The sequence below is a fragment of the Hyla sarda genome, chromosome 3, assembly GCF_029499605.1.
Source record: "Hyla sarda isolate aHylSar1 chromosome 3, aHylSar1.hap1, whole genome shotgun sequence".
NCBI lineage: Eukaryota > Metazoa > Chordata > Amphibia > Anura > Hylidae > Hyla > Hyla sarda.
The window spans coordinates 108,690,316-108,762,404 of NC_079191.1; positions in this window are offsets into that span (position 1 = coordinate 108,690,316).

Here is a 72,089-nt window from a genome sequence, read left to right on the forward strand (position 1 = left end):
GGTTGATAAATGCCCCTCTATATGTCAAGCAGAAGATTTGCTCAGAGAGGTTTTACAGCATAGTAGTCTTTTGTACTGGCTTGAAAAAGATTGAGGTACTTTAAGGGTGTGTTCACGAGGGCAAAAAACATGTGTTTTTTTTTTTTTGTTTGTTTTTTCAACCATGTCACTATTCCAGTTCAAAAACTACTTAAAGCATAGCTATGATTTCAAAACCTTTTTACATGTCACAGAGATTGGTCAGGGTCTGAATGTTCTGACTTTAGAATAAACCAGGGGAAGCGCTTAGCTGAGCACTTCCCTTTCCAGCTCACTCCACTTCCCAATTCACTATAGGAGACAGGTTCCATAAACATTCCTTTATCAAAAAGAAGTAAAGGATAACTGGAATATCTAGAAATGTTTATGTCAGATTGACTTGTAGACTGGTTAGGTTTGCAAAGCAAGACCCCAATGCCAAGGATCTGCATGGCACTGGACTGTTTGCCATATCTGTTTATGGAAAAGCTGAGTGACACATCCACAATTACAGCTCCTCCATGTGTTTGCACCTAATAGTTTCATTTGTCCAAACAGTAAGACAGCCTACTTACACAGTAATATGTGAGATGCTGTGTAACATGACACTATTACCATTCTGTTTACTGGGAAAGACTGATGATAAAGCCTGCAGTAACTGTAATGACAGGCATGCTTGTTCTTATCCAGTGTTTCCACAAACACATGACTATATTGACTGAAGTAGTTGAATTACATTTTTAACAACCTGACAAGTGATTCAGCCTATGTTCACATCTGCACAGATTCCATCAGCAGGCAGGACAAATAGCGTGAAAAATATTTGTTTGGAAACAAATTATTTTCTAACAAAATAAAATCACAAACAAGTCCAAAAAGTTAAACAAAAAAGCTATTGGTTTTCACAGAACACTAGACCAACAATCATAGAGCTGAACACAGGGGGCATTATCCTAGTAAAGAAAACTTTTGTCATTGGGGAAGAACCTTTGCTGTGAAGTAACAATGCTTAGATAAGATGTGTCAAAGTAACATCCAAATGAATGCCAGGACCCAAAGCCTCCCAGCAGATCATTGCCCAGGGAAACACACTGTTTCCTCATGCTTGCCCTCACTCTATAGCCCATCCTGGAGCCATCTCTTTCTTAGACAACACATATGCAACCAGTCATGAAATATGAAAATGAAATTGTGATTCAAAACACCAGGCTACCTCCTTCATTACTACATGATCCAGTTCTCATGCCACATTACCATTGAAAGTGTTTTTGGCAGCAATTGACAAGGTGATTCAGCTCCATACACAGCAAGTTGTAATGCACTGTGTAATGAACTTTCTATACTTTGCCATAGTGGTTCTTCTGTTGGATGGAACTAGCCAAACAAGCCTTCTCTCTTCACAAGCATCAATATGCCTTAGCAGTGGCGTAGCTATATAGGTCACAACAGTCGCCATGGCGACTGGGCCCCTGTGGCCATTGCCATATTTACATGAAGGCCGGCCATCGCCATCATTACTAAAGAGTTAGTGCTGCTGCTGGATGAGAATATAAGGGGGACCAGATAAGGGCAAGGCAAGGACAGCACATAATGCCTTGACTGTCCAACCCTGCCTTGTTACCTGGACCGGACTGGCAAACCCAGGATGTTAAAAAAAAAAAAACTCCCTGGCAGTTCTGCTCTCCGCGAGACCCCCTTCTCTGGTGGTGCTGAAGGGGGCACTCATTCAGTCCATCCTCCACTTTAAGAGCAGCAGACGTCAGAAGCAGGCACCTGATGTCACGGTCCCTGCTGAGGGGGGCTGGAAAAGAAGAAGAGGATGACAGAGGGGTGAGGGTTGGCAGAGGAGTATTTAGGATCACTGGGGGGCAGGGAAGTTTTGCGAATTACAGGGGGGGCAGGAAAGTGTGGAGGAGAAAGCAACAAAGTAGTCTTGGGGAGACTTGGGAACTTGGGGGGGGGCAAAGAGGTCTAGAGAAGAAGGAACGAGGGTCTGGGAGACTTAGGGGTCTGAAAAAGAAAGGGTCTGGAGGAGGACTAAGGGGTCTGGGGGGGAATAAGTGCCTGTCCATACTGCGGACATTCTGCCAGAAGAATTCAGCTGCGGAAATCCACTAGCAGTAGAGTCCTATTGTTTTCAATGGGATTCTGCTGCTCTGTGCATACTGTGGAATCACTGCAGCGGGCATTCAGTGGCACCTGCTGCAAGTGGACATTCTGCTGACTAAATGTTTGCAGTGTGGACGAGCCCTTAAGGGTCTAAAGGAGGGACTTAGAGGGTCATTTTCAGGGTCATGATGTCTGGTGAGGTATATTTAGGGGGCACATTGTGTGGCAGAGTTATATTTAGGGGGTGCAGTGTGTGGCAGGGTTATAATGATTATTGTTGTCATACAGAGGATGTGGATTTACTGACAAAGTGAGGACCCAATAATTTCCAGACATCAGACTCGGCAGAGGAAGATGTAGTTGGAAGAAGACCTGGCTTCTGGGACTGATGAAGAAGAAAAGAAAAGACAACATAGAAGACATCTCTTGTGAGTCAAATCACTGTTTAGTCTGTCATTGCTGGGGTTATTGGTGAAACTGTACCCCAATCTGTGGATCTCCAGCTGTTACAAAACGATAATTCCCATAATGTCTGAAGCTCTCCAGGCATGATGGGAGTTGTAGCTTTGCAAATGCTAGAGAGCCACTTGAACCAAGGTGATTTTCAGACTATGCAGCCCATTTTATTTTGGTTGGGGTCCGACTGCTGGGATCCCCACCTAAAAGACATGGACTGCATGCCCGCCACAGCCGGTATGGCTGCTTTATCCCTTAAGGACACGGCATGCTGTAAATATACGGCACTGCAGCATGTAACTTTGCGCACAGCGCCGTACATTTAAGGCTCGGCTATGAAGTGAGCGCAGGAGCTTTAGGGTTAGTTGGGGGACCTAGGGCAACTTTTTGCATCAGGGCCATGTGGTTTCTAGCTAAACCCCTGTGCCTTAGGTACCCCTCAACAATTCTAATTCAATGGATTTCTTTTGGAACGTACTAACCACTGCATATATGACCTGTCAAGGGGTGGCACACATTAGGCAGCAAATGAGCAGTCAGTTAAAAGGTTGATGTGTTGAAAACCGAAAAATGGGCAAGTATGAAAATCTTAGTTACTTTGACACGTGCCAAATTGTGATGGCTAGATGACTGGGTCTGGTAAAATGATCCATGTATTATGCACTACTTGTAGTCCTCTGTTATTTATTAAAATAATTGCTGGTGAGGTCCAATGCACCAGCAGTTATTTGAATAACAGACATTAATCAAATCTTCGTTAAAAAAAAAAAAATGACAGACTTCAACATTTCAGCCTCCATGACTTTTCAAAGTATCTCCAAAGTGGCCGGTCCTGGTTGTTCCTGGTATGCAAGAGTGAGTACCAAAAGTGGGGGAACTAAGGACAACTGTTGACAAGGTCATGGACGCCCAAGGCTCATTGGTACACATGGACAGAGAAGGCTAGGCTGTAATAAACAAATGAGCTACTGTAATACTAACTTTTGAAAAAGATAATGAGAATGTATCCTACCTACATAAATAGCAGATAGCTAACAATGCTTACTCTAATGTAGTAATGATCTACTAAAACAACTAAATCATTCTTAAATAGTGGTTCAATTATCCCTACTTCCTTTACCAAATGCATTCCTTCACACCTTACTGTATTGAATTCCCAATTGTCATGAGGATGTCTATTTACAACTCTATGTCATTGCATGTCTTGCGCATATCTTCTATGGAACTATATTATACTACATAGCTTAAACTTGTCTGGGAAGACAAGAAAACTAAACTGCAGGTACATCACTTTTTGTACATTCAGAACAGAAATCATTGACCACTTCTTAAAAATCAGATGATTCTTTAAGCACTTCAAAGGTTATTTTTATGTACCAAGAGGTTTTTTTTTTGTTGTTTTTTTTTTACTAAGAGAAGGATTTTGTGTTAATTTACTGACTTTGCGTTTGTATATGGTGTTCAAATTTTAAGTTTGTTTGAATGGAATTGAAAAATAAATAAAATAAAAAACTTTCTAAAGTTAAAGACATGACTTTATGACAAAATTTCAAATACTTCAAAACTTTAAAACTTCTTGATATTTAATGTTATATTATACGGTTAAAAAAGAAATCAGATATTTTTAGTATATTTCATCCTTTATAAATTCATATTAGTTATACCATATAATCTTAACTTCTTAAATTTATTTCTTATGCAGTGTCTTAACAGTCCAGAAATCTTTCTCACAATAGATGATAACTTTCCAGGTCTAAAACTTTCTCTATTGGAAATTGTTGGAAATCTATAAGACGTCCATGTTTTTTAAGCACACATTCCCCATATTTGTGTTCAAGCAGACATCATGTCACAAAAGTGCAAAATCAGCATTAACTATAATCTGTTCATTCTTGGTGTGAGGCTCTGTCAGCTAAATGTTTTTGATCCCTCCTAGAGAATGAACCAGACTAACAATTATGCTAACTAAGAAAGAGCCAAAGGCCCAAACTCAATGGAAAACACAATGACGAGGAGAGAGGAAAAAAGGTTTTTAGTATGGTTAAGCAATACTTCATGTTAAACCTCTCAATGAGAAGCGTATTTGAATAAGTAGTCTGTGGAGGAAGTGGAACACAAAAGACTCCTTATTTAAAGAACAAGCAGACAGAAGGAGGCAGGCCAACACTATCCCTGCATGTGAATTACATTTCTTGTGACATACTGTAAATAGCCATAGTTGTCTTACTACAATTATCCAACTCCAGGGGTCTTGTCAGACTCATGTTAGATCAAGGTGTACAAAATACACTAAAGTTTAGGAACTAAAGTTGTCTGTTTAAATTTTTTTTTTTTTTAAAGTTAATGTAAAATTAAAGTTTCAAGACCTTAAAAGATACAAAACTTAAAAAATAACATACACACAGGCATATTTACCAAACCTCTCTCTGTCCAAAGTTGTACAAATTTTAAGAATGAAAGAGCAAGGTCATAGGGGCATTTTAAATATGATTTTAAATATTCTAATATAAATTAAAAAGTAAAAATGTAAAGACAAACACTTCACAATTTATTCTCAACATTGTTGAACAATAGCTCAAGGCAAGTATAAAGCAAATATGATTTGTTGCATTATGCAATCCATCAATTGATAGAAAATTATTACATCCATAGTCATGACCCGACACCTACTAGATAAAAGGTAAAATAAAGGTAAAATTAATGTGTTTATGGAAGTTAGATTTTATCAATGATTACATACAAAATATTTTTAATATTTTACAATCGGTATTGAGTGAAATTAGCATGAAATATCTAAAATACAATAGCTTACATTACATGGAATTGCCCCCTACAAACCACAACAAATAAAATAAACTTTTCCTTAATATAATCACCTTAGCTTGACATGTTTCATGGAAGTGTTTGCCTTAATTAATGATATAACTAATCTTGTTAATCAAATAAACAGGTTCTATTAATAGAACAATCCTTCAGCAAACAAAAACCAAAAAAAAATACCTGACTAAAAATGATTAATTGGCCAAAAACATAATCCTTGCTTAGGGCTGGGTAACATTTGTTAGCACTGAATAAAAGTCTTCAATTTACAATTTGACAAATCGTCTGATGAAACACTTACGGCAATCAGGTGAAGTAGGCCATTAATGCTCCTAAAAAGATGTGTGGAACTGCCTCATCCTGAGACAATTAAGATTTTGAAGTAAATGTGTTAACATCTTGGAGGATTTTACCATAATGAAATAGGTGATTGTTCTCCTGACTTATAACCTTACAGTTAACCCTATGAATTACTAGACCTTCCAAAACATATCCTCCATAGACAGGAAATTCACAGATTGCTATTGTCTGACTTATTAGCCTACGTTTAACATTTTATATGGATTTCAATAGCAATTTAACAAAAAAGATGCACATAAGGTACCATCAGCTTATTTAACTTCATGTTAATATATGATAAGAAATGTAAGAAATAATATCTTGAACTGCAATTTTTCATTGGTGGAAAACTTAAATTTCAATACAAATTCCCAAAATAAGAACTCGTATAGACAAATAGTCAATGCAAAACAGGGGAGAGTAACCTAAAGGTTTCAAATATTATACCTTTTACTGTTTATATAGTGGGAAGGATAGTCTTGTCTTCCCATAACAAGTTACAATCAACCTTATAAGAGGACCAACAAGAAACATTTCAGAGTCAAAGAACTAAGGTTAGGTTCACACAGTGTTTTCTCATCTTGCATATGTAAGAATGCATCCACCAAATTGTGGACAAATTGCACTCGCATTTTCAACATTAATGTGCTCTAGGAAAGTCTAAAGAAAAGTTGTTGTCCATACACACAATATGAACAAATAAACAGACATTTTTTTTATAGCAACTTAAATAAGTGACATGCCATGTATGCCAATTTGTACGCAATTTAGCAAAATCTTTTTATAACTAATATACAGCTGAAAAAACACTGAGTGAACCTAGCCTAAGAATATAACATTTTTTATAGTTAACATTAGTTATCAATTCCAAAAGGTAATTCCCACTGTACTCTGTTACTACTATGTCAATTCTACATTTTATTACCTAAATGCACTTTCGATATTTGCCCTCTTTGGCACCCATAATGTTTAATTCACCTAATGAGTCTTGTTGCACTAAATTAATTATATTTTTCAAATAAATAAACATTTATGTGGCCTATTATTCAATAGATAGATAGATTATAGATCAATAGATAGATAATAGATCAGTAGATAAAAGGTACAGAAAGATGTATAGATAAGAAATAGTTTGATTAATATTACAGCGATAGGAGACAAAAGATAGATGGAATGATAGATAGATCGATAGATAGATAGATGATAGACGATAGATAGAAGATAAATAGAATAATAGATTAATAGATAGATCATGTATCAACAGATAAACTGTAGATAGATAGATGAATTTGTCCCATAAAATGACATACCAGGTGAGTGATATTTGTTTAAGTTTTATTAACTATAAACCAGCAGATCACTGACATTATATATTTTCTATAAGATTTTGTCTTCTTTGTGTAATTATAAAGTGTATTGCACATTTTCCCTACATAAACTTCAATTTCTCATATCTATACGCCATATATTTGGATCATGAATCATGAAGTGTACTAGTTAAATTACACAAAGGGATTATGGGAGGTTTTTATGATTGTTCTGCAACAAGATTTTCATCACACAGTTTCCGAGTCTTATGCTCACTTAGTTGCTTTATATTTCATGTGTCCATTTAGCCAAGGCCTCCGCTGCCAGGTTCAATTTGAGGCTCCTGCATGAGCTTGTTGCTTGTAGATTGTCTAGATCAAAAAGAGGAAATATCAGTGGTGCATTTTCCCCCACTGTGTTCTCTACAATTGATATAGTTAGGTCTCAACTGAGCTCAGCCCCTTCTCAATCAACCATAGGAAAAAAAAGATTAATAAGTCTGACAGAAGATTGGCAAGGATTTAGTCTAACTGTTGTGCCTTTCAATTGGGCCCTTTGCCCATCATTTTGGTCTAAATAAAGCCACAATTTAAAGATGTTCCATGGAGTTTAGGCCATAATATTAGAAATCTAAGACTGCCTGGGAGGTTGTGAAAGTCACATATCATCAAAATAAAACAATTTCTTTTGTATTTCCATAGATAAACCTTCCAGTGATATATACTGTTTGATAAATTCCTCGTGGAAACACTGGTTCAATTTTGGAGTAACAATCAGCACACTAATGAAGCCATTTCTCATAATGAACTGCGAGCAACCCAAGAAGCTAAAGCCCAGAGATAAAAAAAAATAAAACATTTTTTTGCTAAGGTAAGCACAGTCGATAGTGATCATAAACTCCAGTCTTTCAATTTGCCGAGCAATGTCATATTTGATCAAAATAATTATCCGCCGTCCTTAATCCCACGGCACAAAAGTATTTGCAAACTTCAACAGAAATCTTTCCTCCCCAGAATGACGTTGGAGTGCCCTAGAGCCGCTGAAAAGTAAAAGTAATTATCCACCCATTGATTAAGGAATAAACATTTAGTTCAAGTATTTGGAATTTTAAAAAGTTACCTAAAATTACATTCAATCAATCCTGCATAATATTATGTTTGCATGGATTGCAAAATTATACTTTGCTGAGATAGATACTCTGGCATTAAGATTAAAAATGCTGTCAAGAATAATAAAGATCCTTCTACACACAGCTAATGTACTACATAGATAGATGTCTGGATGAAGGGTTTTATCTTTTCGTTTCTGCATCGTTTTTTCCTCCTCCCCTTCTAAATATCATAACGCTTTCAATTTTGCACCTACAGACCCATATAAAGGCACCTTTTTTTCGTCACCAATCATATTTTGTAATTACATCACTTATTTTATAGCATAATCTTTGGCGAAACAAAAAAAAAGTTATTTGTGTGGTGATATTTAATAAAAATGCCATTTTGTAATTTTTGGGGGCTTACGTTTCTGCGCAGTGCACTTTTTAGTAAAAATGACACCTTACCTTCATTCAGTAGATCAATACGATTACAAAGGTACCCAATTTATGTAGGTTTTATTTTATTTTACTACTTTAAAAAATATATAAGTACCTGCACCAACATTAGTATGTTTAAAATTTTAATTTTTTTATTTTTCCGGATATGGGGCTATATGAGGGATCTATTTTTGCGCTGTGATCTGTAATTTTTATCGGTAACATTTTTGTTTTGATGAAACTTTTTGATAATTTTTATAAATTGTTTATGGTATGTGAAGTAACCAAAAATGCAAAATTTCAGACTTTGGTGTTTTTTTTACGTGTACGCCATCGACTGCGCGGTTAAACTAACCTTATATTTTGATAGTTTGGACATTTACGCACATGGCGATACCACATATGTTTTTTAAGAAAAATGGGAAAAGTGGGGTGATTCAAACTTTCATAACGGGAGGTGCTTATTCACATTTATTAACTTTTTGTTTACACTTTTTACAGGTTTTTTTTGTCCCCCATAGGAAGCTATTGCATGTAACCTTTTGATTGCATACACTGTTATACGCTATAGCATAGCATTGATCATTGTTATCAGTGCTCTGCTGCTCCAGCCTGCCATGGCTGGCTGGAAGCTTCAGAGCACTGATCGGACGGTAAGGAGGCAGGCAAGGGCCCTCCCACCAGCCTCTCAGCTGATCGGGACATTGTGGTTTTACCACAATGGTTCCGATCAGCTCTGCTTTGTTCACAGCGTCTAAAGAGTGATAGCAGTCGGGACCCACTGGGTTTGAAGCGTGCTTAGCTCGTTAGCACGCTTCAAACACTAGTAATAGGACAAGGGCGTACAGGTACACCCTATGCCATTAAGTACAAGGACGTAAGGGCATACCCATTCGTTCTGCACATTGTCTGATTTTTAAAGGGGTACTCCAGTGGGCAAGAGTTTTCTGGTTCATATACATACCTTTTCTGTTGATTTTCTTTCTTCAGTCTGCTGTCTTTTGTGCTGTTTTTTCTTTTTCTGTGCCTTTTTCTTCTCCTGTCTTGGTTTGGTGTGTTACGTGTATTTCCATTTTGCAAGTGGTCACTAAACTACAGTTACCAGCATGCCTCTTTGCATGTTTTTCCTGTTGGAGGCATGGCCACTTTGTATTTATTTTCCACCCCTTTTTTTGGGGGGGAGGGCCAACACATTCTGCCTACCTTTGTTTTTCTTCCGCCCTTTCCCCACCCAGCTGATTACGCGGTTCGGCCTCCTATGCATGTGTGTGCTGCTAAGATTCCTCTTACTCAGTGTTAGTAAGGTATGGCAGGTTTGACCAATCAGCTGTGTCTGTGTCACGTGACCTTCCCGCTGTCCAGTCTATGTTTGTTTACTGCTGTAGCATGGACCTATCCGGATTGTCCATGCCATGACAAAGACACATTGGCACAGACCCTGACCAATGAAGACGCATTCCTCCAAAGTGACATCGGCACGCAGAAAGCAGCCTATATGGAACAGCACCGACAGCATCAGAGAAACAAAACATCCAAAGAACGCATGCACCGGGGAAACAGAACAATGGGTGCAACCAGCGAAAAAGAGGCAAGGAAACGATGACACGACAAACCAATCCAGATATTTCCCAAATTGACAGCAATAAATATTCATTTGATGGGAGGGGAAAGGGCTGACCACGGTGGCCACCCCCAAACAAACAAACAAGCTAGCACAGCAAATGTTTTGTCCACAGCATTTAATAGACATGACGCCGAGTGTGGATGACTGTAACAGCCAGCCTGAAAAAATACTGAACTTCCGCAACAGCAAACAGGTCAGTAAAAACAACATAAACTGGGGAAAGATCTAACACATGTAAATTACAAAAAGGCTCAACAAGCAACAAACTCAATAAATAGCCATAGACATTGTTTACTGGAATACCTCTTTAAAGAATTTATTTTCAAATTACGTTGGAAAATAAGTATTTGGTCACCTACAGACAAGCAAGATTTCTGGCTTTCACAGACCTGTAACTTCTTCTTTAAGAGTCTCCTCTGTCCTTCACTCGTTACCTGTATTAATGGCACCTGTTTGAAATTGTTATCAGTATAAAAGACACCTGTCCACAACCTCAAACAGTCACACTCCAAACTCCACTATTGCCAAGACCAAAGAGCTATTCCCATTCCCCGTATTACCCTGGTTGCCCGTCTTTGAACCCTCTCCAGTTCCACTTTATCTTTCTTGTACACTGGTGCACAGTACTGTACACAGTATTCTATGTGTGTGTTACGCCGAGCGCTCCGGGTCCCCGCTCCTCCCCGGAGCGCTCACGGCGTCTCTCTTCCTGCAGCGCCCCGGTCAGTCCCGCTGACCGGGAGCGCTGCACTGTCATGGCCGTCGGGGATGCGATTCGCACAGCGGGACGCGCCCGCTTGCGAATCGCGTCCCAAGTCACTTACCTGTCCCGGTCCCCGGCTGTCATGCTCTGGCGCGCGCGGCTCCGCTCTCTAGGGCGCGCGCGCGCCAGCTCTCTAGATTTAAAGGGCCAGTGCACCAATGATGGTGCCTGGCCCAATCTTCCCAATTAGCTTAATTAGTTTCCACCTGTGCACTCCCTACTTATACCTCACTTCCCCTGCACTCCCTTGCCGGATCTTGTTGCCCTTGTGCCTAGTGAAAGCGTTCCCTTGTTTGTTCCTAGCCCGTGTTCCAGACCTCCTGCCGTTGCCCCTGACTACGATCCTTGCTGCCTGCCCTGACCTTCTGCTACGTCCGACCTTGCTCTTGCCTTATCCCTTGTACCATGCCTATCTCAGCAGTCAGAGAGGTTGAGCCGTTGCCGGTGGATACGACCTGGTTGCTACCGCCGCTGCAAGACCATCCCGCTTTGCGGCGGGCGCTGGTGAAAACCAGTAGCTACTTAGAACCGGTCCACCGACACGGTCCTCGCCAAACCCTCTCTGACACAGAGGATCCACCTCCAGCCTGCCGATCCGTGACAGTAGATCCGGCCATGGATTCCGCTGAGGTGCCGCTGTCAAGTCTTGCCGACATTTCCACGGTGATCGCCCAGCAAGCCCTAAAGATCACCCAACGAAATCACCAGCTGGCATACTTGACCACCGTGACACAGCAACTTCAGTCACAGATACAGCAGCTTCAGTCACAATTTCAGTCACAGCTACAGCTGCAACAACCATCTCCTCCGCCGGCTCCTACAACTCCTCCGCAGCAACCGGCCGCTCCTAACCTCTGCTTGTCCCTGCCGGACAAATTTGATGGGGACTCTAGACTCTGCCGTGGTCTCCTGCCTGGGAAGGCCCTGCCATGTGCCACACCGCCCGGAGCACCTCTCTTACAGTATCCTTTGCAATCCACCCATGTGCCTCCCGCCGAGGAGGCTATGCAACTGGATCGGTCCCGCCTGACCCCTGAAGAGAGGACTCGCCGCAGGAAGAAAGAAGATTTACTTCTACACTGCACTGTGCGTTACCGCACAGAACCCCTGCTCTTCAGCATGGAACTTTTTGTTTGGCCCAAATGCTCCTCTGAAGTCCTCCTCGGTCTGCCATGGCTCCAACCCCCATCTTCTGCCCTTGTCTGGACCACCGGGGAGATCGGGAGCTGGGGTGCTTCTTGCCACAGGAAGTGCCTCACGTCTGCTCCCAGTCCCGTCAGTCAAGCCTCTGTGTCTCCCCCTTTACCTGGCCTCCCCAAGGCCTGTCTGGACTATGCTGTGCCTCCTCCTCACGGCTCCCGTCCTGTTGACACTCTGCCCCGTGCCGGGCTTGACCCTCATCCCTCCCTCCCCACCCCCACGCCTTCTTGTGTGCCCGCTGTTGATGTGGTTTCCCGGGGCTTCGCCACCATCTGGAAAAAGACCCTGAAATTCCTCATGCTGGCCTCATCCCGGGTGAAGAAGCTTGCCGGAAAAAAGAGAAGAGCTCCTCCTGTTTTCGTGTGGCTCTCCGCCAAGTATTTCGGCTTCCGTGTCCCCAGTTTGTATCTCGGACCACGTTATCTTGGACCCTTTGTAGTCGAGTGCTCAGAGGAGAGATCTTGGGAACCTGAGGACGACATCCTGGACAATAGTCTTGTCCTCAGGTTCTCAGGCTCCAAGAAGAGGGGGAGACCCAAGGGGGGGGGGGTACTGTTACGCCGAGCGCTCCGGGTCCCCGCTCCTCCCCGGAGCGCTCACGGCGTCTCTCTTCCTGCAGCGCCCCGGTCAGTCCCGCTGACCGGGAGCGCTGCACTGTCATGGCCGTCGGGGATGCGATTCGCACAGCAGGACGCGCCCGCTTGCGAATCGCGTCCCAAGTCACTTACCTGTCCCGGTCCCCGGCTGTCATGCTCTGGCGCGCGCGGCTCCGCTCTCTAGGGCGCGCGCGCGCCAGCTCTCTAGATTTAAAGGGCCAGTGCACCAATGATGGTGCCTGGCCCAATCTTCCCAATTAGCTTAATTAGTTTCCACCTGTGCACTCCCTACTTATACCTCACTTCCCCTGCACTCCCTTGCCGGATCTTGTTGCCCTTGTGCCTAGTGAAAGCGTTCCCTTGTTTGTTCCTAGCCCGTGTTCCAGACCTCCTGCCGTTGCCCCTGACTACGATCCTTGCTGCCTGCCCTGACCTTCTGCTACGTCCGACCTTGCTCTTGCCTTATCCCTTGTACCATGCCTATCTCAGCAGTCAGAGAGGTTGAGCCGTTGCCGGTGGATACGACCTGGTTGCTACCGCCGCTGCAAGACCATCCCGCTTTGCGCCGGGCGCTGGTGAAAACCAGTAGCTACTTAGAACCGGTCCACCGACACGGTCCTCGCCAAACCCTCTCTGACACAGAGGATCCACCTCCAGCCTGCCGATCCGTGACAGTGTGGTCTGACTAGGGATTTGTACAACGGCAGAATTATTTCCTTGTCGTGGGCATCTATGCCCCTATTGATGCCTCCCATGATTTTATTTGCCTTGGCAGCAGCTGCCCGACACTGGTTACTACAGCTAAGTTTACTATTAACTAAGACCCCTAAATCCTTTTCCATGTCAGTCGTCCCAAGTGTGCTCCCATTTAATATATAACCCCGTCCCTGATTTTTCCTCCCCATGTGCATTACCTTACATTTATCATTGTTAAACCTCATCTGCCACTTCTCCGCTCAAACATCCAACCTATCCAGATCCATTTGTAACAGTGCACTGTCCTCTATAGTGTGTACCACTTTATAGAGTTTAGTATCATCTGCAAAGATTGCTACTTTACTATTCAACACCTCTTTAAGGTCATTAATGAATATATCGAATAGAACTGGACCCAAGACAGACCCCTGTGGTACCCCACTAGTAACAGTCACCCAATCAGAATAAGTACCGTTAATAACCACCTTCTGTTTCCTATCACTGAGCCAGTTACTTACTCACTTGCACACATTCTCCCTTAGCCCGAGCATTCTCATTTTATGCACCAATCTTTTATGTGGCACCGTATCAAATGCTTTGGAAAAATCCAGATATACGACATCCAGCCCCTGGTCCAGTCTGGAGCTCACCTCCTCATAAAAGCTGATCAGGTTAGTTTGACAGGATCGATCCCTCATAAAGCCATGCTGATATGGTGTCATACATTTATTTTTATCAATATACTCCAAAATAGCATCTCTTAGAAAACCCTCAAACAAGTTACAGGGTAGCTCCCACCATCCTATTTATTTATTTTTTGCTTGCCCGTTCCCCCCCTCCCCCCCCCCCCCCCCGGTATGGCACTAGCCTGTTCCTTCCCCCCCTCCCCCACCCCGCATACCCCGTTCCATCATTACACTTGCAGTTACTGCAGAGTCCAGCAGCGGGCGTGCAGGGACAGCGGCGGCAACGAGGCGGCGGCAGCGATGTGCGGGAGGAGTGGCCTCCAGCCAGTGGCCGGGGAGCCAATGCACTCGCTCCCGCCTGTCTGATTGACAGTCAGGGAGCGAGTGCAGCCTAACTGAAAAAGGACTGATTGCCACTCCAAAATCAGTCCTTTTTCAGTAGCCGGATTTTAAATGTAAATTAAGCCTTTTTAATGAAAAAAAAATAATAAAAGTATATTAGAGATATGTTGTAGTACATAAGTACTACAACATATCAAAAAATAAAGTTGGTGACAGTGCGCATTTAAATATTGGCACCACATTTGTCATGCGCCAGTCCTGGGGAACAGTCCCTGTTACTATAGAGTCCCTGAATATTAAAAATAGAGGTCTGTCTATTGCAAAACTTAATTTCTTTAGAACTCGGAGGTGAATGCCATCTGGACCTGGTGATTTGTCTATTTTGATTTTTTGTAGACGGCACTGTACTTCTTCCTGGGTTAGACAGGTGACCTGTACTGGGGAGTTAATCTTATCTCGTATTTCACCTGGCATTTCATTTTCCTTGGTGAATACAGGGGAGAAGAATTTGTTTAGTATACAGTATTTGCTTTTTCCTGATACCCATCTATAATTTCTTCCTCATCATTTTTTAAAGTGCCCACACTTTCATGTTTTACCTTTTTGTTATTTATAGAGTTAAAGAACATTTTGGGGTTAGTTTTACTCTCTTTGGCAATGAGTCTTTCAGTCTCTATTTTTGCGGCTTTTATCTGTATTTTACATATTTAAACTTTTTCTCTATAGCTTTTTAATGCTTCTTCACTGCCATCCTGTTTAGTAGTTTAAATGCTATTTTTATGTCATTTATTGCCCCCTTAACATTTTTATTCATCCATATTGGTTTTCTTTTATTTCTGACCCTTTTATTCCCATAGGGTATATACATCTTACAGTGAGAATTTAAGATATTCCTAAAAGATCTTGCAAAACTACAACTCCCAGCATGCCCAAACAGCAGTTTGCTGTCTGGACATGCTGGGATTTGCAGTTTTGCAACATTTGGAGGGCTACAGTTTAGAGACCACTGCACAGTGATCTCCAAACTATGGCCCTCCAGATGTTGCAAAACTACAAATCCTAGCATGTCCAGACAGCAAACTGCTGTGTGGGCATGTTGGGAGTTGTAGTTTTGCAAGATCTAGAGGGCCACAGTTTAGAGATTACTGTGCAGTGGTCTCTAAACTGTAGATCTCCAGCTGCTGCAAATCTACAAATCTCAGCATGCCCAAACAGCTGTCTGGGCATTCTGGGAGTTGTAGTTTTGCAACATCTGGAGGGCTACGGTTTAGAGACCACTGTAAAGTGGTCTCAAACTGTAGCCCTCCAGATGTTGCTATGCAACACACCGGCTTCCGTAGGACACAGGGAGCCAGCCGCACGACATCGCCCCCGCCGAACTCCGACACCGATCGTCGCCTGCAGCCTCCGCCAATGGGTAAGTGGACTTCGGCGCCGGTCTCCTGTCGGTTTCCCCATTCTGCCCCGCCTATTGTGTGGGAAACCAAAAGTTAACCCTCCCACCCCTGATCTGCTATTGGTCGTCGCATCTATACGACCAATAGCAGGGATAGGAGGGGTGGCACCTCACTCCTATCCCTTCAGGGGGATCGTGAGTGTCTTGGACAACTGCGATCCCCCTTATATTCAGAGTCACCAGGTCACCATAGACCCGTATGACCCGGAATCAGCGCAAATCGCCACTGTGAATTCACCGGCGATTTGCGCCGATCTCCAACATGAATAAGACCCCCCTGGGCATTTGCGCGGGGTGCCTGCTGATCAATATCAGCAGTCACCCCAGTCCGGTCCCCGACCGGCATGCGGCGGGAACCGAAATTCCCACGGGCGCACAGGTATGTCCTGGGTCCTTAAGTACTAGGGTGTCAGGACGTACCCGTATGCCCTGGGTATTGAACAAGTTAAAAAGTAGAGATATTCAGTTTAAAACAGTGAAACTTTAAGGGGAATTCCGGACATAGAAATCTTATCCTCTATCCCAGCAGTGGGTCCCCCTCGATCTCCGTGGAGCACCCACATTCTATGCCGGGCTGCTGCTCAAGTCTCAGAAACCTCTGTGTTTCCGGGACTCGAGATGTGACATCACGCCTTGTCCCCTCCATGTCTATGGGAGAGGGCCTGACAGGAGCTGGAACTAAACAGTACCAATGGGAAAAAATACAGGCACACGCCTATTATATGTAAGGGAGGGAGAAGAGTTACATACACCTGCCCACACTTTAGCTTGGGGCCAAGATGTGGATGGAGGATATATGTGGGTTACAGCTGTCTGTGAAATAGTTTTTATGTCACATTTAGGCATCCAGTCAAGCATCATCAGGGCTTTAGTCTTATTTCCTTCTTTCATTATCCTTTTGGCTTAAGCTATATGGGCACTATCTAGTAGTGACATTATGGTATGAGAGTTGTCTGTGATCAATCATGCTTTCTAAGAACCTGATTATATTCTATGGCAAACTCACAATGGGGCTTGAATTTGACCAGTGTGCTTCTTTCTTCAATCATGTGAACACCATCTTGGGTCTGACACAAAAAATATAAGTAAGTTAAAAAAAAGTTGATTGATCACTGGCCATTTTGAGAATGTAAGTTCTCCGCTAAACAGCTCTTATGTAATATACATATCACTACTTACCACAAGAGCCACTATAAACAGAACATTCAAATCCTGCACTTTTTCTTTCCGTTCGAATATGTATTTTTGTTTACAGATTAATCTCTAAGAATATAATCCGCAATATAATACACTTTTGAAATTTCTAGAGTTGGCTGATTCCACTTGTAAAAAAATTTGTGCTTACCAGTATTGGAAAACAAGAGCTAGCCTTGTTTGCTGGTGGTTACAACTGCCCCAGATTGAAATATTCATTGTAAAAGTCAAGTTGAATATCTGGATCAGAACCAACTATAATACAGCATGTGACAGATCATAAAGATATGAAGGGGAATCTACCAAGATCAGCGTTTTACACGCTAGTAATAAGTAAACCCACGCTATTGTACTCTTACAATGCATTTTTCAAGAGGCAAACGCACCTTTAAAAATACAGGTGCATCTGAGGTTGCCGCTTGCTAAGAGCTGGTGTAGATTTTCCCTACAACTTCAACTCCTGCGCAGCAAGAAACCTTTGGCCACTCTGTGCCAGGCAAAGAGATTAATAAATTCCCCCACAGAGTTATTTCTACTTCACAAAGTTGAAGTCAAGTGTTAAAGGGGTACTCTGCCAGTAAACATCTATCTAGTAGTGACATTGTGATATGAAAGTTGTCTGTAATCAATCATGCTTTCTAAGAACCTGATTATATTCTATGGCAAGAACCTGATTATATTCTAGGGAACCCCAGTCATCCATTGCACGGAGTTTACTCTCCTCCATGCTAAATGACTGGCGACTACATTCATGTCTATGGGGGAGGCGTGACAGCTAATTACTAGCCGTAACACCCTCTCGCATAGAAATGAATGGAGGGAGCGTGACGTCACAAACATGGAAGCTCCAAGCTTCCGTGTTCTGAACGCCGCTGCCGACCCAGAGAACGCGGGGGTCCCCAGCCTCGGGACCCTCGTGATCAGGCATCTTATACCATATCCTTTGGATAGGGGAGAAGATGTTTTCCGGCAGAATACCTTATTAAAGCTCATCTAGAGTTATTCAAATATCCTAGCTACAAATGTGTCCTTAAAGGGGTTCTCTGGTGGAAAACAATTATTTTTTATTTTTTTATTTTTTTTTTCACATTAACTGGTGCCAGAAAGTTAAACAGATTTGTAACTTACTTCTATAAAAAAAAAATCTTAATACTTCTAATACTTATCAGCTGTTGTATTCTACAGAGGAAGTTGTATAGTTCTTTTCTGTCTGACCACAGTGCTCTCTGCTGCCACATCTGTCCATGTTAGAAACTGTCTGGAGCAGGAGAGGTTTGCTATGGAGATTTACTTCTTCTTTGGACAGTTCCTGACATGGACAGAGGTGTCAGCAGAGAGCACTGTAGTCAGACAGAAAAGAACAACTCAATTTCCTATGTAGTATACAGCAGCTGACAAGTACTGTAAGGATTAAGATTTTTTAATAGAAGTCATTTACAAATCTCTTTAACTTTCAGGAGCCAGTTTTCCACCGGAGTACCCCTTTAACTTACCTCTAAGCTCAATATGCTCTGAGAAGTATGGTTTGAGGTTACCAGATTTTCACAACAACTTGAGTTTGCGAAATTCTGTCACAAACATTGACACACACTGAAACATTGACAGTTGAGGACAGGAGAGATAGTTGTCAGGCAAATTATCTTACCAAGTTCTATTAGTTTACAAAGTATTACGAGCATAAGAGTACGAAAGACTAGATAATAACATTGTAGAAAACCTATAGGTTAACCTCAGATATGGACTGAAAACACAAATGTTTCAAATAAATCAGGTATATCTAGCAAAGTTGCACTATCGTTATAAACACCGCACCCATAACTACAAAATGTTGACTATGTCTACTTTTGACTATGTCAATTTTTTATAGTTCTCCTTGCTTCTGTCCATTAATACCACCTAGTTTCTTATTTACAACTTGAAAAGAGGATTTATACAAGCTACAGTTGCTTTAGGGTACAGTTTTCAATCATGGTCTTTCTTTGGCCATTATGACCATAGTTAACAAACAATGCTAAAAAGTGGGGGCCTCATGTATGATTCAGAGCATAAATGTATGCTTCGGCTGCTTAGAATTTAACCCACCAGGGCGTATGTCATGCTGATGTTTGCCATTAACTCTGTAGATCAGCATTGATCTTTGCACCTAAAACCGCTGCAGGGCTGTAAATGCCACTCATCAGGCCACCAACAGCATGATTGCGGGGGTCTGATGAGTGAAGATGGCGGCCAGGGGTCTCTTACCCTCCTCCATGCTATTTTCCGGGGATTCTCTTGTATAGTCTGCCATCAGGAAGACTGTACAAGTAGATCACAAATATTACTGATCAGTGCTATGCCATTGCAATCGAAAGACTTTTGTTGTGCACTATTGGGATTTTTGGTCACATCACATCCTAGTTATAAAAGGTGATCAAAAAGTCATATTTATGCATAAGTGCTACAGATACAAACTACAGATCATGGCGCAAAAAATTATCCCTTGAAGTTTTACTTTTTATAAAAGCAGTACAATAATAGAAAAGTATGTAACCATAGGTATCAATTTTACCATAAAGTGCACTACATAAAAATGATACTCCTCAAAAGCTGCAAAAGGGTGTTTTTTTTTTTCTTTCTATATCCCTCCACAAATGACATTTTTTCATAGCACCATAGATTTTATGGTACAATAAAAGATGTCATTATAAAGTACAATTGGTCACGCCAAAAAACAAGCCTAAAATGGAAACTTGAAATATGTATCTAAAGGCCAAAATGAGCTGTGATCTTAAGTGGTAAAGGGTATTTCCAATTTGTCGCCATAAATATCAGTGTGTATATACACCAGCCAAGAGGTGTGCCAACCAGTAAGTTGTGCCAAATATGTCATACCACATGCACTCTTTTTTTTATAAATGTGGTACTATTTGCACCATTTTTACTGTCTTCAAAATTCCAGCATCACAGCCTACTAATGTATCATCAAACGGCTGAAAAAAAACACTAACTGTGAACCTCGTTCTCATGTTGTCAATGTTTAGATTGTATTAGCTTTACCACCCATACTGGGTTTACTGTTACTTTGCTGAGTCAACAAATGGTAAACTTGCCTGTAGCTGTCAAATTTTAGAAATATTTTCTCTGTATTTTATATCATGTTAACATATTGTACTAAACAGCACAGTACTAAATCTTCTAAACTCATACACTAGCTAGTTAGCTAGTCACAGATGTACAATGAAGATGATATGATCTTGACCAGACTTTCTGGGAGATTATATGTGTACCAAAATTGTTACCAAAATGATCTATTCTAAGTGATTGAAGTTTAATACATCAGTCTGAAACTTTGGCAGACACTCTGCAGGTGGCCTTTATTATATTTATTGCCTTGGTAACCTATTGTGTAGCCCATTCGGTTCAGTTGTCATTGATGGCCTTTATCTTGACCATTTAAGTCTTTCTATTATAGAATTTAGTGTGGGCAAATTTTTTTGCTAGGCTATATTCCACACCAGCTGCTTATATTAAAGTAGAAACAAGAATTATTTTTCCTAAATAAAATACTTTGCTTGGGTTTAGCAAAAATCTGACATGCATGGCTTATACAGATCATTTCCCATTTATTTTCTTATATAGGATTAATATAGTCTATCATAGTATATTTAGTACAATGTTATCAACCTGAATTTCTCTTTCTTTTTGATATAAAGAATTTACTACGGAGAGAAATGTACTCAAACCTGATCCAACCAAAATATCTCAGATTGGCAATGTGTTCTTACTACTAACCAGTTTCACTTCAAAATGCCTTAAGAAGCTAAAATTCATCCTTAATGCCTTAAGCGCTGCAGGAGATCGCTGGCGGGACCTGGCTGTCAATCACAGCCGGGGTACCTCCGCAGCTGCTGAGACCAGGATCGCATTGGTCCTGGCAGCATTAACCCCCATAAATGCCGCAACCAGTCCTGATCACGGAATCTATGGGGTTGACAAGGGGAGGGGGCCATGGCAGTAGGAGGCCAGCTGATGGCCTCCTGTGGCCTAGTATGGCAGCCTGTGAGGTCTAGCCATAGGCTGGATCGCGCAGGGTGCATATCAGTGTAGTACTGGCAGTTATACTGTGCTGCGGTACAGATGTACTGCAGCATAGTATAACCTGTAAAAAGTTAAAAACATAAAAGGTTTTTAAATAAATTAATAAAGTGCGAAAAAAATAAATGCCCCTTTCCCAATAAAACCCTATATTATCACCCCCCCCCCCCCCCCTCCAAATAAATTCACAAACCTATACATAATAGGTATTGCCACATCCGTAATGACTTGTACAATAATAGGGTAATGGTATATATCCCACATGGTGAACTACAAAAACGCAAATACACAAATTTTGGTCCAAAACGTGGGATAAAAAAGATCAAAAGGTAGCATGAATCGCAAAAATGATACTGAAAAAAAGTACAGCTTGACCTGCAAAAAATAAACCCTCACACAATGCAGTTGGAGAAAAAATTTACAAAAAGTAATGGCTGCCAGAACATGACAACACAAAAAAGGGGGGAAAAGGATTTTGTTGAGAAAAGGAAAAAGAACATAAAAAATCTATATAAATTGGTTATCGCCATAATTGTACCAACTCACAGAATAGAAATAACATCATTTTTACCATACAGTGAATGCCATAAAAAAAATTATTAAAAATACGCCAGATGTTTTCCAATATTTCACAATATTTTGGAATTTTCCCCAAAAAATGCTGCATGAATCAACAAAGATTTACCACTAATATAAAGTACAATATAGCATGAAAAAACAATCTAGAACACATGCCAGATTTGAAAAATTGGGCTTGGAGGTAAAAAAAAAAAGGCAGCATCCTTAACCCCTTAAGGACGCAGGACGTAAATGTACGTCCTGTGCGGTGGTACTTAACGCACCAGGACGTACATTTACGTCCTGTGCATAACCGTGGGCATCGGAGCGATGCCCGTGTCATGCGCGGCTGATCCCGGCTGCTGATCGCAGCCAGGGACCCGCCGGCAATGTCCGACGCCCGCGATCTCGCGGGCGTCCGCCATTAACCCCTCAGGTGCCGGGATCAATACAGATCCCGGCATCTGCGGCAGTGCGCGATTTGAATGAATGATCGGATCGCCCGCAGCGCTGGTGATCCGGGCATCGCTCTGATGCCCGCGGTTATGCTTAGGACATAAATGTACGTCCTTGTGCGTTAAGTACCACGTCACCAGCAGGGCCGGCCTTAGGGGTGTGCGAGCTGTGCAGCCGCACACGGCGCCATAGCAACAGGGGTGCCAGGTGGCCGAAACAGCTCGCACCAATTATATATAATTTGTATTGCCCGATGCCCGGGATTTAGCCTTGCTTCGTGCAAGCAGCGCTAAATGTCCGCACAGGGACACAGTTTTCTGCTTTGCAGGCCGCTCCCTTTCATTACATTCCCACTACCCTCCCTCAACTGTGTCCCTATGTGGAGGGTCACATTCCGCTTCAGGGCACAGTTTTCTTCATTACACTGGAAGGCTTCACTTACTCCGACCTCCTCCGTGTCTCCGGTTGGCTGGCGGCCCAAGTCTGAAGAGGGACGTCGCACATGTGCCTCCGCAGACCCGCACAGGACGTCAGTGATGTCACTGGTCAGGCCGCCGCCAGAGAGAAGAGAAGCGCAGCGCAGGTCAGGTAAGGTTGCCTCTGTGTATGTGTGGGTGTCTGTGTGTGTGTATGTGTGGTTGTCTGTGTGTGTGTGTGTGTGTGTGTGTGCGCATGTGTAGTTGTCTGTCTGTGTGTGTGTGCATGTGTGGTTGCCTGTGTGTGTGTGTGTGTGTGTGTGTGTGAGTCAGTGGGGGGAGGGGGGGGTATGGTGGAACGACAATGCTACCGAAATTAGAGAACCTGCTACTACCTAATGTGGGGAAACTGCTTCTTCCTAATGTGGGGCTATACTGCACCTAATGTGAGGAGCTATGCTGCACCTAATGTGGGAAACCTGCTTCTTCCTAATGTGGGGCTATACTGCACCTAAAGTGGGGAGCTATACTGCACCTAACGTGGGGAGCTATACTTCCAACCTAATGTGGGGGAGCTATACTGCACCTAATGTGGGGAGCTATACTGCACCTAATGTTGGGAACTATACTGCACCTAACGTGGAGAACTATACTGCACCTAATGTGGGGAGTTATACTGCACCTAATGTGGGGAGCTATACTGCACCTAATGTGTGGAACTATACTGCACCTAATATGGGGAACTATACTGCACCTAATGTGGGGAACTATACTGCACCTAATGTGGAGAACTATACTGCACCTAATGTGGGGGAACATACTGCACCTAATGGGGGGGAACTGTACTGCACCTATTGTGGGGGAACTGTACTGCACCTAATGTGGAGGAACTATACTGCACCTAATATGGAGGACTATACTGCACCTAATGTGGAGAACTATACTGCACCTAATGTGGGGAACTATACTGCACCTAATGTGGGGGAACATTATACGACACCTAATGTGGGGGAGCTATACTGCACCTAATGTGGGGGGAGGGGGGGTATGGGGGAACGACAATGCTACCGAATTTGGAGAACCTGCTACTACCTAATGTGGGGAAACTGCTTCTTTCTAATGTGGGGCTATACTGCACCTAATGTGAGGAGCTATACTGCACCTATTGTGGGGAAACTGCTTCTTCCTAATGTGGGGCTATACTGCACCTAATGTGAGGAGCTATACTGCACCTAATGTGGGAAGCCTGCTTCTTCCTAATGTGGGGCTATACTGCACCTAATGTGGGGAGCTATACTGCACCTAATGTGGGGAGCTATACTGCCAACCAAATGTGGGGGAGCTATACTGCACCTAATGTGGGGAGCTATACTGCACCTAATGTTGGGAACTATACTGCACCTAATGTGGAGAACTATACTGCAACTAATGTGGGGAGCTATGCTGCACCTAATGTGGGGAGCTATACTGCACCTGATGTGGGGAACTATACTGCCAACCTAATGTGGGGGAGCTATACTGCACCTAATGTGGGGAGCTATACTGCACCTAATGTGGGGAACTATACTGCACCTAAGTGGGGAACTATACTGCACCTAATGTGGGGAACATTATACTGCACCTAATGTGGGGGAGCTATACTGCACTTAATGTGGGGAGCTATACTGCACCTAATGTGGGGAACTATACTGCACCTAATGTGGGGAACTATATTGCACCTAATGTGGGGGAACATTATACTGCACCTAATGTGGGGGAGCTATACTGCACCTAATGTGGGGGACTATACTGCACCTAATGTAGGGAGCTATACTGCACCTAAAGTGGGGAACTATACTGCACCTAATATGGGGAACTATACTGCACCTAATGTGGGGAACTATACTGCACCTAATGTGGAGAACTATACTGCATCTAATGTGGGGGAACATACTGCACCTAATGTGGGGGAACTGTACTGCACCTATTGTGGAGGAACTATACTGCCCCTAATATGGAGGACTATACTGCACCTAATGGGGAGAACTATACTGCACCTAATGTGGGGAACTGTACTGCACCTAATGGGGGGAACTATACTGCACCTAATGTGGGGGAACATTATACTGCACCTAATGTGGGGGAGCTATACTGCTCCTAATGTGGGGGAGCTATACTGCTCCTAATATGGGGGGGAACTATACTGCACCTAATGTGGGGGAGCTATACTGCCAACCTAATGTGGGGGAGCTATACTGCACCTAATGTGGGGAGCTATACTGCACCTAATGTGGGGAACTATACTGCACCTAATGTGGGGGAACTATACTACATCTGATTAAGGGGGACGTGGGACTGATTAAGGGGCAGGGGAATGATTAAATATTTAAAAAAAATATATTTGTTACAAAGATTTTTTTCCTCTTTGTGTATGTTTATGGGGTAATAGGGGGTGGGGCGCCACAAGGTTAGCTCGCACAGGGCGCCTGAACACCTAAGGCCGGCCCTTTTCACCAGGACGTTCATTTACGTCCTTCGTCGTTAAGGGGTTAAAGTGCCCTCAGCCTGTGATTGTGCTTCATACACCTGGACCAAGACCAAGGTGTACATGTACGTCCTTTGTCTTTAACATGTCAAGAGTTCAAGAATTATTTATTTTATAATTCATATATCCATCTCCACTTCACCACTCTTGAAGGCTTAGACTAGAAAAAGTAAAGTAATAATTCTAAAGAAGATTTTAACCAATGAGTTACAAGTTACAGAAATGACAAAAATATTTATTACTTGGGGTCTAAGTGTTCAGAATCTGACTGATCTCTAGATATCACCAAAAGAGTGTGCCTCACTCACCAGCTGTCCAAGAACTCTGTCTAGTAACATTCTAAGTCTAATGTTATGGAGGGAAGTGATTTTTAATAAAGTACTGAGCAAAAGAACAAGGGGGCACAATCTGAGGCTAGTTGGGGAAAGATTAGGAGAAAAAATATAGAAATAAATACAGACTAGATGGACCATGTGTTCTTCTACCAACAATCTTCTATGTTTCAAAGTTATAAAAGTAGCAATAATAGTAGTAGTAGTAGAAGAAGTAGTAGTAGTAGTAGTAGTAGTAGTAGTACTGTAGAAGTGATTTCCTTACTTAAATAAATGATACATTTTTGAAAATGTATTCACGGTCACCATTGTCCTAAAGTTTGTGTATTTTGAGACACTTTACATACACAGTAATAAAAATGTTACAGGTCACTGTGATTATATTACAAGGTGAAGAGCCACAACCTGGAAATCTCTGGCAGGAAGTAAAAACATTGAATAGTATGGTTAAATCCTATGACTGGGCAGAGCAGCATTAATCAGATATTTTCACGTTTGGTAGGATTTTGTATGTTAAATAAAGAATATAATTTATTCAAATACCATGTGTCCAAAAGGTGCAAAGCTTGGCATCCTATATTTTCATGAAAAATCTAAGTATTTTTTAGTAAATATAAATATTTAACAATTTATCCACTTAACCCACGGGTCACAAACCCCCATGAGCTTGCACTTGGTATGTTGTATTATGTGTTAGAAACATTTACACTGAGCCTCAATGTAATGTTTTCCTGCTGCTCTTGACCCTGCTGTCCATTTCCTTGAATAGCAGGATCCAGACCACAAAAACACATATAGAATTACTCAGTTAGAAGAGACAGGGTTTTGAGTAGGCCAAAGGAAATCCTTTGAACACTTTACTGAGGAGGGATGATTATTTTCTATGAAAAAGATATATTTTTCTACTGGTATGAGACTTTGCTGTTTTATATGATCCGGATGAGCTTAAATATTTTCTTATGATTGTCAGACTGTCAGTAGACTATTACAAATTTTATTGGGTATAGAGTCATTTGTAGGACGAGTTAGTGGTGGGTAGTCTGAAATGACAAATTCATACATGTTCATGGATATTTCTATATTTCTATGTTTTTTGTGGGAGGCAGATATTTTCATAGCTGTATGAAAAGATTCCAGGCCAATAATTATTTGCTGTCTATATCCTTTATCAACTGTAGGCATAGGAGCATCTGCTAGGGAATTTGGAGTTGAAATAAATGTTATTGTACAATAAATTCCCTTGTAATTACTTCATTTAATGGTGTCTCAAAGTCTCCTGTTAAACTGTTTTCCTTGTTATTTTTTTTGTAATGAGTGAATTAGGCATGCCTATCTTGGAGTCTCAAGGGAAAGATGTAGTCGGAACGGTGGGAAAGTGGCTAACTTGCCCAAGCACTGTAATTTAGGGGTGCAGGGGGCACAAGATGATGATATAAGGATTTTGCTCAAACCCCCACCACTAGCACATCCTGCCAGCTGCTCCTTACGAGCATAACTTGATCCAACCAAATAAAGGGAAAGGAAGGAAGCATGTGAAAGGTGAACATATACATATGTGAGTTAAATGTGAATTGGTGTATAATGTGCATGCATGTGTATGTGACATATGTGTAGTATGTTATGTAAATGTAATATGCTTAACCCCTTAACGACGCAGGACGTAAACGTACATCCTGGTGAGCTGGTACTTAACGCACCAGGACGTACATTTATATCCAAAGTATAACCACGAGCACCGGAGCAATGCCCAGATCATGCGCGGCAGGTCCCAGCTGCTGATCGCAGCCAGGGACCCGCCCGTAATGGCGAACATCCACGATTCCTCGGATGTCCACCATTAACCCCTTAGATGCCGTGATCAATACAGATCACGGCATCTGCAGCATCGCGATCATTAAAATGGATGATCGGATCGCCCGCAGCGTTGCCACAGTGATCTGATCATCTGAGTGATCTGAGCATGATCTGAGCATGGCAGCCGGAGGTCCCCTCACCTTGCTCCGCTGCCTTCCCGGCGTCTTCTCCTCTGATCTGCCTTCCTGCAGACCAGAGCAGAAGATGACCGATAACACTGATCAGCGCTATGTCCTATACATAGCACTGAACAGTATTAGCAATCGAATGATTCCTATACATAGTCCCCTATGGGGACTATTAAAGCGTAAAAATAAAAGTTAAAAAAGTAAAAAAAAATAGAAAAACCCCTCCCCCAATAAAAACGTAAATTGTCCCATTTTCCCCCAAAAAAGTGTTAAAAAATATTTTATATACATATTTGGTATCGCCTGCTTGCGTAAATATCTGAACTATTAAAATAAAATGTTAATGATACCATACAGTGAACGGCGTGAACGTAAAAAAAAAAAGTCCAAAATAGCTGCTTTTTTATAACATTTTCTACCCAAAAAAAATAATAAAAAATGGATAAAAAGTTTTATATAAGCAAATATGGTAGCAATAAAAAGTACAGATCACAGCGCAAAAAGCACACATGTGATTTTTACCATAAATTGTACGGCGTGATTTAATTTCACCACACAAATAGTATTTTTTGGTTGCGCCATACATTTTATGGTAAAGTGAGTGATGGCATTACAACTGACAACTGGCCGTGCAAAAAACAAGCCCTCATACTTGTCTGTGGATGAAAATATAAAAGAGTTATGATTTTTTGAAGGCGAGGAGGAAAAAACTAAAACGTAAAAATTAAATTGTCTGCGTCCTTAAGGCCCAAATGGGCTGAGTCCTTAAGGGGTTAAGCATGCGTGAATGATGTCTATATTTGTAAGTAATATATCATTTGTGTGTGTACTAAAATATACATATATATATATATATATATATATGTATATGAATTCAAGTAGAGAAAACAGACATGGTCGAACATCCACAATTTGTATTTTGATCTACTTGATTTTCAGCATAAATTCAAAAACTAACAGGTTGTTAGAATACATTTTGATCAAAAAGTACAAGCCCACTCGTCACGTCAAGTCCACCTATTTAGAGTGGGTCCCTAATGTCCCTAGCATAAAATGGTGTAGCACTGGGAGGCGAACACCACTGCCTCAACACCAGTGCCCACAGAGGGAATGACCCACTGGCAGAGCGGCCCCAATGCCACTCAAACCAGTCCCAGGTCCGCACCTCCCCACAGACATGGTGCCACGGCAGCAATGGATGGTGCACAGCACAACACCAGTGTGAACAAGGTGTAAAAGCTCACTTACATGTGCTCCCAGTCAGACTGGGAGGCTACCAGAAAAGAAAGGGCCCTGAGCAGCTTCCTGTTCATTTATATGGGGTTGGGCTGAGGGGGTGGGGCAGAGTGCAGACCAAGTAAAAACAAGAACTTAGCAGGAAGCTGCACAGGGCTCCTTCCTTTCTGGCAGACTCCCAGTCTGACTGAGAGCACATGGTAAGTGAACTTTTACACCTTGTTCACACTGGTGTGGTGCTGTGTTTTCTCTGTAGGAATTCATATATATTGCCGAAATATAAATATTTATTTTTATTTATATACATATATACAGTTATTAATTGAAGTATATAAAGCGCTAGACTGATAGCTATAAGATAGATAGATATGAAAAATAGATAGATATGTACAAGAAAAAGAAGATAGATCATATCAATAGAGAAATGCATGAAGGAGCACATTTATTTGCAGGCTGCTTTGAATGGTTGTGTTACTCCTTTGCAAAGTGCTGGTTGAAGCTGGTGCAAGCTCCTTACCCATGTTGATCTCCATACATTGTACCGCTTCCTGGCATATGATGCTACCCAATAAGATGCAAGAAAGTGTCATCTGGGAGTTCCCAGTTTCTTACTGCCAAAAATATTTAGATATACTGCAGCCCCAAAGGTCAGATAAGTCAAGGAACTAGCCAAGCAACCAACCAGGCAGCCAAGCACACACTTTCCTTCAGGACCATTGTGTAGCTGCACAGGCCACGTACTCGCCCTGGTTTAAGATATATAAGTGCATTAATGTACAATATATAATATATATACTGGTTTGTAATGTGTATGAATGTTTGCTACATATATATATATATATATATATATATATATATATATATCTGTGTGTGTGTATATACTTGTATGTATGCATGTGTGTCCAATCTGTGCATATATGTATGTTGAGCATGTGAATGTATGTGTAATTTAACAGTACCATGTAGTTGTGCAGACAACAGTGTGATGTTTGCATGTGGTATAGAGGTGCCATATGAACAAGTGGGTGTATGCATTTTACTTTTTATGAGGAAGACCAATTTTATTTAAAGTGAATGTAATTCTTAGATTTTTTTACTTATTAGAGCCAGATACTGAAACATGTTTCTCATCTCTTTCTATTTTCTCTTTGTATTTTTTTATTTCATTTTTAGAACATTATGTTGAGGGTCAGCCATCTTGTCTCTTGTTTTAACAGTATTAAGAGATATTTTTTACAGCAGGCCCCATGGTCATAGGCACAATGGACTAGCCAAGAAGCTATTTACATGAAGGGATAGTTTACTAGGCATGCTTTGAGATCTGTGCAGAGGTCATTCAGCAGGGAGGGGAAGGCCAAGGTCTGAACATCATCTCTGGACATCATTGTGAATGATGTCTTATCTATACACTCATGTCATCTTTCACTGTAACCCCACCTGTGATGATAATGCATATCAGACCAACAGCTAAGACTGATGGCTTAAGGGGGCTCTAACCAACCATATTCACTGTTACTTAGCAATGTACTATATAAGATTACATGACAGTTGTAAGTAAAGTAAAAGTAAAAGAAACCAAACTAAACTATAAATTCTGAGAGGGAAAAATTGTGGAAAATTCTAAATAAACATTCATAGAAATGCAATTCTAACAAAGGTGCCCAACTAAAAATCGACAGGATCATAATGTAAGTTATATAAAGGAAACACAGTTTAAAGGGGTACTCCACTGGAAAACATATATATATATATATATATATTTTTTTTTTTTTTTTTTTTTAAATCAACTGGTGCCAGAAAGTTTAAAAACCTTAATCCTAACAGTACTTATCAGCTATTGACAAAGCTTATGACAGTAGTGTGAACAGCTTTAATTGCATATGAAACTTCCAGTGGTACTCCACTGGAATTTTTTTTTTTTAAATCAACTGGTGCCAGAAAGTTAAACAGATTTGTAGATGACTTCTATTAAAAAATCTTAATCCTTCCAGTACTTATCAGCTGATGTTATGATCCACAGGAAGTTCTTTTCTTTTTGAATTTCCTTTTTGCCTGACCACAGTGCTCTCTGCTGACACCTCTGTCCATTTTAGGAACTGTCCAGAGTAAGAGCAAATCCCCATAGAAAACTTATCCTGCTCTGGACAGGTGCTAATATGGACAGAGGTGTCAGCAGAGAGCACTGTGGTCAGGCAGAAAGGAAATTCAAAAAGAAAAGAACTTCCTGTGGATCATAACATCAGCTGATAAGTACTGGAAGGATTAAGATTTTTTAATAGAAGTCATCTACAAATCTGTTTAACTTTCTGGCACCAGTTGATTTAAAAAAAAAATTCCAGTGGAGTACCACTGGAAGTTTCATATGCAATTAAAGCTGTTCACACTACTGTCATAAGCTTTGTCAAAATGACAGACACTGGGGGACATTTATTAATGTTTGCTTATGTATTCCTTTTTTTTTAGTTATTTTTTCTTACAATTTTTTTGCTTATGTTTCACTTATTTATCAACTGCTTTCAGCCTGTTGATAAATTTCTTTAATGTAAGCAATTTTTCTTTTTTTTGCTTTGGTAGTGGCTTTTTCTGCTCCATGTCTGAGCTGGAGTAAATTTAGTAGGTTTTTTCATTCGATGCGACTTTTTTGCGACTTTCGCACTTGATAAATCTCTGACCACTGCAAGTCAAGAATCACTTTTTGCTTTGGTAAGCAAGATTTAAATTTTTTGCTTAGGACACCGCACAATCAAAAAGTCGCAGAAAAAAGAGAGTAGTCGCAAGTGCGACTTTTTTGCGACAATTTTAAGCAAAAAAAACCTACTAAATGCTTTGATAAATGTCCCCCACAGAACAGATCCCATTAGGTCAATGCCATTGGTATCAATTATAACAGAAGTTGTGATGTGGTGCAAAGAGAGCCTTAATATTAAACTTGGATACCTCCTTATTGTCCATCAAATCGGCTGTTTACAGTGTAACATTAAGTAAATCTTAGTTGATTAAAATAACATATAGAAGGATTTTTTGTAGTTATTAAGGATAAAAACTACAATGTGATAGTCTAACAACTGGTTGAAGAGGTTCGCCACATATTAACTTGCACTGTTGCAAATGAGAATTTATCATTAATACTATGTATCAATGCCCTTTCTTCATTTCATCACGCTAAAATAAGGTAAATGGAATAGTCTAAAACTGCACAGGAGATTACCTTTGTAATAAACTAAATGCCCAACTAAAAATATTCATCTCACTGGCTACACATGTAGCTAATCTGTATATGTGCATTATCTATGGTATTTAAGTCTAGCAATACATATATGTATTTTGTCCAACCTATTTGAAAGATTCCCCAGAGCTCATGTAAATTGTTTTACATATTCTGTTTGTAAGAATTCATCTCCTCAAATGGATAGATGTTGTGTGATAAATTGAGCAAAAGAATCATTATGCCTATATCCAACTATGTACTACTATATTATTATATTAGTCTATTTATTTGATATATAATTTAAATTCTACTGCCTAGTCCCCAAGAGGTATTTTTTTTATCTTTCGTGCTACCTGTATTCGATATTTGCACTCCATAAAACATACACGCAAGTTTGATTTCTATCTTCAGCCTTGTCTTGATGCAAAATACTTATATCCAATCATAGAATTTTGGTTTTTGGTTACAAAACAAAGTTTAATCTAGTACTAGGTAGAAGCAGGAATTGTTCTTAGCAAGAACATAATTTTTGGAATTTATAGATATATATATATATATATATATATATATATATATATATATATATATTTCTACATATACTTTCAAATTCAATGACATTTAAAAACAGAAATACAAAGACATTTAGTGATATAATTACTAATAATTATATTTTATATTAATATTTAGTGATCATAATTACTGTAATGACTAGTTGCCCATATGTTACTAGTTTAAGAAATTTTTATTTTTATCATTATTTTCCCCCCAAAAAAACTTTTTGAAGTAAATTATATTTTCAAAACAACATAAAAAAAATAAAGCAGAAACCTATTAACGAACAAAATAAAAGATGTAAAATTCCTTAAAATATATTTTTTTACATTAGTATATTTAAGTTATGAATTGTATTGTAACAAACTGTATGTTTTCTTTGACAGTTTGTGAAAGTTTAGTTTTATGTGACTATTTATACATTAAATATTTAAATATTTAAAAATGTTTATAAAAAAAAAAACTAAAGTCACCATTTTTCATGGTTAAAATAAGCTGTCAGTGTCCGGCATTCTCCTGGCTAAAGTATTTGTGAGACTGCACTTGTTCCACATCATGATACTTACAACCCTGCACAAAGACATCTGTGAACAAAAAGAGCCAGTGTCTAACAGGATAATTCTTGCATTCAGTCTTATTTCTATTTTCTACTTCCTATGCTTTTTTTGTCAGTGACAAGTTTTTTCTTCTCTTGGTATCCTTTCTTCCTCCCTCTGTTTTACAACCAGGCTTTGTTGCCTACAAAAAATGTCTGGAGTAGCTTGTCTAGTAAAGACAGACCAGTGAAAAAGGGGAGTGAGGCTGCAGTGCTAAGCATGCATGCAGAACATCCCAATCTGTTTTTGGGCATTGAGTTGGTGAGGGGGCAGCAGGGAACATGCAGCTAGTCTTATTTGGATAATAGGAGGTTGGACAGCTGGGGACCCTCAACAAAAGATTCACTCTTCTGTCAGTTCTGTTTACTTAGTGTTGTTTCTGACCATTGTGTAAGACTTGCTTCTAATACATATGCTTATCAAACCATTTTAATTGGCTTTCTTTTTAACAGCATAGACCAAGTACTCTACCGCATGTGTTACCAAACAAATAGTTGACTTCTCTGCCTGTCTTATATTTATTTTCAAATAAATAGTATTTCTAATAGTTGTGAGGTCAACAAATTTAGCTGACTATTCCAAAGATACAAGTAAATCATTGCCAATATTTTGCAGAAATGCACAACAATGCATAATCATGTAAAATTAGGGATGAACAAATCTGTACTATGAAGGTTAGTGAGAGACCAAAAGGAGTATTGGGAGCTATAGGTAAATGTGTTAAAATATTAAAGATTATTTAGTCAGTTGAATTGTCATAAAATTTACCATTTCTATCACAAGTATTTCAATAATAACATTTAAAGATATATATATATATATATATATATATATATATAGATGCAAATCAAAAAGTTGCAGTATCTTGTAATACCTTTTTTATTGGACTAACAGAATTTTGTTAGTCCAATAAAAAAGGTATTACAAGATACTGCAACATTTTTTGATTTGTATCTGCATCACTGGACTGATACGGCTACTCAAATTTACTATATACAGAGTATATATATATATATATATATATATATATATATATATATATATATATATAAATATATATATATATGTATATATATATATATATATATATATATATATTAACTGCCAAAACCTGCATGAAAACTTTATAATAAGTCAATAGTAAATTGTAATAAAATGGTCATTGTAAATGAATAAAAAAGTGACTGTAGTAAAAAAAAAAAAGGGAAATTGAAACATAACAATTTTTCATGATTGTCTTGTTACGATACCTACAATTTCTTTATTTTTTAGACCATATATTGTGATATATTTTAATATGACTTTAAATACATTTAATTAAATTTCAGCACGTATTCTTGAATATCAATTGTATCTATGTTTTATGGTTAGACAGAGATGTATATAATGCTATAAAATGTATTTTCTGGTTCATGAGAGCTGGAACACAATAGTGGCATTTGTATGTCCTTCCTCTTTTTTTTTACGTCAATGGTTAATTTTGCCCTTGGATTAAATGGAGATAAATAAAGTTGTTTGTCATATTATCATTATTATTATTATTATTATTATTTTTTATAATATATAGTTTAGTGTAATATTCAAGAGGACCTGTGCCTCTCCTGACATGTCTATATTGGTAAATACTTGTAGTCCCCATGAAATAACAATTCTGGAACGTCTTTTCTTATAGCTCTGCATTGTGACATTTCTCTGATTTTTTTTTTTTTTTAAGTTTTTTTATTAGTATTTAATCTAATAATACATTTACAAAGGAAGGGAATAATGCAAAAAAGAAAACATAAAAACAGAAACATCCTGCATCCCCCCCTCCCCCCTCAAACCTAAAAAAAGAAGGGGGTATGGGGGAAGAATAACATTAGACAGAAATATTGTCCCGACAGCCAAGCCTTAGCAACCATACCTACATTCTCACCTATTCTCATACTTCCCTTTCACCTCACTCTCACACTCCCCCACTCCCCAAGTCTTTGCACCAGTGTTTATTAACCCTAGACAGCTCTTAATACTCTAATTTCCTTTATCCAGTGTTCCCATATTTTACATTTACTATCCTGTATAGGTGTACTATCCACTTTGTCCAATCTTAATCTCTCCATAACGCATGCATGGCTTAAGAGATTTAGGATTTCTTTTGTCTTAGGAGTGTTGGGTGACTTCCAATTAGATGTTTGTCATATTATAACAGAATAAATATTACATTATAATATTCAACATACAGGCATCCACCGATTTCAGCAGTATTATGCTAGGTTTTTCTATGTATAGTATTCAGCAGAACTATAGCTTGTATATAGCTTGTAGGAGATTTTATGAAGAGTTACTCTGAATATGTGGGGTATCCGCTAAGGCTTTCTTGAACATAGTCGAGGGGGAAAAAAAAATGTGTAAAGTTTTGTTACATAATATTTCTTCTTTTTTAGTAAGTGACCTCTATATTTACCTGACTACAAAACATGGAGAATAAGTTATGTAATCCTACACTTAAAACCCTCAAATACATCTTTGCAAGTATTTAGTAAGGTTCTTCTAATGATTTGTCAAAAAACACTAAATGCTGAGTTATAGCTAAGTACTGCATTTCTTGTTTGTAATGAGACATGGATACTGCTATACAGAACACAAACATAGTACTGCTAAACTGCACATATATGTAGTGCAGCTTTATGATACATGCACAAAGATACAGAAAACTTTAAATAGGCACTGTCACTTCAGGTCATTTGCAACATTTGATAGAGCAGATATCCTGTAACAAAATGGAAATGTACTTTTATTTATTTTTTTATATTTCCATAGGAACAACATTCTAAAGTTGTGGCCACTAGGGGGCTTCCTCCTGGTTAATATGCAGTCCACCAGCCATGACTATTAGTATTCTGTCTCTAGTAACCACTTGCCAATATGGAATAGCGGAAATGACTTTGGTGCCCTACTGCTGCTGTGCATGCTCCTGCTAACGTCTCAGCAAATAGCGGATGAAGGCATCTGTCATTGCCCTGATTCTGCCCCCTACTCAGCAATCACCAGACATCAGAGGTAAAACAGCAGCTGTATCCAAACACAGGTAAAAGCCTGCATTATGTCACAATCATTACATTATTCAGGGCTGCCTCAAATACCTTTCGTGACACACACACCGCCATAGTCTGTTGTTATGAATCGTACACATGTTGAAAGGGCTTTGGCATTGGCATTGTGTGTGGGTTGGTGGCTAAGTAGACAGCAATGTCTGGCGTTCTAAGATCTATTTAACATGGCATCCTTTGCATTAGGTGGGGTGGGCTGCTTTTGATATTATTTGTCTGATTTTACACTGAAACCAAGGAGGTGTCGGGATGTAATCCCTCTGGCAGCTAAAAAAACTTTCCCCTGTCGTTAAGAGAGAAGAGATTTAGCTGTGAGACTTCCGAGGATTGACTCTGCATGCTTGGGAACAGTAAGGAAACAGAAATTCCCTACTGTGTAGTGTGGGCATGTGTAACAATTGCACCCTCATGGCTCAAGTTAAAGGGGTACTCCATCAAAATATTTTATTGCCCCATTATCCCTGGGCCACCGCAATTAAAATAATAAACTTGATTTCCCTCCTGTCCCTCATCCTCTAGTGTGGGCTTATTGGGCTTTGCACACCGGCAACAGTGAGGTCCGGCCTTGGCCGGTGACAAGCTGAGGAGCAGTGTGATATATTGAGCCATGGTCTTGGTCTTCTTTCTGGTGCCTGGGCCCGATACCCTGCCACTCAGTCTATCACCGGCTGGGACAATAAATTTTTTTGCCGTATAACCCCCTTTAATGACAAAAAGCAATGCAGGGAAACAGGAGGCTAAGAGGCTAAAAATCCATACTTGGATATGGTATTTGGCAACATTGGTGGTTTATTTATTAATTAATTTATTTGTGAACTTATTTAATTTCAATTGCATGTGGTGCAATACATGTAAAATTGCACATACAGTATCTACGCAATACACACATACATATAGGTACATTAAACATAGAAACATAGAATGTGTCGGCAGATAAGAACTAGTTGGCCCATCTAGTCTGCCCAATAATCTGAATCCAATCAATATTCCCTAGCCCTATCTTATATGAAGGATAGCCTTATGCTTATCCCATGCAAGCTTAAACTCCTTCACTGTATTTGCAGCTACCACTTCTGCAGGAAGGTTACTCCATGCATCCACTACTCGCTCAGTAAAGTAATGTTTCCTGATATTACATTTAAACCTTTGCCCCTCTAATTTAAAACTAAGCCCTCTTGTTGAAGTTTTACTTTTAAACATCTTCTCCTCCTTTACATGCATGCCTTTTACACATTGCCCACATATACATTTAATTTACCACACATAATACACATATATACATATACATTATACCTATACACACAAATCACACAAACATACACACATTACAAACACACAGGGCCTCATTTACTAAGCTGAAACCAACAGTTTTTTGTCTGGTTATTTTGGCGCAGAGTGTCTGAGACATGTCTGCGCCAGTCTGCGCCAGTCTGTGCCAGTTTGCGCCTGAAAAATCCAACAAACCCAACATTGCACTGTGAAAAGCCGAAAGGAGCGTGGTCTATCACAAAAGGGCGTGGTCGATCCAAAAGGGGGCGTGGTTTCACCACCCAACCGATTTACTATTGAATTCACAGAAAATCCTGTTGATAAATGGCTGGAAATATCAACCTAGAAAAAGCTGGTCAGAAAATGTTCCCGACTTTTCCCAATAGTAAATAGAGAGGAATCCTGCAAGTCTGAAACAACTTTTCCCACTAGTAAAAACCTGAAACTCTTAGTAAATGAGGCCCACAGTGCATATACTTTAGACACTTAATCATTTTATCATTGCACATATAGTTGCACACATTACACACTGTACTTACCTTTCCTACAGAGGACATAGACATCCTCCCCCTCACTCCCTTTTCCTCTAGATGCAGTTAAAGGTGCACAGGCTGGAGGGCTGGAGAGAAAAGAAGTAGCATGATCTCCATAGACCCATATCCTACATCCTCTTCCACATTCCTACAATCTACATCTGGGGCAAACGCTCTACTCCCCCACTCCAGCTATTTCTCTTATAAATGAGCTGTTGTACATTGTCCTTCATAGGGTTGGATATGAAGAGCTGGATCATCACACACATGCAACTTTAGATCTTTTCAATGCTGTTACAAGAAATAATTTGTGTTTGTTGCCATTTATATATGGCTGAAGCACATGAGCATTGCATTTATTAGGATATACCTTATTACTACATCAGTGCTCGAGTCTTTTAATAATGCACATTGTTAAAACAATCTAGAATTCTACACCTTTCACTTTCTAAACTTAAATGGGTACTCTACTGCTCAGGGTTTGGAACAAACTGTTCTGAACACTGAAGCCGGCGCCGGGAGCTCTTGACATCATAGTCCTGCCCCCTCATGATGTCACACCTCGCCCCCTCAATGCAAGTCTATGGCTGTCACGCCCCCTCCCATAGACTTGCATTGAGGGGGGCGGGCGTGACACCATGAGGGGGGGGGCTATGACATCACAAGCACCTGGCGCCAGCTCCAGTGTTCGGAACAGTTTGTTCCAAACTCTGAGCAGCGGAGTACCCCTTTAAGGCAACTGCTGTCTAGTAGTTAACCTTCAAATTCCAGCATGGCCAGCAAGTCTACTTTTAACATTAGGTGTAAAGAATAAAATGAATGGCCAGGTCATTGCTACATCACACCAGCGATTTGTAAGAGCTTTAATATCTCTTGCTGTCTGAATCTCTGATAACCATCAATTAGACCTTACTAAACAGCTGAATCTCAAGGTAATGCATGCTGTGCTTAAGTCAGCTCAGCTCCATTGATATAGTCCATGACGACTGGAACAAGATCCACAAATCAAGTGTAGGGGCTTCATAGTATAATTATCTTCTGTAATGTGTTTTGGAGGAGGTTCGACCTTCACATGTAACTTCTATTTCATAAATTGTGTAAAATACGTGAGGCATAACCGGATCTAATAATGAAGATTTTAACATGTATGTTTTAATATATATATCAGATTATATGACTGAGTGTTTACCTGGTAAATTACCTTTAGATTTAAAGATTTCAATATTACTATTGTTATAGTGATCAGTTTCAGAACATTTACCTAAATAAGCAACTGGTAAGGCTTCATAAACTATGCATGCATAGCAGGAGTTCAGTCTACAAACCAAATCTCTATATACCACCAGGAGTGCTTACATTAATGTAGAGTAAAGAGATTAGCTTATAAAAAAAAAACAATGCTACATTAGTTCATGTAAAGACATAAATGCACATAGGGTGTCAATAGGATGCCATTACTATTGACAATAAAAATAAAACCCTTATCTACTAGAAAATATACTAAAAGGGTATGTATGTTCACATATGGCCGAAATGCTGCAGATTTGTTGCAACTAACTAACTTTCCCAACTAACAGCAACACACAGCAAATCTGCAAAATCTGCAGCATAACTTCCACGTCCAAAATTAGTCAATAAATATAATATAAGATGCATGTCAAAATTACAATATGTTTGTTTGTATATTTTCTACATGTATTTCTCTTTATAAAACGAGTCATCAATTGATCACAAATAAGTAAGAACAATCTGTTTGGGATACCTGTCCCACTGAGAAGATGCTAGAAGTCCTGATGACCTCCAAGACCCCAAGAATCTTTCCTAGAAAGCTGATGCAAATTCTGATGCCTTAAATGAAAACAGAAACATGGTACATATTATCTGATGAAAGGGCATACTGTATTGGGGCAACCTCTGTCCTTCTGCCCCAAGGGCGTATGAATGTCACTGCTTAGGATTTCCACTCCATGATCCAGAGTCAAGATTTTCTGCAAAGAGCAGCTCCCACTCTGGAAGATTCAGCAATGATCGTTTTTATAACATTACATACTTACTTATTTATTTATTTTTTGTTTTTATTCATTTTTCAACAAATAGCAAATTTCTACACTCAAGTTTAACAAATTATAAACAAAAGTTCACATAGAGCCCTATACCGTAATCTGTCAACTATCACCATAATTACATTCGGAACCTCTAGTCTCAACACACTATACAAAACAGTGTAGCTTCCTAAATATTGTACACCAAAAAGAACACATAAGCATAACCACTGCAAGTTAAAATATATCCATTTATTAATGCATAAATTAAAATTACAAAAATAATGATGACAAATGTGCCAGTATTCAGATGATAATCCAATAAATGCTGACGGTGGTATACTACATGTATACTACATGAATAGTGTCATATTTTCAATGGGAAAGTGTGGAGTAAGTGGGGAAACAAAGTGAAAGTACATCAATACTTAAATGCACTGTAATCGCATACAGCTTGTATCAAAGCACAGTGGCCCTCCCTCACACCTCTAATAGAGAACTATACTGACTTCGCCCCCCCATTACTTTCATCACAATGGAGAACTATTCCATTTTGTCACCGGTCCAGCCAACCCCAATGTACGTTTCGTTAAGGAACTTTATCAAGGGATGTTCAAGTTTAACAGTATCAATTGAGATAAAATCAAGGTTTTGCTTATATATTTTTACTTTTCCCCTTAGAGAATGCCCATACATGTTTTTACAGTGATCACTAAGGAGCTTTAGGTTCAGCTGCCACTTTTTTACGGCACAAGCTTGGTGAGGTCAAAATAAAAATGGTATTTTTACTACATGGTGAATAGTGTAAATTTAAAACAAACTGAAATATTTTATAATTGTAAATTGACAGCATTTGTCCCCAAAAATTTTTGTAATAATCGATCCATCATGATTGATGAGTTATCATATATATCTAGATAGATAGATAAGCAAGAAGCAGCACACCGCCAGAAAAAAAGAGAGTGGGTGCAACTCAGTGGGGATCCCAGGTCACAGAACTCCAAACTTCATATAAATCAAAGAGAACACTGCAGCACTCCAAAGGTTGTGGAAAATCGTGGGTAGCGTTTATTCCATCATAGTAAACAGGGCAACGTTTCAGCTGCTGGCAAGCAGCCTTTCTCTAGCAATTACAAAGTGCAAGTGAAGAGGTATAAATATGGTGGAAATAGTGGCATCATCAATTACATCACTCATTTGCTTTAGAGCAATAACAAATGTGAACACATGTTTACATTAGTGATCAGTGTAAAAATAAAGTTGAGGTACAATACAGTTGAATACATAGTGTACAGAAGCTAGTGTACAAAATACAGTGCAAAGTGAAATAATATATTAAACTCACGGAGGCGGAGGCTCTGGGCGGGTCCTGCATGACAGGAGCAAAAAGGGCCGGTGGCACCGTCACTATGTGACAGGCGCGCACCGAGAGCTGGGCGGAAGTTAACGGGGCAAGAGGATCAACCGGAAGTGCACGCACATATGAATGCGCACTGTGAAGTGGAGGACCACGCGGACATGCTAAATATTGGCGCATACTAAAGGAATGTGCGCACAGAAGCGTATGCACCAGTATTTAGCATGTTTGCACGGTCCTCCACTGCGCAGTGTGCATGCGTATGTACACGCACTTCCGGTTGATCCTCTTTCCCCATTTACTTCCACCCAGCTTTCGGCGTGTGCCTGTTACACAGTGACGGCACCGCCAGTGCTTTTTGCTCCTGTCATGCAGGACCCGCCCAGAGCCTCCACCTCCGTAAGTTTAATATATTATTTCACTTTGTCTGCACTGTATTTTGTACACTAGCTTCTGTACACTATATATACATATGTATGTATTCAACTGTATTGTACCTCAACTTGATTTTTACACTGATCGCTATTGTAGACATGTGTTCACATATGTTATTGCCCTAATGCAAATGAGTGATGTAATTGATTATGTCACTATTTCCACCATATTTATTTCACTCGCACTGTGTAATTGTTTGAGAAAGGTTGCTTGCCAGCAGCTGAAACGTTGCCCTGTTTACTATCATGGAAAAAATGCTACCCACGAATTTCCACAACCTTTGCAGTGCTGCAGTGTTCTCTTTGATTGATTGATAGATAGATAGATATGGAAAAGACCGCAGCACACAAAAAGTAGTTAAAAAAAGTGAAGTGTTTATTCCATCCTCAAAAACAGGTGCAACGTTTCAACGGCCTCTCGCCGTCTTTTTCAAGCATCAGTGAGACAGCGAGAGGCCGTTGAAACGTCGCACCTGTTTTTGAGGATGGAATAAACACTTCACTTTTTTTTTTTTAACTACTTTTTGTGTGCTGCGGTCTTTTCCATATGGATTTAAGTTGGATTCCCTCACCAGGAACCCCATGATGGCGTGCACCTAACTACTTTAGAGATACCCGGGCAGATGTGCTGTTCTTAGGGCTTCAGTAGATAGATAGATAGATAGATAGATAGATAGATAGATAGATAGATAATCAGCTATATGTTCTATCAGGTCTTTTGAACTGCTCAATGATAGGTTGAAAACTTGATGATTTTATGATACTGTTTTTATGTTTCTTACAAAATGCTCACAAACTTAAATGGGCAGAAATGGGCAGATACAAAAACTTTTGATATGTTGTGAAGCATGCAAAACCAATAGGTTTTGCAATTGCTTTCATTTGAAAATGTTCAGTATTTCATACTGAAAAAGCCAGTCAAAGAACTTCCCCCCTCTACCTGCTTGGACACATACTATTCCTGCTGTGTCAATGCGTCATCACCTATGTCATGGACACAATTGCTTGATTGACAGCTGTGAGCGCAGAGCTCACAGCTGGAGGAAAAATCCTCTCCCTGTCAGCTTGTGTCCCGCTACTGTCAGTGAGGACAAGCTGGGAGTTGTTTTGCTAATGCTACTGGACATGTGAGCAGACAGCATACTGAGGGAGGGGCGGAGACCTGCACAGTGAGGCCACACCCCCTACCTTTGAGAGGAATTCAGACTAGTGAGCTAAATTAAGAGTGTAATAAAAAAAAAAATAAAGGTGCTAGACACGTTTAGATGTACATGGTCAGGATTGGGTACTGAGTGATATATAAAAAAAAAATTGTTGGATCTGACGGGTACGAGTTAAGTAACATCATTGTAACTGGCTGGATCCCTTTTGTTTTATTGGTAGTGGTGTATTTTGAAAAGCAAGTTAGGTTTACAAGTAAAAAGCATGTGGTAAAGTTGGAAATCCAGCAATATGTCTCCTAACAGAAAAGTCTGAAGCCCAGATGTCTAAAGCTCTTAAAAGGGAGACAAAAGTAAAATAATATTAAATTTTACATAATTTATTGGAGGCTATTCAATTAAAACTGCTAAAAATAGGTCTTGAATGTTTTATGAACATATTGTCCTCATTAATACCACAGATTAGCATATTGCTTAAAAACTATGGGCATGGAATTTTTTATTCTTGATTTTACTTATTATGGTACAAAAACCTTTTCTTCATTAAAAAAAATAGTTTACTTTGTGTTCTACGGCCTCTGCAATGTACTGTTATTAGTAAGGTTAGGATTCCACTTGTTTTTTTCTTCCTGCACTGGCCCCTTTGGCATTTTTTTTTCAAAATGTGTTGGGTACCAAAAATATAAATAAATTAAAAAAAGGATGCAGTAAGGATGGGAAAAAATTATTTAACACAAATTTTTTTTCTATAGCAAAATTTTAATACATTTTTAATAAAATGTGTGTGTGTGGGTGTTTCACTTTTTTTTCTCTATTTTTTAGGTAGTACTACTACTCCCAGCATGGAACTACCTGTTCCATGATTGGGGTAGTAGTGCCTGTACTTATAGACATATCGCCCCGGGTGTCACTCCTGACACCCGATGCGATCGTCCATAATATAGCAGAGATGCAGCGTGGCTCTATACAGCACTCGCATCTCTGCACTATGCTCCGGCCGGCCAGTGATATGAATAGATAGTTGCAGCCAATCTCAGCTCTCAGAGGGAAATAGGAATAAGTGATGTGAATTTCTATTCATATCACTTGCCGGCCAGAGTATAGTGCCGAGATGTGGAGCGCAGGAGAAAGGCGCTCCGCATCTCTGCAATAGATGGAATAATTGCATCGGGTGTCAGGAGTGACACTTGCTGTGATCTGTCCTTTCCAGGTACTACTACTCCCTACATGGAGCACACTCTGCTCCATGCTGGGTGCTGTCGTATCAGCATTAATTAAGTGTAACTTCTGAAACCTGTTGCGATCTGTCTATTAATGCAGGTACTACAGCTCCCAGCATGGAACAGAGTGTGCTCCATGTTGGGAGTAGTAGTACCTGCTGTTAAGGAAAGATCACAGCGGATGTCACTCCTGACTCCCGCTGTGATCCTCCTGTATAATGTATAGATGCGGCCAGCTGCTCTTCTATGGTCCCTGCACTGACGTATATATACACCTATTCATACCGCACAGAGGGATGTGATTGGCTGGAACCATCTGGCCAATCACAGCTCTCTGTGGAAAATATGAATAGGTGTATATATACGGCAGTGCAGGGGACCATAGAAGAGCAGCCAGCCACATCTATAAATTATACAGAAGGATCGCAACAGATCTGGGGCAATCTGTCAATTAGTGTAGGTACTACTACTCCCATCATGGAACAGTGTGTTTCATGCTGGGAGTAGTAGTACTACCTGAAAACATAGAATAAAAAGTGAAAAAAACACACACTTACTACATTTTATTATTGTCGGCTACTTTTTTAGTGACCTGCCCACCACATAAATTGATCCCTGTAAAAAAAAATAATAAAAATGTTGCTAAAAAATTTATAAAAATTTGGTTAAATACAATTTTTTCCATCACTACTGTATCTTTTTTATTATAATTTGTTATGGTACCCTTACGAATTTTATTGAAAAAAAGTATCTCCCTCACTTTTTTGCATTTCTGAAGTCCAAAAAAGAATAAAAACCGCCTGCAAAGTAAAAACCAGCCTGGCGTTTTTCTTGGCATTTTTTTACTCCCATAGACTTCTATGAGGAAAAAAAAGCCAGGATTTCAGGGGGAAAACACCAAAAGGATTAAAAAATGCCAAACTGAAAAATGCAAAGTGGAAAAAGAATTTTGCGTTTTTTTCATTGATTTACAGCTAACATCTGATGTAAACTGAACACATCTTGAAATTCTGTGCATCAAATCTGTGCAGAATACTGTATGTGTAAATAGACCCCAGGGCCTCACCTACCTCCATCACAACGATTATGGGGATCTATTGAGAGTACAGAGGTGGTGCTGTTCCACTTCTCTTTTGTGAGATCTACTTATTTCCTTGCCGTTTTAGGGCCCAAAGATTTAGGAGTCCAGAGTGGCAATGAGCCTTATGAAAGCAGCTGCTGCAGTGATCCAAGTGAGGAGGCCATGGTCCCATGTGGTGTGCATATCTGCTGAAGGAGGTGGAGGTGAGATGTTAAAATGCAGTGAAGAACTCAACCTGCTTGATGTTGGTTAAGTAAGGAGCAAAGTTAAGTGCCTAGTGATATCAAATATTCACTAGAGAAATAACGTACAGGACTACAGAACAGTGAGATAACATTCAAACTTTACTAAGCGCAATCTATCTTTGTGTTAAAACTTGTCTTAGCATTGGAAAAGATCTATAGTCCAAAGTAAGTTGAACATTTAGATACTGAAGCACCATTAGTCATCTTTTCATTGAACATGACACATTGCTGACATACCAACGCCCTGTTGGATGGATATATAAGGTTTTTTTCTTTTTCTTCTTGAACTAATTTCTCTAGTATGAGTAGGGAATATGTTGGAAAAAAGGGGTTAAGATGTTTTCCTTGGTTAAATTTCTTATGAAAATAAGATTCTAAAACTGGAGGAACGGTCTCACAGTTAAAATCTTTGGTTTCCTAAAAGGGATACAAAAAATGATCCAATGGTTTTATGGATTACATTTATAGCAGCCCCAGAGAATATCTCTGTATTGAAAGGGCTCACATGGAAATTGGACAATCTTTTTCGCCAGGGAGCAACCCTTGACCAATAATTGCATTACAAAGTACAAAGATCAGGATATTATTAGGAAAATTTCGAAATGGGGAATCTGGTTTATAATCACAGAAACATTCTAAACTCTAAAAACGTTGTCTTCTTTAGGGGGACCAGACAAGGCTGTTCCCTTTCCCCCTTGATCTTTGAATTAGTCATAGAGCCTTTGGCAATTAAGACTAAAAATTACCCAAGGGTTGTGTGTTTTGGAGCCCCCCCCCCCCCCCTTTTTCCACTTTGCATTATCTTTGATAAGGCCTTCTCGGTTTCTACATAAAATGGCCATATTTTGGTATTTTTACTTAAAGTGTTACTTAAATTTAAAAAAAATTTAATGAAACAATAAAAAAAAAACTATCTGACACTTATGACATAATCTTTTATATATATATCAGAAGAAAATGGTATTCAAGTGTTTATAACTCTAGAGAGAATTCATGGGGGAAATCTCACCCTTTCAATGGGTTATAATTTGTGATAATATCAAATTTGCCTTCATAAATAAAAATCATTAGTTAATACCATAATTACCATGATTCATATACATATACTATAGACTTTCAACCCAATGTGTAAAGAAGAGGGTCTGGGTGTATTTCATCTGATGTGGCAATGCCCCAGTTTGCACAATTATTGGATTACAGAACTATAAGGCTAAGTTTCCACTTGGTTTTTTTTCTGGCAGTTTTTGGAAAACTGCCACTGCAGTTTTTGAGACAAAGCCAGAAATGTATTCATAAGGAATCGGACATATAAAGGAAGGACTTACACTTCTCCTCCCTTATGGATCCACTTCTGACTTTGGACCAAAAACTGCAGTGGCAGTTTTCCAAAAACTGTTGAAAAAAAACAAGTGGAAACTTAGCCTAAAGGGGGACATTTATCAAGTTATTTAGAGCCTTTTTTCTTACAAAAGTCGCACAAAAAGTCGCACGTAAGCCTAAGCACTTTTTTGTGTGACTTTTGTGGGTAAGCAAAAAGTTACAAACAGCCTTACCTAAGCAAATGTCTGTTTTCATTTTGCAGTGGTTAGGTATTTATGAGGTGCGAAAGTCACACATAGGCAAAAAAAAAGTCACAAACCCCCTTCAAAAGTCGCTAGTCTGTTCCAGGTCTGACCTGGAGTACAAAACTCCCATACATGAGCAAATGTAAAAAGTCCGCCGTTCATCACTCCTCTGCTGCTACTGCCAATCTCTCTCCTGACGTCGTTCATCTTTCCACCACCGCTCATCTTTCCCCCGCCGCTTATCTTTCCCCCGCTGCTCATCTCTCCCCCGCCGCTCATCTCTCGCCCTCCGCTCATCTCCCCCACCGCAGCCACTAATTTTCCCCTGCCGCCGGGGCAGATGAGCAGCGTCAGGGAGAGATGAGCAGGGGTGGGGGGTGAAGAGCAGTGGCGAGATGAGCGGTGGCGGGGGAGAGATGGGCGGTTTCCACTCATTTGCAATAGCAGATAATGAGCAAAACTGCATACTGCCATACGCTCTGACACAGTATACCACACTTAACTTCCACATAGTGTTCCATGCTTATGATCCACACAGCATACCATGCTTACCTTCCCCATAGTGTTCCATGCTTATGTCCCACAGTATACCACACTTACCTTGCACATAGTGTTCCATGCTTATGTCCCACACTGTATACCCCGCCTACCTTCCACATAGTGTTCCATGCTAATGCTTCACACAGTATACCACGCTTACTTTCCACATAGTGTTCCATGCTTATGCTCCACACAGTATACCACACAGTATACCACGCTTATCTTCCACATAGTGTTCCATGCTTATGTCCCACAGTATACCACACTTACCTTCCACATATTGTTCCACGCTTATGTCCCATACTGTATACCACACTTACCTTCCACATAGTGTTCCATGCTTATGTCCCATACAGTATACCACGCTTACCTTCCACACAGTGTTCTATGCTTATGTCCCACAGTATACGACACTTACCTTCCACATAGTTTTCCATTCTTATGTACCACACAGTATACCACGCTTACCTTCCACATAGTGTTCCATGCTTATGCTCCACACAGTATACCACGCTTATCTTCCACATAGTGTTCCATGCTTATGTCCCACAGTATACCACACTTACCTTCCACATATTGTTCCACGCTTATGTCCCATACTGTATACCACACTTACCTTCCACATAGTGTTCCATGCTTATGTCCCATACAGTATACCACGCTTACCTTCCACACAGTGTTCCATGCTTATGTCCCACAGTATACGACACTTACCTTCCACATAGTGTTCCATTCTTATGTACCACACACTATACCACGCTTACCTTCCACATAGTGTTCCATGCTTATGTTCCACACAGTATACCACACTTACCACATAGTGTTCCATGCTTATATTCCACACAGTATACCAAGTTTATGTTCAACACAGTGTATTATTACTCAGGTTCCTACTCAGTGTAACATGCGTACATCTTACTTCAATTTGATGTCATTTTGAGTCATTTTACCCCATAATGTTCACACTATGCAAATGTTCCTATAGCAGGCACATTACGCATAAAATTACATATACCTTTCGGGAGATGTCACATTGCGCATACGTGACTATGACATTTATGCTACATTAGTTCCGATGGCATGCGTTACCTGAGCTGATACTGTGCTTCACTTATTATATCTGGTATACAGTACCAGGCGTTGATACAATCGTTGATGTTCTGTGCTCGTTTTGGTATAGTTGATATACCGGGCTTTGTGTTAATATAGCCGATACTGTGTTTATGTTAGCATTTTTGTCCCTATAGTGGTCATACGGTGCTTAAGTTACTGTAGCTGTTAATTTGCGTTACATAACTAGTAACTATATGCTATGCATTAGTATTAATTAACTGATATACGGTACATTAATGTTACTTGGGGGCTTATGTTACTGTAGCGGATATACTGGGCATTTAACATTATTTTAGCTGACATATGGGCCTATGTTACTATTGCTGGTAATTTTGTTTGTTACTGTCGCTTATATATACTGTGTATTAGTGGTTAATTTAGCTTTTATACTGAACACTAACCCCTTAAGGACTCAGCGTTTTTCCATTTTTGCATTTAAATTTTTTCCTCATCACCTTCTAAAAATCATAACGCTTTCAATTTTGCAAATAAAATTCCATATGATGGCTTATTTTTTGCGCCACCAAATCTACTTTGCAATGACATTAGTCATTTTACCCAAAAATCCATGGCAAAACAGAAAAAAAATTCATTGTGCGACAAAATTTAAGAAAAAATTTCATTTTGTAACTTTTGGGGGCTTCCATTTCTTTGTAAAAATGACACCTTATCTTTATTCTGTAGGTCCATATGGTTAAAATGATACCGTACTTATATAGATTTCATTTTGTCGTACTTCTGAAAAAAATCATAACTACATGCAGGAAAATTTATATGTTTAAAATTGTCATCTTCTGACCCCTATAACTTTTTTTTTTGTGCGTACAGGCCGGTGTGAGGGCTCATTTTTTGCGCCGTGTTCTGAAGTTTTTATCGGTACCATGTTTGTATTGATCGGACTTTTTGATTGCCTTTTATTCATTTTTTTATTATATAAAAAGTGACCAAAAATATGCTATTTTGGACTTTGGAATTTTTTTGCGCATACGCCATTGACCGTGCAGTTTAATTAACGATATATTTTTATAGTTTGGATATTTACGCATGTGGCGATACCACATATGTTTATTTTTATTTTTATTTACACAGTTTTTTATGGGAAAAGGGGGGGTGATTCAAACTTTTATCAGGGAAGGGGTTAAATGACCGTATGTATGTCACACTATAGGTAACTGTATGTATCGTATGTATGTCACACTGTAGGGAGTCATGACATATATACTGTTCCCTACAGGGTACTATGCATACAGTTCCTTACAGTGTGACATACATACAATACATACAGTTCCATACAGTGTGACATACCTACGATTACCTACAGTGTGACATACATATTTTTCCCCACAAGGTAATTCGCATACAGTTCCTTACAGTGTATGTTTCATAGTTTATTGTCCCGTTCTTTTGTTTTCAGCTCTGTCACATCATGCTCACGTTATGTACGCTAGTCAAGTATCTTAGGCTGTGGTCATAATATTACACTCACGTTTTCATGTGCTTAGGTTGGGTATATTAGGCTGTTACAGCGTCACGTTGTTCTTGTAGGCAGATCAGGTATGGTAAATGTCATTATAGTTGGCAAAATTCCTAGGAAACCCATGCAGGTATTATTCTATGACCAGGTTGTTTTATCTCTTAGCTCTATACATTCGGTGTGGTTGGAGGCTGATTGCTGTCGTCAATCCGTAAAGCCTCATCTTTATAGTTTCCTTTCTGGTCATTACTGTCACGATGCCGGCTGGCAGGTAGTGGACCCTCTGTGCCAGAGAGGGATTGGCGTGGACCGTGCTAGTGGACCGGTTCTAAGCCACTACTGGTTTTCACCAGAGCCCGCCGCAAAGCGGGATGGTCTTGCTGCGGCGGTAGTGACCAGGTCGTATCCACTAGCAACGGCTCACCTCTCTGGCTGCTGAAGATAGGCGCGGTACAAGGGAGTAGGCAGAAGCAAGGTCGGACGTAGCAGAAGGTCGGGGCAGGCAGCAAGGATCGTAGTCAGGGGCAACGGCAGAAGGTCTGGAAACACTGGCAAGGGACACACAAGGAACGCTTTCACTGGCACTAAGGCAACAAGATCCGGCAAGGGAGTGCAAGGGAAGTGAGGTAATATAGGGAGTGCACAGGTGATAACTCTAATTGGAACCACTGCGCCAATCAGCGGCGCAGTGGCCCTTTAAATCGCAGAGACCCGGCGCGCGCGCGCCCTAGGGAGCGGGGCCGCGCGCGCCGGGACAGAACAGACGGGGAGCGAGTCAGGTAGGAGAGCCGGGGTGCGCATCGCGAGCGGGCGCTACCCGCATCGCGAATCGCATCCCGGCTAGCAGCAGGATCGCAGCGCCCCGGGTCAGAGGACGTGACCGGGGCGCTGCAGCGGAGGAGGTGAAGCGAGCGCTCCGGGGAGGAGCGGGAACCCGGAGCGCTCGGCGTAACAGTACCCCCCCCCTTGGGTCTCCCCCTCTTCTTGGAGCCTGAGAACCTGAGGAGCAGACTTTTGTCAAGGATGTTGTCCTCAGGTTCCCAGGATCTCTCTTCAGGACCACAACCCTCCCAGTCTACTAAAAAAAAATTTTTTCCTCTGACCTTTTTGGCAGCCAAAATCTCCTTGACCGAGAAGACGTCCGAGGAGCCGGAAACAGGAGTGGGAGGAACAGATTTGGGAGAAAAACGGTTGAGGATGAGTGGTTTGAGAAGAGAGACGTGAAAGGCATTAGGGATACGAAGAGAAGGAGGAAGAAGAAGTTTATAAGAGACAGGATTAATTTGACACAGAATTTTGAAAGGACCAAGATAGCGTGGTCCCAACTTGTAGCTAGGGACACGGAAGCGGACATATTTAGCGGAGAGCCATACCTTGTCTCCAGGGGAAAAAACGGGGGGAGCTCTTCTTTTCTTATCCGCGAACCTCTTCATGCGTGAAGAAGCCTGTAAGAGAGAATTTTGGGTCTCTCTCCATATAATGGAAAGGTCACGAGAAATTTCATCCACAGCGGGCAGACCAGAGGGCAAGGGGGTAGGGAGGGGGGGAAGAGGGTGACGGCCGTACACCACGAAAAATGGGGATTTGGAGGAAGATTCAGAGACCCTGAAGTTATACGAGAATTCGGCCCATGGAAGGAGATCTGCCCAGTCATCCTGGCGGGAGGAAACAAAATGTCGCAAATAATCACCCAGGATCTGGTTAATTCTTTCTACTTGTCCATTGGACTGGGGATGATATGCAGAGGAAAAATTTAATTTAATCTTGAGTTGTTTACAGAGAGCTCTCCAGAATTTAGACACGAATTGGACCCCTCTATCCGAGACAATCTGCGTAGGCAACCCGTGAAGACGAAAAATGTGTACAAAAAATTGTTTAGCCAACTGAGGCGCAGAAGGAAGACCAGGAAGAGGAATGAAATGTGCCATTTTGGAGAATCGATCAACGACCACCCAAATAACGGTGTTGCCACGGGAAGGGGGTAAATCAGTAATAAAATCCATACCAATCAGAGACCAAGGCTGTTCGGGGACAGGCAGAGGATGAAGAAAACCAGCGGGCTTCTGGCGAGGAGTCTTATCCCGGGCACAGATAGTGCAGGCTCGCACAAAGTCCCCAACATCCGTCTCCAGAGTTGGCCACCAATAGAAGCGGGAGATGAGTTGCACAGATTTCTTGATGCCCGCATGACCTGCGAGATGGGAGGAGTGACCCCATTTGAGGATTCCGAGGCGTTGGCGTGGAGAAACAAAGGTCTTTCCTGGAGGAGTCTGTCTGATGGAGGCAGGAGAAGTGGAGATCAGGCAGTCAGGTGGAATGATGTGTTGCGGAGGGAGATCAACTTCTGAGGCATCCGAGGAACGAGAGAGAGCATCGGCTCTAATGTTCTTATCGGCAGGACGAAAGTGGATCTCAAAATTAAATCGGGCAAAGAACAGAGACCACCGGGCCTGGCGAGGATTCAGCCGTTGGGCCGACTGGAGGTAGGAGAGGTTCTTGTGGTCGGTGTAGATAATAACAGGAAATCTTGATCCCTCCAGCAGATGCCTCCATTCCTCAAGTGCTAATTTAATGGCTAGAAGTTCTCGATCCCCGATGGAGTAGTTCCTCTCCGCTGGAGAGAAGGTCCTAGAGAAAAAACCACAAGTGACAGCATGCCCGGAAGGATTTTTTTGTAGAAGAACAGCTCCAGCTCCTACTGAGGAGGCATCAACCTCCAATAGGAAGGGTTTGGAAGGGTCAGGTCTGGAGAGCACGGGAGCCGAAGAAAAGGCAGACTTGAGTTGTTTAAAGGAGTCTTCTGCTTGAGGAGGCCAGGACTTGGGATCAGCATTTTTCTTGGTTAAAGCCACGATAGGAGCCACAATGGTAGAAAAATGTGGAATAAATTGCCTGTAATAATTGGCGAACCCCAAAAAGCGTTGGATAGCACGGAGTCCGGAGGGGCGTGGCCAATTTAAGACGGCAGAGAGTTTGTCTGGATCCATCTGTAGTCCCTGGCCAGAGACCAAATATCCTAGAAAAGGAAGAGATTGGCATTCAAACAGACATTTCTCAATTTTGGCATAGAGTTGGTTGTCACGAAGTCTCTGAAGAACCATACGGACATGCCGGCGGTGTTCCTCTAGATTGGCAGAAAAAATTAGGATATCGTCCAGATATACCACAACACAGGAGTATAATAGATCACGAAAAATTTCATTGACAAAGTCTTGGAAGACGGCAGGGGCATTGCACAGTCCAAAGGGCATGACCAGATACTCAAAGTGTCCATCTCTGGTGTTAAATGCCGTTTTCCACTCGTCCCCCTCTCTGATGCGGATGAGGTTATAGGCGCCTCTTAAGTCCAATTTAGTGAAGATGTGGGCACCTTGGAGGCGATCAAAGAGTTCAGAGATGAGGGGTAAGGGGTAGCGGTTCTTAACCGTGATTTTATTAAGACCGCGGTAGTCAATGCAAGGACGTAGGGAGCCATCTTTTTTGGAGACAAAGAAAAATCCGGCTCCGGCAGGAGAGGAGGATTTACGGATAAAGCCCCTTTTTAGATTCTCCTGGACGTATTCGGACATGGCAAGAGTCTCTGGGGCAGAGAGAGGATAAATTCTGCCCCGGGGTGGAGTAGTACCCGGGAGGAGGTCGATAGGGCAATCATAAGGCCTGTGAGGAGGTAGAGTCTCAGCTTGTTTTTTGCAGAAAACATCCGCGAAGTCCATATAGGCCTTGGGGAGACCGGTTACTGGAGGAACCACAGAGTTACGGCAAGGGTTACTGGGAACCGGTTTTAGACAGTTCTTGGAACAAGAGGACCCCCAACTCTTGATCTCCCCAGTGGACCAATCCAGGGTTGGGGAATGAAGTTGAAGCCAGGGAAGTCCAAGGAGAATCTCCGAGGTGCAATTGGGGAGGACCAAAAGTTCAATCCTCTCATGATGAGATCCGATGCTCATAAGAAGGGGCTCCGTGCGGAAACGTATGGTACAGTCCAATCTTTCATTATTTACACAATTGATGTAGAGGGGTCTGGCGAGACTGGTCACTGGGATGTTGAACCTGTTGACGAGAGAGGCCAAAATAAAATTTCCTGCAGAACCAGAGTCCAAGAAGGCCACTGTAGAGAAGGAGAAGGCAGAAGCAGACATCCGCACAGGCACAGTAAGACGTGGAGAAGCAGAGTAGACATCAAGGACTGTCTCACCTTTGTGCGGAGTCAGCGTACGTCTTTCCAGGCGGGGAGGACGGATAGGACAATCCCTCAGGAAGTGTTCGGTACTAGCACAGTACAGGCAGAGGTTCTCCATACGGCGTCGTGTCCTCTCTTGAGGTGTCAGGCGAGACCGGTCGACCTGCATAGCCTCCACGGCGGGAGGCACAGGAACAGATTGCAGGGGACCAGAGGAGAGAGGAGCCGAGGAGACGAAACGCCTCGTGCGAACAGAGTCCATATCTTGGCGGAGTTCCTGACGCCTTTCAGAAAAACGCATGTCAATGCGAGTGGCTAGGTGAATAAGTTCATGTAGATTAGCAGGAATTTCTCGTGCGGCCAGAACATCTTTAATGTTGCTGGATAGGCCTTTTTTGAAGGTCGCGCAGAGGGCCTCATTATTCCAGGACAATTCTGAAGCGAGTGTACGGAATTGTACGGCATACTCGCCAACGGAAGAATTACCCTGGACCAGGTTCAACAGGGCAGTCTCAGCAGAAGAGGCTCGGGCAGGTTCCTCAAAGACACTTCGGATTTCCGAGAAGAAGGAGTGTACTGAGGCAGTGACGGGGTCATTGCGGTCCCAGAGCGGTGTGGCCCATGACAGGGCTTTTCCGGACAGAAGACTGACTACGAACGCCACCTTAGACCTTTCAGTGGGAAACAGGTCCGACATCATCTCCAGATGCAGGGAACATTGGGAAAGGAAGCCACGGCAAAACTTAGAGTCCCCATCAAACTTATCCGGCAAGGATAAGCGTATCCCAGGAGCGGCCACTCGCTGCGGAGGAGGTGCAGGAGCTGGCGGAGGAGATGACTGCTGAAGCTGTGGTAGCAACTGTTGTAGCATAACGGTCAGTTGAGACAGCTGTTGGCCTTGTTGCGCAATCTGTTGTGACTGCTGGGCGACCACCGTGGTGAGGTCAGCGACAACTGGCAGAGGAACTTCAGCGGGATCCATGGCCGGATCTACTGTCACGATGCCGGCTGGCAGGTAGTGGACCCTCTGTGCCAGAGAGGGATTGGCGTGGACCGTGCTAGTGGACCGGTTCTAAGCCACTACTGGTTTTCACCAGAGCCCGCCGCAAAGCGGGATGGTCTTGCTGCGGCGGTAGTGACCAGGTCGTATCCACTAGCAACGGCTCACCTCTCTGGCTGCTGAAGATAGGCGCGGTACAAGGGAGTAGGCAGAAGCAAGGTCGGACGTAGCAGAAGGTCGGGGCAGGCAGCAAGGATCGTAGTCAGGGGCAACGGCAGAAGGTCTGGAAACACTGGCAAGGGACACACAAGGAACGCTTTCACTGGCACTAAGGCAACAAGATCCGGCAAGGGAGTGCAAGGGAAGTGAGGTAATATAGGGAGTGCACAGGTGATAACTCTAATTGGAACCACTGCGCCAATCAGCGGCGCAGTGGCCCTTTAAATCGCAGAGACCCGGCGCGCGCGCGCCCTAGGGAGCGGGGCCGCGCGCGCCGGGACAGAACAGACGGGGAGCGAGTCAGGTAGGAGAGCCGGGGTGCGCATCGCGAGCGGGCGCTACCCGCATCGCGAATCGCATCCCGGCTAGCAGCAGGATCGCAGCGCCCCGGGTCAGAGGACGTGACCGGGGCGCTGCAGCGGAGGAGGTGAAGCGAGCGCTCCGGGGAGGAGCGGGAACCCGGAGCGCTCGGCGTAACAATTACACATGCCTTGTTACAGCCAGTTTGACCTTGCCGTTCCAGGTAAGCTTTAAGCCGTCACTTTACACGTTCCCGTGAGAGAGAGGCTGCCCGACAATCCTCGAGCCTCATATCGTTGTCATTCCTTGTACATTACAAACGTTCTTGTTTGGGGCAGATTGTATCATCAACCCACAAGCCTCTTGTCATCATTTGTTTTTGTACATTACATTCGCCCCTGTTAGAGGCACATTGCTTGACAATCCACGAGCCTCATGTTGTTTCAGTTTATGTGTTACATATGATTCTGACCGAGGTAGATTTCACTGTCAGTCCATGAGCCTCATGTTGTTGTCATCTCTATCTTCCTCTTAGGTTTGTTACTATGTGTCTGATTGTGGTCTTAGTTGTACATGCCTTAGTGTTAAGTTCTTTGGTGTGGGAACAGCTTCTGGACACCTTGTTGTTTGTTCATGTCAAGGAATATCAAGAACAACATATTCCAATTGCGTAAATATGTTTATTCACAACACTATAATAATTCTAGAAGTGGTTCAAGACAAATAATTTACATAATCATAGCATATCATTGAATGTGATAAGTAATTCAGAAGGGGAAAGCTAGTCTTATCCCTATCTATATTACCTGCCTGAAAGTACTGTAGGTCCCCTGTCCTAGTGACCTGGGCCTACACAGGAACCTCCTGGTAGACCCTAGGCAATATAGGGGGCACAAATAATGGTGATATGCCAGTGTAATTCAGCAGGAGAATAACCCTGCTCTGACTGAGTCTAGCTGAAGCTGGGTCTGGATTCTAAAGTGTGGTATTATTAAGTGTTACATTTGAGAAGTTTTATAAGCAGAAGTTTAGAAAGCAGGAGTTGTAAGCAGGACCCACTGTAACTGTAAGTATTACACTCCCTTGATAAAAGTAGTTTTTCTTAATAGTTAATAACAGCTGTTTGTCACCAAGGATATGGACAGCAGGATTGGAGGTTTTCTTCAGTGCACATTGTGCCACATGTATACATCTCTGGAGCAGCAGCTTCAGGGTGAATACCGCTGTGACAAATGTGAGCATGTTGCCCACCTGGAAGCTCGTATTAGAGATCTAGAGGAGCAAAATGCAACATTGAGGGCGATTGACAATCTTACAGAGCAAGCAGTTAGTGGGGTAGAAATGGAGGTTGGAGAAACTAGCCAGGAGGCCCGAGTAGGGAGCTGGGTTAATGTAGTTAGAGGGACTGGAAAGGGGGCAAGGAAAAGGAAGGTCACTTCTGCTTCTGATCTCCCAAGTAAAATTGCCAAGTTGGGCAATGATGCGAGGGCCTCAGTATCAGAGATGGCAACCCTAGTGGATACTGGTCTCCCTAACAGCCGGGGGAACAGCTCAACTAGTAGTGTGGGGGATGGTAATGCAGGTAGGCCAAGACAGTTAGTTGTTGTAGGGGACTCTATAATCAGGAAGACGGATAGAATAATTTGTCGCCAAGACCACCTCAACCGAATGGTTTGCTGTCTCCCTGGTGCCAGGGTTCGGCATGTGGTGGAAAGGGTGGACAAATTACTAGGGGGGGCTGGGGATGACCCAGCTGTCGTGGTCCATGTGGGAACCAACGACAGAATACATGGTAGGTGGAGGTCCTTGAAGAATAATTACAAGGAACTAGGTGCCAAGCTGAAGGGAAGGACCTCTAAGGTTGTGTTCTCTGGAATACTTCCTGTGCCATGCGCATCGCAGGAAAGACAGCGGGAGCTTAGGGAGTTAAATGCATGGCTTAAGTCGTGGTGTGAGGGGGAAGGGTTTGGGTTTTTAGAGCACTGGGCTGACTTTTCATTGGGGTACAAACTCTATTCTACGGATAATTTGCACCTGAATGGAAGGGGGTCTTCTGTGCTGGGGGAGAGAATCCTGGAAGGGGTGGCTGAGTATTTAAACTAGGTGAGTGGGGGGAGGATAATAAAGCAAAGAAAGCAGACAGTGGGATGGATAGGTTAGAGAGGGGTCAGGACATAATGGCGGGTGGAGAGGAGTCCTGTGGGGGGAGGTTAAGAACAGTGGATAAGGAGATTCATGCGTTACAAACCAGCTGTAAAAATAAATGTAGCCCGAAAAATTGTAATCCCAATAATTCAAAAAATTCCATTAGCCCCAATAACTCAATAACTACAATAAGCCCCATTAACTCAAAAAATACTGTTAGCCCCAATAACTTAAATAACAACGTTAGACGCAATAACGCAAAAAATCCCATTAGCCCCAATAACTTAAATAACGTTAGACCCAATAACTCAAAAAATCCCATTAGCCCCAATAACTTAAATAGTACAATTAGCCCTTATAACTCAAAAAATGACATTAACCCCAATAACTCTGAAAATCCCATTAGTGAGACTATATGTGTAAAACTTAATGGAAATGTAAAGTGTATGTTCACAAATGCCAGAAGCCTAGCAAATAAAATGGGGGAGCTTGAGGCCTTGATACTGGAGGAACATATTGATATAGTTGGGGTCACTGAGACATGGCTGGACTCCTCGCATGACTGGGCTGTCAATCTGCAGGGGTTTACATTGTTTCGCAAGGATAGAATGAACAGAAAAGGTGGTGGAGTCTGTCTGTATGTAAGAAGTGGTATGAAAGTCAGTGTGAACGATGCCATAGTGTGTGATGATTCTGAGGAGGTGGAATCACTGTGGGTAGAATTACAAAAGGAGGGAAATACTGAAAAAATTATATTTGGTGTAATCTACAGACCCCCTAATATCACTGAAGAGATAGAAGGTCGGCTGTATAAACAAATAGAGAGGGCCGCCCGGGCAGGTACAGTGGTAATAATGGGAGATTTTAACTATCCAGATATAGATTGGGGCCGGGGGTTGGCTAAAACTACAAAGGGGCGTAAATTCCTAAATTTATTGCAGGATAATTTTATGGGCCAGTTTGTGGAGGACCCAACAAGAAGTGATGCCTTGTTGGATCTGATCATTTCCAACAACGCAGAGCTGGTTGGTAATGTAACTGTGCGGGAAAACCTTGGTAATAGCGACCACAATATAGTTACTTTTGACTTAAAATGTAGAAAACAAAGACAGACGGGGAAAGCAAAAACATATAACTTTAAAAAGGCAAACTTCCCTGGGTTGAGGGCTGCACTACAGGACATAGACTGGGGGGAGGTGATCTCAAATACTGATACAGAAGGTAAATGGGACATCTTTAAATCGACTCTAAATAACTATACAGCTAAATATATACCAAAGGGGAACAAATATAAACGATTAAAACTAAATCCTACATGGCTGACAAATGAGGTTAAAAGAGCAATAAACAACAAAAAAATAGCCTTCAAAAAATACAAATCTGATGGGTCAGCTATAACATTTAAACAGTACAAGGAGCTTAATAAAATCTGTAAAAATGTAATAAAAATAGCAAAAATTCAAAATGAGAGACAGGTGGCCGAAGAAAGCAAAACTAATCCTAAATATTTTTTTAGATATATAAATACAAAAAAACCAAGGGCAGAGCATGTAGGACCCCTTAATAATGATAATGGGGAGGTTGTCACGTGCGATCAAGAGAAGGCGGAGCTACTGAATGGGTTCTTTAGTTCTGTATATACTATGGAAGAAGGAGCTGACATTGGCCAGGTCAGTGCTGGTAACACATCATATAATGTATTGAACTGGCTTAATGTAGAGATGGTACAAGGTAAGTTAAGTAAAGTAAATGTAAGCAAATCTCCAGGGCCGGATGGACTACACCCAAGAGTTCTTAGAGAGGTAAGTTCAGTAATATCTGTACCCTTGTTCATGATATTTAGAGATTCTCTGGTGTCTGGTATTGTGCCAAGGGACTGGCGCAAGGCTAATGTGGTACCAATCTTCAAGAAGGGCTCTAGGTCTTCGCCAGGCAATTATAGACCGGTAAGTCTAACATGCATTGTGGGTAAATTGTTTGAAGGACTTATAAGGGATTACATACAGGAATACATAGGGGATAATAGTATTATAAGTGATAGCCAGCATGGGTTTACTAAGGATAGAAGTTGTCAAACCAATCTAATTTGCTTTTATGAAGAGGTGAGTAGAAGCCTTGACAGAGGAATGGCTGTGGATATAGTGTTTCTGGATTTTGCCAAAGCGTTTGATACTGTCCCTCATAGACGTCTGACAGGTAAGTTAAGGTCCTTGGGCTTGGAAACTTTAGTTTGTAACTGGATTGAACACTGGCTCATGGATCGTACCCAGAGAGTGGTGGTAAATGATTCGTACTCTGATTGGTCCCCGGTTATTAGTGGTGTACCCCAAGGTTCAGTACTGGGCCCGCTGCTGTTTAATTTATTTATCAATGATATAGAGAATGGTATTAACAGCTCTGTTTCTATCTTTGCAGATGACACCAAGCTTTGTAGCACGGTACAGTCTATAGAGGATGTGCATAAGTTACAAGATGACTTGGATAGACTAAGTGTCTGGGCATCCACTTGGCAAATGAGGTTCAATGTGGATAAATGTAAAGTTATGCATCTGGGTACTAATAACCTGCATGCATCGTATGTCTTAGGGGGGATTAAACTGTCAGAGTCACTGGTAGAGAAGGATCTGGGTGTACTTGTAGATCACAGACTACAAAATAGCATGCAATGTCAGGCTGCTGCTTCCAAAGCCGGCAGGATATTGTCATGTATAAAAAGAGGCATGGACTCGAGGGGCAGGGACATAATACTCCCCCTTTATAAAGCATTGGTACGGCCTCACCTGGAATATGCTGTTCAGTTTTGGTCGCCTGTTCATAAAAGGGACACTGCGGAGTTGGAAAGGGTGCAGAGACGCGCGACTAAACTAAAATGGGGCATGGAACATCTTAGCTATGAGGAGCGATTAAAGGAGTTACAATTGTTTAGTCTTGAGAAGAGACGTTTAAGGGGGGATATGATAAACGTATATAAGTATATAAATGGCCCATACAAAAAATATGGAGAAAAACTGTTCCAGGTTAAACCCCCCCAAAGGACGAGGGGGCACTCCCTCCGTCTGGAGAAGAAAAGGTTTAGTCTAAAGGGGCGGCACGCCTTCTTTACCGTGAGGACTGTGAATTTATGGAACGGTCTACCTCAGGAACTGGTCACAGCAGGAACAATTAACAGCTTTAAAGCAGGGTTAGATACATTCCTGGAACAAAATAACATTAATGCTTATGCAGAATTATAAAACTACATCCCTTTCCCTTATCCCCTTACATCCTTCCCTTCAATCCCCTGGTTGGACTTGATGGACGTATGTCTTTTTTCAACCATACTAACTATGTAACTATGTAACCCCTAAGGTAGGGGGTTGAGTATATAATCGCACAGATTAATCACAAAAAGATCAAACATGTGGTAGATTCAGAATTAATGAGACCAGTGGGTAATGACCAGGAGTATAATGCAGTATTCATATATCAGACATGAACAGTTGTCTGCAGCATAATTGAAGGTATCCATATATGAGTAAGACCATACATATCCAATGCGTTTTGCTACTCTGTATTACCACAGGTAACTCGTCAGGGATTCTTAACCCCTTAAGGACCGGGGGGTTTTCCGTTTTTGCATTTTCGTTTTTTGCTCCTTGCCTTTAAAAAATCATAACTCTTTCAATTTTGCACCTAAAAATCCATATGATTGCTTATTTTTTGCGCCACCAATTCTACTTTGTAATGACATCAGTCATTTTGCCCAAAAATCTACGGTGAAACGGAAAAAAATATCATTTTTCGGTAAAAATGACACCTTATCTTTATTCTGTAGGTCCATACGGTTAAAATGATACCCTTCTTATATAGGTTTGATTTTGTCGTACTTCCGGAAAAAATCATAACTACATGCAGGAAAATTAATACATTTAAAATTGTCATCTTCTGACCCCTATAACTTTTTTATTTTTCCGTGTATGGGGCAGTATGAGGGCTCATTTTTTGTGCCGTGATCTGAGTTTTTAACGGTACCATTTTTGCATTGATAGGACTTATTGATCGCTTTTTATTCATTTTTAAATGATATAAAAAGTGACCAAAAATGCACTATTTTGGAATTTGGAATTTTTTTGCGCGTACGGCATTGACCGAGCGGTTTAATTAACGATATATTTTTATAATTCGGACATTTCCACACGCGGTGATACCATATATGATAATTTTTTTTTTATTTACACTGTGTTTTTTTTTTATGGGAAAAGGGGGGTGATTCAAACTTTTAATAGGGGATGGGTTAAATGATATTCATTCACTTTTTTTTCACTTTTTTTTTGCAGTGTTATAGGTCCCATAGGGACCTATAACATTGCACACACTGATCTTTATCATTGATCACTGGTTTCTCATAGGAAACCAGTGATCGATGATTCTGCCGCTTGATTGCTCATGCCTGGATCTCAGGCACTGAGCAGTCATTCGGCGATCGGACAGCGAGGAGGCAGGTAGGGACCCTTCCGCTGTCCTGTAAGCTGTTCGGGATGCCGCGATTTTGCCGCGGCTATCCCGAACAGCCCACTCAGTTAACCGGCAGTTTTTACTTTCACTTTTAGCCGCGTGGCTCAGCTCTGAGCGCGCGGCTAAAGGGTTAATGGCGATCAGCGCTGCACGCTATTAGTGGCGGGTCCCGGCTTCACTATGACGCCGGGCTCGCCGTGATATGATGAGGGGTTACCGTGTAACCCTGCGTTATATCACGGGAGCAGGACCAAGGACGTACCGGTACGTCCTTGGTCCTTAAGGGCTTAAGGAATACTTAGAGAGGGGTCACTGGAGACCCAACCTTAACCACAAAGGAAGAAAAAAGGTACACTGTATAGCACACACCAAATTTCATAAATATAGCAATCTTTATTAAGTTAACACAAAGCATGATTTACAACATGTCTCATCAGGCAAATCCCCATTAAAAGACACTGTTAAAAGACACATAAGTGCCCTCACACAACAGGGAGAAGCCCCTAGGACCTCTCCCAAGATACCTATATGTCTAGCATCTCCTACACTACCTCCAAGACCATATTTTTGGGCTCAATGCTAAATATATAAATTCCAGAACAAGTACAAAAGTTGTAACCTAACCCCACTAACAAAATATTGACAATAATACGACCTGACAGTCAGCAGTCCCACAATTATATGTAGGGATAGGATACTGTAAAGTGCAAGAACCAGAGGCAGTAAAGTTAGTATTTATACATCAGGTGTCCTCCTGAACCCCACGCGTTCCGTCACCTAGAAGGGATTATAAAACGCTCCTCATAGAGTGGACCATAGACAAGTGGTGACACCCACTCTGTCAGCCCTTATGTACTAAAAAACTCCCTACACTGTAGGACCCCCACTTGCTTGCACCCCTACAATACAAAACAATTGGTGGTCAATGGGGAAGCGAGACACTTGGTCCCGTTAGGTTCCTCCAAATCTCACTAAATCCCCCTGCAGATAATTCAGAGTGTGCCTGCTATTGCAGCTGCACTAGTACCTATTTATTGGGCATGTCACTCTGTCTAAATAGGAGTCTAATGAGGGTGAACCACACCCCACATTACTAATGAACCCAACAAAAAAATAAATAAATAAATGTATTTAATTAATTTAAAAAATGTATAATGAAAAATTGTAATGAATAAACACAAAATATAAAGAAAATAAAACAATAATAAAAATAAAAAATTTACATATAAGGTGCTATTATATAGAAAATTACTAGAAAAAAACTAAAAATAAATAAAACAGAACCTGGTGGTATTACCATATCCCTTCAAGCACTATATCAATGTTCATGCCATGTCACTTCCACCACACTATTATGACCATCAGTTTTTATTTATTTTTTGTTAATTAATTTTCTATTTAGTAGCACCTTATATGTAAAAAAAATTTGATTTAGATTTTTTATTTAAATTTTTATTATTGTTTTATTTTCTAAATGTTTTGTGTTTATTCATTACGTTTATTTTTCATTATAAAATTTTTAGATTTTATTAGTTTTTTTTGTTAGGTTCATTAGTAATGTGGGGTGTGGTGCACCCTCATTTGACTCCTATTTGGACAGAGTGACATGCCCAATAAAGAGGTACTGGTGCAACTGAAATATCAGGCACACTATCTATCTGTAGGGGGGTTTAGTAAGACATGGAGGAACTTAACCGGACCAAGTGTCTCGCTTCCCCATTGACCAACAATTGTTTTGTATTGTAGGGGAGCAAGCAAGTGGGGGTCCTACAGAGTAGGGAGTTTTTTTAGTACATAAGGGATGACAGAGTGGGTGCCCCCACTTGTCTATCGTCCACTCTATGAGGAGCGTTTTATAACCAATTTTGCTATTTTTTATTTCTTCATTTTTTATATTTATTTAAATTTTTTCTTTAATTAGATTATTTTTTCTAATGTCCATCTTTTGTACATGAATTTGTATATATATATATATATATATATATATATATATATATATATATACATATTTAGTTATTTTCATTTTTTCCCATTTCTTTGAATATAATTCACTATACACATACAATTTTTTTTTATATAGATAGTTTTTTTTCCTCGCATGCACGAGTATATGGTTGTACAAGTTCATTGTATTAAGATGCATTTTGAATTCTTGCTATGCTACTTCTGCTCTGTACGATCCCACCAGCATCCTGTCAATCTCCGGGAATCAGTTCTCTGTGGCCTGGGTTTCACTGACAGATTGGAGTCGGTGGTAACCCGGGAGATGGACAACTTAAGATCCGAAGAAAGTGGTCACGTGATATGGCACCGATATGGAAACTTTCCTAGCGCATGCGCAGTGTGACTTTCGCATGTTGCTGGCGCCTTTACATGCATGCAGTGTCGGTAAGCATCTTCATCTCTGTATATTATGTAAACATGGTCATTTTCTATACACAGTTGTGATATATTGTGGTTGATTAATATAATTAATATGGACCTGTATGTTTCAAGCATTTTTAGTTTTAATACACTTTTGTACTGCACTGATTTACCATTGTCACTATACATGGATATTGCGATATTCATATGAACGTTTTGCACTTTATGAAATAATTGTTTACACTTAATGAGCACCTGATTTTGTATCGTGTAATGAGAACTGAGATGGTTATTTAAACCCCCTAACACTTTGTGTTACCTAAGTTTGAAAATGGCTCCATAGAGACCAGAAACGTTGCTTGCCGACTTGATATGATGGAATAAAAGATACACGTTTGCTGATTTTGGAGTGCTGCATCTCTTGTTGGATATATCTTGGAGGAACCCTGATTTTTTGGATGCTGGCACCCACCATATCTTAACTATTTGGATAGTGCTGCATATTTGTTTATATATATATATATATATATATATATATATATATATATATCCCATAATAGTAATAGAGAAATAGCTTGCACTCACCGCCCCCGTAGTTTTTTTCACGGTACGAACATGCAGCAGTGAGATATTCCGATTGCCTCTGATATTTTGAGGCCTCTTAGCGCCCGCACCTCCCTGCTGCACGGAATGTTCGTACCGTGAAAAAAACTGCGGGGATGGTGAGTGTAAGCTATTTTCTCTATTACTATTATTGGATTACCAGATCTTATTCTGTACTAGCTTGGCACCCCGTCAGTAGTACATTGTATTACAGCTATGGCCACTGAATAAGACTGAGAACTGTGGTATTGGATTAGAGCATATGAACTCCTGTTTGTGATTGTGCTCTCTGCATTCTACTCTCCTTTTTTTTATATATATATATATATATATATATACCGTATTTATCGGCGTATAACACGCATTTTTTAGGCTAAAATTTTTAGCCTAAAGTCTACCTGCGTGTTATACGCCGATAAGCCGCTGCAGTTCAATGATTTAAAGCAGGCGCTTTAAATCAATGAACTGCAGCGGCTTTGCAGGTGCAGAGACCGCCAGCGCTGCCGGCTTCTCTGCCCCTGCCTGTCCTGGGGTCTAGAGCCCTGCTGCCGGCCCTTCTCTCCCCCTGGCTATCGGTGCCGCTGCCCGTTCTCTCCCCCTGACTATCGGTGCCCGCACCCCATTGCCGGCGCTAATAGCCAGGGGGAGAGAAGTGGCGCCGGCAATGGGGCAGCGGCGCCGACAGACAGGGGGAGAGAAGGGGCAGCGGCACCCATTGCCGGCGCCGCTGCCCCGTTGCCTCCCCCATCCCCGGTTGTATAATTACCTGTTGCCGGGGTCGGGTCCGCGCTGCTTCAGGCCTCCGGTGTGCGTCCCCTGCATCGTTGCTATGCGCTGCAAGATGCAATGATGTCACTCGTCAGTGCGCCACACCGTGCAGTGCATAGCAATGACGCATGGGACGCACACTGGAGGCCTGAAGCAGTGCAGACCCGACCCTGGCAACAGGTAATTATACAACCGGGGATGGGGGAGGCAACGGGGCAGCGGCGCCGGCAATGGGTGCCGCTGCCCCTTCTCTCCCCCTGGCTATCAGCGCCGCTGTCCCATTGCCGGCGCTGCTTCTCTCCCCCTGGCTATCGGCGCCGGCAATGGGGCGCCGACACCGATAGTCAGGGGGAGAGAACGGGCAATGGCGCAGATAGCCAGCGGGAGAGAAGCGGCAGCAGCAGGGCTCTAGACCCCAGGAAAGGCAGGGGGAGAGAAGCGGGTAGCGACGGCCTCTCTCCCTCTGCCTTTCCTGGGGGTGTATCGGGGTATACGCATGCACACACACGCACCCTCATTTTACCAAGGATATTTGGGTAAAAAACTTTTTTTACCCAAATATCCTTGGTAAAATTAGGGTGCGTGTTATAGGCTGGTGCGTGGTATACCCCGATAAATACGGTGTATATATATATAGATATCACAATTTTTACAGAGGAGAGGAAGTGGGGTCACAAAGTGGTGTTCTGGAGTCATTTATTGTTTTTTTTCTTATCTGTGCTTAAAAAAAATGGTATTCAAAGTGATTTATTGTCTTTTGCTTATGTAAGCCAAATGTATCAACCCCTTGTGATAGTATAATAAATATGTCACACATAAGCAAAACCAAAAGCAAGAAAAAAATGTATACAGACGAAGCAAAGATGATAAATGTCCCCGAATGAGATTACTAACAAGGTAGAAGTAGAAATTCTTTTTTGCCTTTAGTTGCAATCCTCAGGGATGAATCCGATTTTCGAATTCCCAAGAGACGTACTAAATATCTGTCCTTGGTAAGATGTCATATTGTTAGAAATTAGATTTCTTGTTCTCCCCCTGACATTTGAGCTTGGACGGTGACTGTTAAAAGGTTAGAAAAGTGTAATGGGATTTTAAAAAATCCCCATCCAAGCAGAGGATGGGATCTGGGGGTTTGGAGGGAGGTTTACTAGTCTAAATATTAACTTTCTAATAATTTGAAATTACCTAAAAATAAAATTAAGATAATAAAAATAATAATAATTTGTAATATTTGTCTATATCCTTCAATGTTGTATTTTGTTTTATTGACTCTTGTTTACCTTTGCTTTAACCTATTTTTCGTAACATCTCAATCTTTTTACCATTTTATTAGCTTGACTAGGAGTATTATTATAGCGATAATCATATTGAAAATCGGAGCCCCAGTTTTTTTTTGTTTAGTTTTTTTTTTTTATTGCATTTGACGAATACAACTGTTATTGCTCTGCAAGGACCTGGTAAGACACAGTTGTTTCTCTTATATTTTGCTTTAACAATTTTTTCACCACACTGCCGAGGAAGCATATACATTTGCCACAATTTTTTTTAAGTGCATTTCAATAGTAGACGTATATATATATCACTTATATGAATGGCAGAGGAACTATATTTACATTTAGAAATAGCTTATGAAGATTTTATTGTTTTTAATCTTGACAATAAGCATTACAAGCACTCAGACATAAATTGTAGCATTTATTGCACGTGTAAACCTAGATTAAAAGACAATTAACAATACCTCCAGGCTAAAAATCAGACTGCACATGTATATACTGAAAATATTACTATGAAGACAAACCCAATAGCTTTTTGTTGCTGGAGCATGCAAACCATTGTAGGGAAGACAAATTTGTTTGCGACCACATTAGTGACTGTAACTTCTTTTACATTACATGCATTGTTAAGATGGCATAAGTGTTATATTAAACCTCTGACTAAAGTTTAAGCTTGCATAAGAGCCATGGGAATCCAGAACACAGTTATAAAAGTTAAATCTAACATGTCAAGTTGAATGAATTAGGGGGAATTTATCCTCCCTGTGTCTGGTGCCTTGTTTTTAATTGCAAAAAGTAGCACAGTTTTTGCTCAAATACCTGCCTTCTGCCAAAATTTTTATCATTTTTGACACTTTACACCATGCTCACCAAGGGGGGCGGTAGGGAGCGTGCTGCATTCAAAGGGGCATGGCATCATGGAAATGCCAAATTTATTACAATTTATCCCCTACAAAATGGGGTAAATTGTACATAAAATATATGCCATCTCCAAGCTGGCGTAGATTTCACTGAGGGTGCAAGAGCAGCTTGAGGTCGAGATTTATGTCAAGCGCGTGCCTCTATATAAAATACGCTGCCCGGGCATGATGGCTGGGGATATTTTTCAAGATCAGCATGTCAGAAACAAGGCTTGATAAATCCCCCTTTATGTATCATCCCTTACATTTTGGCATTCCAAAGGACATCTGACAAAGAAAAACAATTTTAATGTTAGTAATGACCTTGAGTTAAAAAGTTGCAATGAGCTTCAGGCTACATCTTTAGTTGCAGTTTGCAATTCTGTCTTTTTAAACTTTAGTTATGTTGTTGCCTATAATACATGCTTGAGGCCCATGTGCCCAGGATTCTACATATGAGGCCCATGTGCCCAGGATTCTGTTGCCCTTGATATCTCTTATGTATTAATACATCTTCATTCTTGTACTGCTTCCCCTTTCTAATACAACCCAGGAGGGATCTCCTCCCCCATGTGCCAACATAGATACTGTTGCTGTCTGTGTGTATCTCTCCCCTCCCCTACAGATTCTGTTCTCCCATGACACTGTTGATGCCTGTGTGTATGATCTCAATCCCCCTCCCCCACATACAGATACTGTTCCCTGTACACCATGGTTTTACAACCTATTTTGCATTGAGGAAGCTGTAGGAAAGGAAATGATCTCACAGAACCAGAACTTATAATTTTTTTTTAAGTAAAATAAAAAAGTGTCAATAAACAAGTAATATGCAATAAACAGCAAAATGTATGCAAACTCCAGTCATCAGACTCCCAAAAAATTGAGACCCCATAGTACAAACTTAGTGCAGACCCCAGAGGTCAGAAACCACAGTTAATTAGGACCCGAGACCCTAAAAAATGTTCACGCCTCATGTAGCAAAATGTATTCAGACCCCACACTTCACATTCCAAGAAAATTTACCCCCAGACTCAAAGTCTTAAGCCTGAATTGTGGGTTACAGCTTCTGCAGTGTGACAACTCCCACAGCTGTCCCTTCCTCTCTGTTTATATGGTGGCCTAGCTGCTTAGCCTAAGTTAAAGACATGGAGTAGTGTTGGTCACTTCAGTGGTCTCAGACTGTTTAAAGGGGTACTCCGGTGCTTACACATCTTATCCCCTATCCAAAGGATAGGGGATAAGATGCCTGATCGCGGGAGTCCCGCCGCTGGGGACGCCCGTGATCATGCACGCGGCACCCCATTTGTAATCAGCCCCCAGAGCGTGTTCGCTCCGGGTCTGATTACGGTCGATCGCAGTGTGACGTCACGCTATCACGCCTCTCCCGTAGGCTTGGATTGAGGGGCGGAGCGTGATGTCACACAGGGGCGGAGGCGTGATGTCACACGCCTCCGGCACTGCGGTCGACCGTAATCAGACCCGGAGCGAACACGCTCCGGGGGCTGATTACAAACGGGGTGCCGTGTGCATGATCACGGGCATCCCCAGCTGCGGGACTCCCGCAATCAGGCATCTTATCCCCTATCCTTTGGATAGGGGATAAGATATGTAAGCACCGAAGTACCCCTTTAAGCAAACAGAGGAGGAGCTACAGGAATAGGACCCTAAGGAAAATGGGAGTGGCTATACTAATTCAGGAACCTCTGAACTGTGAATGGGGCAAGCCATGCATAGTGCAAAAAAAGGAGCAAAACCAATTCTGTACCATAGATAGTGCAAAGAGCCCCAAAACCGATGATGCCTATGTGATGATTACTAACGCCTCAAATTCTTCCAAGGGTTAGCTCTGCTTTTTCTCTACACCTAAAGAAGCCTGTATGACCCCATCTCCTGTGGACTTTGCGCATTAAATCCTAACACTAAGAGAAGGAAGCAAAAGAGCAGAGAAAGCAGATTACAGATCTGTCAAAAGCATCAGAATAGCCATCCTTTTAAAGAAGTTGCACAGCAGCACAATAAATAGGAAATAATTATTGACTACATGAAAATTTGTTCCGTTTTGCATTTAAAATAAACAATAAAACAAGTAAAGTGTAAAAGTGTCCATAGCTTTAACTCTCAATTCTGGACCCTCACCTTTCTGGTCAAGAATTTCTTTGCAAATCCTTTCCAAAGAATTTTTTTCTTATAAGACAAATATAAGCAAAACACTGTTCATGTTGTTTCAAGGTAGCCAGTATTAATAATAGATTATTTGGTGTAACCGGATGTAAATCATACACCCATAAAGAACAATTTTAAGCTATACTTATGGCCCACAAAATGAACCAATTGCCATGTAAAATTGTGGTAGTATGACTATTTACATAAGATTGTACATACATTGTAAAAACGGGTATACTCAAGGAAGCTGCCGTGTACCAGCTACAGAGCTCTTGACCTTGGGTAAAGGGAACCCTACCAAAGCTCTGTAGGTATGTTTAAAATATGCTCCAAAATACTAACCAGAAACAGAATCAGATACATTTCATTAAATATTTCTATTGCATAACACAGGAAAAGTCCCACATGTTTTAGCAAAGTGGAGCATACCCAAAGATTTCCAACTTTTTAAGGCAGTTTTCTGGTGTAAGCTTTCAAAAATCTTCCCCCTGTGTGTCGATTGATCAGACATGTTATAGAGCCACAGATTATTTTCTTTCTACAACCATTCTGCTTCACAACATGCATTGTAAAGCTAGCTGTAGATGCCGTGAGTTCTGTTCCAAAATGATAAAGAAGCCAACATTTGTTTTCAAGTGCTCATAATATATTCAAATGAATGTTTTTCAATAATTTGTACAAATTCAAATAACTTTATTCATCACATAAAAAGCCAAGAGCACCAAGCCATTTGTACAGTGTGATTTACTGTATATTATTGATGATGATTCAATTGATTTCCAAATGCATTATTAGAATCAACACTTTATAAAGATTTTACATAACCAACAAAATCTGCCAATAATTATTTTGTAAAATCATTAATGTAAAAATGAACATGCTGGGTCTCAGGTTAAATCTTAAAAATGCCATACTTGCCTATACCCAGTCCCCCATTTGTCCCCTGCAGCTCCCATTTGGCTCCATCCATTCCCTCGATCTTCTATCTTCTTCCTGCATCCCAGATAAGTGCTCATTGCAGGACCTACCAGCTTAGCCAATCACTGACCACAGCAGTGTCATGCCAGTGATTAGCAGAGCAGTCTGGTCATGTACCAAGTGCTCATCTCAGAAGCAGGAAGAAGATAGAAGATCAGGGCACTGTATGAAGCTAAAAAGGAGCTGCAGAATACAGAAGGGGACCAAGGATGGGTAAGTATGGCTTTTGTTTTTTTTTACAGTATACAGCACAATGCTATTTTTTATGCTAGAAACAGATAACACATTTAATGGTATTGGTAGAATGGGTGCCTAATATCATTATAAATATATATATACATATATAGTTTAATTCTGTTACCAAATTTTACAATTTTATCAGGCATAAATCTTATTTACAGAGGTGGATAATATGTGAATACAGGGGGCCTTGGTAAGAGTATTTCATAGCAAAACTTCCCAAGAATGCAACCCCTTAAAGAAAACCCCCTCCCATCTAGACCACTAT